The 72,089-nt window shown below is 35.6% G+C and overlaps 2 protein-coding genes across 2 annotated transcripts; one reads left to right on the forward strand and one right to left on the reverse strand.

The window, feature by feature from the left end:
- Nucleotides 1-24,791: 24,791 nt before the first annotated feature.
- Nucleotides 24,792-28,743, reverse strand: LOC131640683 (probable ADP-ribosylation factor GTPase-activating protein AGD8). The gene is made up of 7 exons (XM_058911066.1): nucleotides 28,431-28,743; nucleotides 28,165-28,283; nucleotides 26,804-27,227; nucleotides 26,386-26,646; nucleotides 25,720-25,845; nucleotides 25,247-25,345; nucleotides 24,792-25,132 (listed from the first exon to the last, which is right to left on the reverse strand). The coding sequence occupies exons 1-7, from the start codon at nucleotides 28,497-28,499 to the stop codon at nucleotides 25,025-25,027; spliced, it is 1,206 nt and encodes a 401-aa protein (XP_058767049.1). The 5' UTR covers nucleotides 28,500-28,743; the 3' UTR covers nucleotides 24,792-25,024.
- A 3,495-nt stretch (nucleotides 28,744-32,238) lies between these two features.
- Nucleotides 32,239-43,762, forward strand: LOC131640685 (uncharacterized). The gene is made up of 6 exons (XM_058911069.1): nucleotides 32,239-32,556; nucleotides 32,716-33,330; nucleotides 33,606-34,050; nucleotides 34,188-34,342; nucleotides 43,452-43,617; nucleotides 43,695-43,762. The coding sequence occupies exons 1-6, from the start codon at nucleotides 32,239-32,241 to the stop codon at nucleotides 43,760-43,762; spliced, it is 1,767 nt and encodes a 588-aa protein (XP_058767052.1).
- Nucleotides 43,763-72,089: the final 28,327 nt, after the last annotated feature.

The following is a 72,089-nucleotide window of genomic DNA, read 5'->3' on the forward strand; positions in this document are numbered from 1 at the left end:
GGGAGTAGTTGATACTTGGATTGATTCGTGTTGGCGGTCGATTCATTCACCATTTCCTAAAGATTATAAATACTCACACAACACCTTTTAAATATTAATGGGAATATGAAATTTCTAATCAAAATATTGAATATTAACGGGAACATGAAATTACTGATCACAATATTGAATATTAACTAGAACCTAAAGTTACTGATTAAAATATTGAATATTAACAGGAATATGAAATTACTGATCAAAATATTGAATATTAACAGGAACATGCATGAAGTTACTGATCACAATATTGAATATTAATGGGAACCTGAAGTTACTGATTAAAATAATAAATATTAACGGGAACATGAAGTTACTGATCATAATATTGAATATTAACGGGAACTTGAAGTTACTGATTAAAATATTGAATATTAAAAGGAACATGAAGTTATTGATCAAAATAGTGAATATTAACGGGAACATGAAGCTACTGATCACAATATTGTATATTAACATGAGCCTGAAGTTATTGATTAAAATATTGAATATTAGCGGGAACATGAAGTTACTGATCATAATATTGAATATTAACAGAAACATAAAGTTAATGATCACAATATTGAATATTAGTGAGAACCTGAAGTTATTGATTAAAATATTTAATATTAACATGAACATGAAGTTATTGATCACAATATTAAATATTAACGAGAATATGAAGTTATTGATCAAAATAATTTGAAATTAACGGGAATGAAGTTACTGAGCAAAATATGAAATATTAACGGGAACATGAAGTTACTGATCAAAATTTGATTATTAACGGGAACATAAAGTTACAAAAAGCTGTTTAGACACAATTTAATTTTTTGCTTTCAATTTTGTTCCTGATTTTTTTTAGATACAATTTAATGTTAATTTACAAAATGTTAATTACTTTTAATATACATTTTTTTATTAAAAAATATATATCTGACACAAATATCTGTCCCGTACCAAAATATGTGTGAACGCATAGGTTTATTACTAGTTTGATTAATAAAAATAGTTGATGCGTCAACTTTGAGTTTTTTTCTTATTGAAAATAAAGTTCCAGCAACCAAAGAAAAAGTTAACGCTGATCCTCAAGACCATGGCTAATCGCCTGATCTGAACGGAGCTAGTCGTGTGTTATGTTAAATTGATCTTGATGTTTCTCTCTCTTTCCAAATATTTTATACTTCATGGACCACATTCTTAAGACTTAAGAGACTACCTCCTGTCTATAAATACTTTAAGAATATGAAAAATCAAAAAGAAAAATTCATTTTATTCTAACATAGGCAAAGGCCAAGAAAACTAAACAATGGCGCAAAGAGTACTTCATTAATTTTGGTTTTTTCTTTACCCACCTCTCTATGGGGTCACCTCCAGCGAAAACCCCAGTTTACCCCTGCTCCGGAAATGAACTTCCGAAGTATTTTGTTTTTAAAATTTTCTCTGACTTCGGAAGTTCATCTCCGAAAACACCAAATGGGGGGTGTTTTCGGAGATGAACTTCCGAAAACACCAAATGGGGGGTGTTTTCGGAGATGAACTTCCGAAAACACCTTTTTTCAGATTTTGGGGGGTTTCGGAAATGAACTTCCGAATTATGCAGAAACTGTGTTTTTTTTTATGATTTTGGAAACAGCCTCGTATTTTTAATTAAAGAAAGACGACAAATAAAATAAGCGATATATAAACAGAAAATACTAATATACTAATATGATAAGAATAGTGATATATACAAACCGATCCGATTCAAATCCAAATAATAATAGTGTACGAAAGATACAATCCGAAAACAAAAAAAATAAACCCGACCATTATTGGGTATGCCTAACCCTCTCACTCGGGGCCCTCCTCTGCCGCCTGTATGCCGCCGCACGGCCCGCACTAGTGACGATCATCTCCATCACGGCGACTGCCTCTGAACCGCCCCGTTGAACGACACCTCGATCCAACGCGTCCCGCCCAAGCATCTCTATCCGTTGGCAGATCGGCAGGAGATCAATGGCACGGTTATCCTCGGCCTGCTGGTTCTCCAGGATCTCCTCGTGTGCTGGCCTAGGAGCGCCGGGAGCGTCGGGTGTCAGCAGAGGATGTGACACCCGATAGAACCATGTGACGTACCCCTCCACACTGTGCCAGTCCTGGGTGACCCACATGCGACGGTACTCCTCCGGTACCACATGATGCTCCCAATCCTCAAACATGGCAGTGAGTTGCACTCTGGTCACTGTGTCGGGAGCAGCCTCAAAGGGTGACCTGGGTATCATCTGCACAAATCCGAACTGCCGCATGCACCGCTCAGGGAGATACCGGACCATGATGGTAGTCCCGCATGCCAACCAGCCAGAATATAGAGATATGTCGTCAAAGGGGACAATCTGAGTGTAGTCGCTGAACGTCCTCCAGGTGACGTTATCGTGCATCGTGCGGTCCAAGTACCCACGGTATGGTCCCACCGCAATGTTCCCCCTCTAAAGAACGTATTTGGCGGCCCTGGGCATGGCGTCAACATACGCAGGATCGATGTGGAAGCCGTGGATGCGGGAGAAGTAGGAGATGATCCAGCTCTGAAACATAAATAAATACGAAACATAAGTAAATATGAAACACAGATACGAAACATAAATAAATACGGAACAATTAAAATGAAACGTATCGTGAGTAGTGTGCAGGATCCAGTCAACTGCCTCGTCCTCCAGTTGGAGGCCTCATTCAGCTTCTGGTATAGGTATGCCAGAGTAGCTGCCCCCTAGTTCCACTGGTGAATGGTGGTCAAGTCTATGAAGTAGCGGAGGTAGGTCACGTCGACGTACCTCACACTCTTGCCCATAAAGATCGCAGTGCCTACCACATGCATGTACCAACACCAGAGAGCGCAGCCACGGTGATAATGTGTAAATAGCTCGTCACCCGCATCCTCAGCCTCGGCCGCCGCCACCAGGTGGTGCTCGAAGTAGCGGCTCAGTGTGGTGAACCGGATATGAGGCCCAGATGTTGTGGCGCACTCAAAGTCAGCAACTTCGGGCTCCATAACCAAATAGAGCGCCATCCACTCAGTGGCTTGGACCCTCTGGATCCGGGAGTGGGTCAACAGCGGACCCTTGATCGGCAGGTGGAGAAGACACTGCACATCATGCAAGGTGATCGTCATCTCCCCAACCGGCAAGTGGAAAGAAGACGTCTCCTTGTGCCACCGCTCCACAAAAGCCCTCTGCATGCCGTGGCTGATGGTGGTGTACCCCGTGATGCAGAGCCCACTGAGCCCTGAACCTCTCACAGTGTCGTTAAACCACTCGGCAGTCGGTTTAAACAGACTGAAAATCTTTCGGGCATGGTTCACCATTTTCAACGGCTCTCTCTCCTGTTACAAAAAAACAAATAAAAAAGTATGTTAAATAGACGGTTAATAAAATATTGAATAAACGTCTAAATTATAAACGGTTAAATAATGTAGTCGGGCAAATTATAAAAAATACCTCTCCCTCCCAGATCCGCCGAGCGACATGGTCGCGGTAGGATATCAGCATGGAAGTGTCAATGGACCCTCCCAGGTAGCTGTCCTCCTGCTCATCCTCCTCCTCGGGTGGAGGGTCAACATCCGGTACCCCCTCCGTCTCGTGGTATGGCACTGCCACCTCCTCCTCCTCTCGCTGGCGGGAAGAAGATACCCGAGCCAGCCTACTCCTAGATCCAGATGTAGAGGTACCCTCGCCCATCTCCACGGGAACTCGCACACGTCATCCCCGGCCCTGCCCCTGTGTCGACGCCAGCTGCGCCGCCGCCCGCTCGTGTCTAGCCGACACAGTCTGGGTCTCTCTACCCTATTTGATGCGTGCTGGTTGGTTGCCTGACATGTTCCTGTAAACAATTGAAATCGATTAATATGCGAGACAACAGAAAAAACTAAAAAAAATTGCACTTCTGATACAATTCAGAAGTTCATTTATGAAACTGGGAATGAAGGTGTTTTCGGAAATGAACTTCCGAAACACCCCTGTGCAGAAGTTCTCTGCAACCTCCAATGGCAGACTCTAAAATCCTAAATCAAACCTATGTCTACACATTCTAAACATCCTAAATATCAGTACAAACCTAACCTAATACATTTTTTGCTATTTGTAAACACCCTAATATAAATTTTAATCATAGATCTTAAAATCAAAATGCTTACCGATTAAATAGATTGGAGTACTTTTGAATGTAGTAGAGCAAGTAGATGGAGACTTTGATGTAGCTTGGAAGTGGTTTGCAGAAAAATCTCTTTGGGGTTGAGTTTGGAAGAAGATTAGGGTAAATGAATTGGGGGAGGGGGGCTGTTTTGCTTAATCTGCAAAACGCGCAGTATTTCGGAAATGAATTTCCGAAATGCTGTTTTCGGAAATGAACTTCCGAAATAAGACAATTTTTTCAAAAAAAAGGCGCTTTCGGAGATACATCTCCGAAAACACCTTTTTCTTGCATTTTGAAAATGCATTTCCGAAGTCAGGGGTAGTTTGGGTTTTTCACCAGAGGTGGACTAGAAGGTTGGGAGGTAGCCAAAGAAATTTCCTTAATTTTTTACACCAAGTGTAACTTACACTACCAACACCATTGACGTTATCACAACGTTTCGATTTCATTAATTTCTTGGACACAAATACAAATTAATAAAATTATTAATAATAAATTAATAAAATTTATTTTAATAAATAGATTTTATAATAAATTTTATTAATTAATTATTTGTATTTATTTCTTAATAATTTTATAAATAAATTTGGGCTCCACTTTTTCACAGTAGGGTTGTCTGGTCCAAAGGGGCAACACCTCTTACCGTTGTCAATTTGAAATCGAAGCTTTTGGAGCTCTGGCCATCGATTGGAAAATGGGGTGTTACCTCACTTGGCAGGGGATACTTTGAATTCGAGTTTTCTTCTTTAGTGGACGTTCAAAGAGTTAGATATGTTAACGTGTGGTCGCTGCCACAAGGAATCCTCAAGCTCTTTCCTTAGTCAAACGACTTTGCTTCGACGATGTTGAAACAAATATCTGCGCAGCTATGGATAATGATTCATGGCCTTTCCCAAGAATATTAGAGACCAGAGATCATCTTTGCCATTGCAAGTAGTATTGGTACTCCAATCTGTATTGAATCAGCATCAAAAAAATTTGCGTTTGACAGACCTTTTGGTCACTTTGTCCATGTGTTAGTTGACTTGGATATGACAAAAGATCTAAGCTACAAGATTCTAGTTGAACGATTTGGGTTTGCCTTCTTCGTAGATATAGGAAAAAAATGCTCGATTTCTGCGCATACTGCTCATGCATAGATCATTCAATCAAAAAATGTAAGCGTAAGGAGGTTAATGTAGGAAAAGATGCTGAAAAAAGGAGCCTTAAAGACTCTAATGCCCAATTTTCCAAGAAAGGAACTGAAGCTACCAACTCTGTGGATAAAAGCAAGGAGAAGGTGCGAGATCAAAGTAGTCTTCCCTCTAATGCGGATGTCCCTAATTGCTCTCACCAAGGTGAGGCAAGTGGCAAGGAGAATGATCACAGGAATGAAAGAAACTTTATACCTACCCCTGAGGAAGAGAACAAATCAGAGAATGAGTTTTTTGAAGCCACTCAATTGGTAGAGTTTGTCCCTGAAACTCAGATTGATCCAAAGCATGGGGCCTAAGTCACTGACTTTCTTGACGAATCCTAGGCAAACATGGAAGAGTTAGACAAAGATGATGATCATGGTGTTGATCTATTTCTAGATAAAGACTTTCAACTGGTTACCAACAGGAGGAAGAGAAACAAAAAAGCCTTAACAAATGTTAACACTAGGCCTAGGTCTAGTAAAGCCAATATGACTTTATGAATTACCTCTTTTGGAACACAAGAGGGATTGCCAATAGTGATTCAAGACTAACCCTCAAAAGGTTGATTCTCAAAAACTCTCCCGAGTTCGTTTTCATTGCTGAGCCCTGGATGCAGTTTGATAAACTTCCTACCAAATGGCTTGACAGGTTTGATCTAAAACTTTTTGCTGTTAATGTTAGGGATCCCTTGATTCCTAACCTTTGGTGCTTTTGCAAATCTAGTTACAACCCTACTATTGTTTAAAATGATGATCAACACACTTCTTTCACTATTAATATTCATAATATTAGACTAGGTATATCTGTGATCTATGCTTCCACTAACTACTTGCATAGAAGAAACCTATGGCACGCCCTTAGTTGTCTTCCCTCTAACACACCTTTGCTTTATATTGGAGACTTTAATGCTATTACTAGTGCTGCTGAGTATAAAGGCAACCATGCTCCTGCCAAAACTCCCATGACTGATTTCTTCAATTGGTCTGACCTTAACCAGCTCATTCATTTGCCCACCCATGAAAATTTCTTCACCTGGTGCAATGGTAGAAAAGGTAGGCACAAAACTGAAAAAAGGCTTGACAGAGTCATTAGTAATATTCATCTTATTGACTCTTGCAACTGTATGGTGTGTAATAACCTTACCAAAGTCAAATCTGACCATTACCATATCCTTCTCACCTCGAATATAGCCAATCCTACCTTTAGGAGTCAGTTTAAATTCCTTAAAATTTGGACTTTAAATGAGGACTGTGAGAGGCTTGTTAAAGAAACTTAGAATATGAGTGCCTTTGGTTGCCCCATGTATATCCTTGATAAAAAGCTCAAAGCTCTTAAAACTAGGTTGAAGGATTCTAACAAGTCCACTTTTGGAAATGTTCAAGACAAAATTAACCTTGCTGATAAAAACTTAAAGGACATCCAATTAGATATTCAGAACCTTGGGTACTCTGATTCCCTTCAGGATAAGGAAATTCAAGCTGAACATGAACTTGAAAGAGCTTTAGACATTGAAGAGGAATTGTGGAAACAAAAATCCAGAATCAATTGGCACATTCATGGAGACAGGAACACTAACTATTTTCACACTTACGCTAAAATCAAAAGGAAAACTAAATTGATTTCTTCCCTTGACATTGCTGGTAAAGTAAAGACTAGCCCTAAGATTTTAGAAAACCATATTGAAACTCACTTTAAAACTCTTTTCAATTCTGACTTTGTTGCTAACCAAACTGACCTTATTCAGAGAGTTATTCTGAATTTGATTAATGATCAAACTAATGACATGCTGTTGGGAACTCCAAGTCATGAGGAAATTCATAATGTTGTCCTTAGCTTAAATATGGACTCTGCCCTGGTCCTGATGGATGTGGTGCCATTTTCTATGTAAAGTATCGGGATATTATAAAAGTTGATGTCATAAATTCTATCAATCAGTTTTTCCTTCAGGGATGGATCCTCCCTAACTTTAATGCTAACACCATTGTTATGATACCTAAAACCAAGGATGCTAGCAGTATTGGTCATTATAGGCCAATTGCATTGGCTAACTTCAAATACAAACTTATATCCAAAATTATGGCTTACAGGTTAGCTTCCATACTTCCCTCTTTAATCTCTCCTGAGCAGCAAGGTTTCATTGCTGGAAGACACATTACAAATGGCATTTGCTTAACTTCTGAAGCAATAAACCTTTTAGGGAACAAAAGCTTCAGTGTAAATATTGCTCTTAAAATTGACATCTCCATGGCTTTTGATTCCCTAAATTGGAACTTTATTCTCAAAACACTATATTGCTTTGGCTTTAGTGATAAATTATGTAACTGGATCCATACTTTACTAAATTCTGTAACTGGTTTCTCAATGGCAAGCAAGTTGTCTATTTCAATTGTACTAATGGAGTGAGACAAGGGGACCCTCTCTCCCCACTCCTGTTCTGCATTGTTGAAGATGTTTTAAGTAGAGGAATATCTGATCTTGTAAAGTCCAATCATTTGAACCTAATTCAAGCTAATAGACTTTGCAAGGTCCCTTCTCACACTATCTTTGCTGATGAAATTATGGTATTTTGCAGGGGGATTCTAAATCTTTAACTTCCATATCCATGCTTCTCAAGGAGTATGCAATGTGCTCAGGCCAAATTTGCAACCTGTCCAAATCAATAATCTATGCTGGTGGAGTGTCTCCTGCTAGACTTAGTAGACTTGCTGAGATCATTGGCTTCTCTATGGCATCCCCTCCTTTCACATACCTTGGAGTTCCTATCTTTATAGGAAAACCAATAGATAATCACTTCTCTTACCTTGCAAACAACATCAAATTAAAGCTAGAAACCTGGAAAATTAGGCTCCTATTTATGGCTGGTAGACTTCTCTTAGTCCAAAGTGTGGTTCAAAGCATGCTAGTTCACTTTATCACTATTTATAACTGGCCTATTAGCATTATAAAAAGCATTGAAAAATACATGAGGAATTTTCATTTGGACTGACAATGTGGAGCAAAGAAAGCTAGTCACAATGGCTTGGAAAAAATGCTACAAGAACATTAAGGATGAGGGCCTTGGTCTTATCTCTCTTAAACACTATAACAATGCAGCCAACATTAAGCTTTGCTGGCTATTTCTAAACAACAATCAATCCTGGTCATCCTTCTTGCTGGCAGAGTTAGAAAGAGAAACAAGTTTATCAATTACTCCATCAAATCTTCTCTTTGGAAAGGTCTCAAGGAAGTCCATGAAATAGTGTTGAATAATTGTGTTTGGAAAATTGGAAATGGGAAAAGGATTAATTTCTAGTTAGACAACTGGGCATGAGAATCTCTCGCCTCTAAATACAAGATCCATGAAAAGTTTCATCCAAATCTCACCTCAAAAATTGTTGATTGCTGGTATAACAATAGATGGAACGTCCATAAAAACATATTCATGGCCCTGCCAGACCGGATTGAAACCATAGCTAAATTCTCAATTCCTGATATGGAAAGGGAAGATCATTGAGCTTGAAAAACATTGAAAATAGTTACTTGTCACTCAAGCAGGCCTATGATTTTATTACCAAACCAGCTAGTATTGACTTGTGGTCTAATTTCCCTTGGGAAAAAGATACTGCTCCTACTCACTCCATGCTTGTTTGAAGGCTCATTCATAATCGAATCCCCACATATGAGAATCTTCAGCTTTGTGGTATCCAATTCCCATCAACGTGCTCTCTTTGTCAGGCTGTTACTGAAACTTCAACTCACCTATTCTTTGAATATCCTTATGCTTCAAAAATATGGACATGGATCAGTGCCCAACTCCAGCAGCCTTACACTATCAACAAATTGGCAGACTGTTTAAAGATCATGAAAGAACCTTGGAGCCCACAGGCCTTAGCAGTTGTTAAAGATAGCTTTTCTCACACCATTAACCAACTTTGGAAAGCCATAAATCTTTTCAGATTTGACAACAAAGTCACACATTGGAAAAACTGCATATCTAATATTGCTGCTAGAGCAAAACTGGTGGGAAATCACACTTCCAAAAAGGCTAATGGTTCCTTGGTTAGTTTCTCTATGCTAAAAGCTTTTGGCATTAATCTTCACCCTCGCAGTCAGCTTGACACTTTTGAAATCCTTTGGTGTCCACCGGCTCCGGGTTGGATTAAATGCAACACAAACGGTGTTGCTTCTGGTTCTCCATTGATAGTTTTTTGTGGAGGCATTTACCGTAATGATAAGGCTACGCACTTGCTCAGTTTCAGTGCGTTTTTTAATGAGGGATCTCCAGTTTTTGCAGAATTCATGGCAGCAGTTATAGATATTGAAAAGGCTAAACATTTGAAATTGGAATAAGTTATGGATTGAAACGGATTGTTTACTTTTGGTGAAGGCTTTCTCGAACGTTCAGCTTGTGCCATGGATAATTAAATCTCATGGGGTTACTTGTTGGGCGTATACTCGTAGTATGGATTTCATGATCACACATATTTATAGAGAGGCCAAGTTTTGCGCTGAGGTCCTGGCGAACATAGGTTTATCGAGTAGAAGCACAACTTGGTTTAATAGTGTTCATAACGATATTAATGCGGTTTACTTGTTAAACAAGGTGGGTACTCCTAGGCTTAGACTTTGCTCTTAAGAGGTTTTGGTCTTGTCTCTCTTGTGTTCCTTGTAATCTTTTGCTTTGTTTGATTATTAATATAATTTTTTTTTCTTAAAAAAAAAGTTTTCTTTTCCACTTTTCTTGTAAAGTGTCTCAAAAGTTTTTCTATTTTATTAATGTAGGTTATAGTCTTTTGAATTTGTAAAAACTTCACGTTACATAAATAAATCTCTTCTTAAGACAATCTATAAATGTTATTATCAATTCTTATGCCCTATGCATTGCTAGATTGGAAAGAAGTTCTTCGAAAGGTTTGAAGTTCTTCCTAAACTATTTCAACTAATTCTAATATGAAAGAGACATTTGGCACGTGAAGTAGGTGTTCCACAACAAGTTTGCGTTGGCATGCGTACAAAACAAGTCTTTTTGTAATCACTGATTTCAACTAATTTTAATATAAGCCTATGGCTAACATGGACCACAATGTTAGGTGATAGACCATGCTCTACAGCCAATAGATTGAAAACAAGCTCTCTTTTTTTTCTCAAAATTTCTCAAAAAACCTATCATCAGTCAAACCTTGTATTAAAACTCCATCAAAATCTGAACATTCTATTGATGTTTAGAGTCCAAAAACCTTGTTTATATATATATATATATATATATATATATATATATATATATATATATATATATATATATATATATATATATATATATATATATATATATATATATATATATATATATATATATATATATATCAAATGAGAATACATAACTTATATAAAAAATGTGAGAATTTAATAACAATCATTGTATTTAAATTAAATGTTATGATTGAAATATGGCCCAAAAGAGCATCTTTGTCCGCCTCAACGTCTAGTTATGGGTAGCATTCCAGAATTTCTAGTTTTACGCCTAGATTCTTGGGAGTCACATATTTTGGGCCCGAGTCCTCGATTCAGTCCAAATATGGACCGATGGTCAAGCGCTGGTGGCATTATAAAACCCTTTTCATTCGAGAGGGTCAGATAACTCAAATCTTATCCTAAAAAATACTCAAACGTATTTGTGCTCCTACTTACTTTAGCATCAGAGTGCCTTACAAGTACACCCCCTTTCTCTTCATCATTCACGTTGTGCTTAAAGTCGATGGCCTACCTTCAAGTTTTGATCAATCGGTAAGATCAGTGGCGCCGTCTGTGAGAATCAATTGATCACCCCGTCTTCTCCTCCTCGGAAATCAAAGACCAAAACAACTTCCAAGAATCACATTATGGCCAGTCATGATGACGACCACAATGTTCACGCTAGTGTTACTCTCCCTAGCACAAATCTATCCTCGACCACACCAATATTTTCCTGGAGTACGTAGTCCCTCGAAAAAGGGAAGGTTCCACAACATCTCCCTCCTCGGACCATGCTCATGATCTTGGCGCTGTTGAAGCGGTAAAGCGACAAGCAACAAAAGTTTTGGAAGTATTTATCCGAGAATTTATCGTGTCCACATAGATTAGTGCTACTGAACTGCCGTTCGACGGATTCTTAGTTCTTGAGTTCGGGTTCAATGGGTTTTAAGTAAAAACGGGAAAATATAACATTTGAACATAAAATAAATTCATTCTTGATAGAGAATAACTTATCTGGTTCGAATCTAAACTACTCCTCACAAACTTAGATTTATCACTCCGCCGCACTCAATCTACAATACTCATCAGAATCACCACATTTCCCTCACATCAATGTCCATTTCTGCAACACCGACGGGAATTCAACTATATTGCTCTTTCGACGATGTCTCCACCGATCGAACAACACAGAGACATTAAACTCAGATATTATGTGGATGTTAACCCCAATCCTATGTCTAGAATCAAAAGCTAACAGATATCCCCCTAATCAAGATTTGTGATGTCTATTTCTACAACAACACAAATCCCAAGCATTTAAGCAAAAAGATCAAGGAAACACCGATTAAGATTTGTAAAGCAAACTTTATACAACTAGTAGAAAAAGCAACAAACATCCATGGGTTTAGAGTAATTTACATACAAACTCACCAAAAGAGAAATACAAAGAGAAGAGAAGAAGAGAAACCAAACATTTCTTGGTTTGTCAACACCAATCGATGAGAAATTCGACCTCCGATCATCCGATTACAAGCTCCAATGGTGTTTCCAAGCCAAATCTACCAAAAAATGACCTAGGATGAGTTGGGGTTCAAAAATACCCAAAACATAACCTAAAAAATCTGATTTTCGTCTATTTATGAAATTTTGAGATCTGTCCAGCGCGCGTCGTGCGCAGGAGCGCGCATCGCGCCTAACTCGCTGACTTGAAAAAACAACTTTTAGTAAAAATGACGTAACTTGAGAACCGTAACTCTGATTTGCGCCCGGTTCGAAGCGTTTGAAAGCTTATTCAATTTCCTATATAACAATGAATAAATGGCATTCAAATTGATGATTTTATCATCCTTATTTTGAGCCTTAACCACCGAGTGAGTTGATTCTGTTGCTCAAAATCGCGCGTTTGAAGTCGTGTCTTCGGCACTTTATTGATCATGCTCCAAATACGCAAGAATACCTACAAAAGAGTAGAAAACTATCAAAAAGTATATGAAAATACATCTATTCACAAAGTATACGTATTTATACACAAAACGAGGTATTATTCAAACGTTATTAACCAAAAGTATCGATAAGTGCCACTAAACATATATACAAAATAACTACATTTTGGCACTTAACAGGCGCCCAGAACAGAGATACTAGCAAGACCAAGAAAGTTTTGGAGAACGCGCCAAAAACTTCTCAAAAGATTCCTTGCCCGACCAATTCTGACCCCCTCTTGGAAGTCTTGGTCGAGGCCCTCAACAAGACCAATTCCCTGATCCCTACAACAAAACGAGAGGATCGGGGCACTGGAGAAAGCTCGCCTTTCAAGATCTCCCCCCACGGAGACACCAAAGAGAGCCCCAGAGTCCCTCTCTACGACATAGAGAGCGTCGTTCGACTCGGGAGGAACAAGAATCCCTGGGTATTAAGAAACGTGGCTGCACGCCTTCCTGTAGGAGCCAATGTTCCCCTATGACAGAGAGAAGCAAGGAGAATCCACGAGCAAAGAACAAATGCACACCTCTGCTCGGAGGCCCGATCAAGAACTCATATCCTTGTAAACAAGAACTCATAGAGCGCGACCATGCAGTTGTTAAAAGAGTTGCATATCCTCTTCTCCTATGGCACCTAAAGACCGACCACTCTAAAGGATTGCCGACCACAATGTCAGCATCATGCGGGGTGTCCTCAATGCTCAAAGCTGGAGAAGTGTCTGTCATTCTTGGATCCACCAAATCATACATCAGTGCACCCAAACGACGTTGAATATTTACATGTTCTAGCACCTCAACACCGCTGGCTCATAACCGACATTCTGCAGACGAATCCGAATGAAATATCTAGCATGTTTCCTCCTTTGCAAATTGGCATTTATTTCTTCTTCAGAAAATACAGTAAGGGTCATAAGGATTTTAGCGTGACGTGTTCCCCTGTGAATATTAAATATAAGGGTGTTTAACGTCCCAGAAGATGGAGTTTCTTCCTCAAGGGAAGTCCCATACAACCCTTCTGACCCAGAGTCGTTAGATATGAATATAATTTATAGTCCAACGTGATCATTACTAAGGGAAGGATGATGAGAATCATGGGACGTCCTAGACGAAACTTCCACTTTAAAATCAATCACTAAGTCGATAATGTTATCAGTCATCCTAACTAAAGGAACATGAAATGCTAAAAGTAAAGCTTGAGGTAGAAGGGTACCTGATAATAAGAGGCTAACAAATCAAAAAGGATGAAAAGGCTCTGACAAAGCTCTGAATCACTTCTTGTGATGTTCTCTAGAAAAAATAACAAAAATGTTTCTCTGGAAAAGTAATTGAAAGCTCGAAAGCTAAAGGGTTACCAATGGTAGTTAAAGGATCAAGACCAAATATGAACAAAGATGACAAGATCAACACCTATAATTACATTCAGAAAAACACGTCAATCTCAAGTTCACTTAAGCACTTTATAAACTATGCCCAAACCCTAGTTGGTCATGTCATCGTACATGTCAGGAATGGGCGACAAAGCGTCTCAAAGATGGAACCACATTAAATGTGCATGTTTCCAATTACTTTATCAGAAAACTGTTCATAAGAAATTAAGTTATATCTCACATCGTATCACAACATGGACCCGGTCAACGATAAGGCTTTACTCGGTTCCTTCAGTTCTTGGAAAATCCTTGAGGGCAACATTTCTGGACCGACCAGAAGGCCCAATTTATCAAAGCCTAATCCATCTAAAGTCCACTCTACTTGATCCATTATATAAAAAATAGTTCACACATTATGTGAAAGTACGCAATCTCTGATCTCCAATTTCATTATACTCATCTTGAATTTTGTATTGACTTGGGTTTTGGAGTGCTAACCATGTAGGTCCACCCCACACCACCATAAAGGATATTAGAGTCACCATTCAAGATTACCGTTATACAACTCTTTTTATTTCTATTTCCTTTGTGGAACTTGAGCATCTATATATATATATATATATATATATATATATATATATATATATATATATATATATATATATATATAGAGAGAGAGAGAGAGAGAGAGAGAGAGAGAGAGAGAGAATATATATAGATAGATAGAGAGAGTTAGGTTTATGCAAGTTCGAAACAAAGGAGAGTGATTAGTGTATTTTAATACACCATCTTTTACATTGTGATACAAAAACTTTGATTTTGATTTTATTTTGTCATACTTGATAGTGATTTTATTTGATTATTTATTTATTTAATTATGATTTTGACCATGATAATCATATCATAACCGATCAAAATAGAATCTTAAGAGAATTTGTTGCACTTGATTTACTTTTTGTATATTTTTCTTTGTCTAATTTTGATGACGCTTATACTTCTGATGTTTGTACTGATACTTGCTTATGTTCTGTTTTTACTAAAATTGAAGTTGCTTTACAACATGATATTTCGTATGAGATTTCTACTAACAAAGTTGATGTTGCATATGTAAATGTACGTCATTTGATTTGAACTCTTAGTATGATAAGTGCGACTAAATTTTAAAATATGCTATTATTTATGGTAGATCATTACCCTTAGTGACATTTTGAGCCTTATAATCGATGACCTATAAAAACCCATTTCTTTTTTCTTTCTTGTGTGATTTCACTCATATTTGTTAGTTGCTCTAGAACTTGATTTAACTCTTGTTGAAACTTTTTGTTTACTTGTGCACACTAATATGATAAAGACATTTTATTTTTGTTTTATTTTTGTCACTTAGCCAAAAAGCCAACTCTGAAATTATCGAACCAGTAGATTAATCTGTTAATCATAATTGTAATTGTTTTCTTTATTTTCAAATGTTCTAAACCTAAATCCCCTTCCATTTATTTCCTTTGGTTAAATTAACTAAGAGTCCTTACGATACAACTCGAGTTTTAATTTCTTACAATGCACTTTATTTATTTGTTTTTTACCCGTGTGTGATAGCATATCATATGGCAAGAGGACCAGTTCACAATAAGAATGATATGACTGTAGTGGGTATAGATTGTACAATCACATGTTACGTAAATAATTTACTAGAATATATATGCGAGAAAGAGGTGGCAAGATTGTTTGGAAAATGAGAGATAGTGGAAGATGGATTTGTTGCAATAAAAAAGAAATAAGGTGGAAAAAAATATTTGGTTTTGTCAATTACAATGGAGTTGAAGACACATCTTGGTTAATGAATGAATTAAGAGACGTATAATTCGTGTTATATAAGAATAGAAAAAGTCTCCTTTGTATAGGAGAAAATGTGGCTAAAAAGGAAACAAACTATAGAATATTTTAATGAGATAATCGATTAACCTAATCGATTGTTAAGTGTGAATAATCGATTGTTCAAGCCATAAATAGAAGGCTTCGATATCTAGTTATTTCCAATCATTAAAAGACAATTTCAATTGATTATATACGTTACCAAGTGAAAATAATCGATTATAGCATTAGAGCTAATCCATTATTCTTCACAAAAATTGTATTGTCCAAAAAAAAATACATGTGTCTGCATGTTCCCCCTGCAAGGGCAGGGAGACTCAAAGGCCCTAGTAGGTATATTACATGTTTGAGGTGAGGTTTAGTCCATGATAGTGAGTAGCCTTGTAAGATAGTTTTTGAGGTTGTTTTAGGATCCGACTCACGTAAGGTGAGAGATATTATTGTTGGCCAGCGTTGCTAGGTCGCAAGCGGGCGATTAGAGTGATGTTGCTAGGGTTACTCAGAACGGAGTGCATTCTGAGTGGTGTTCTAATGGGCGTAAGTAAGTATTACTTGAGAGTTATCTCTCTCTCTCTCTCTCTCTCTCTCTCTCTCTCTCTCTCCTTTTAAGAATGAGGTATTTATAGGAATTCCATATTCCTAGGGCTTCCTTGGAAAATGCCATCATCCACCCAGTTAAAAGGTGGACAGTTGAATTCCTATTTCCAAGGCATACATGGATCAGTAGTTATCTTGACTTTCCCACTATCCAAGACACGCTTTCTTTACTTAAGGGCGATGAAAATGCAGGGGCGAGGCGATATCTCCCTTAAGGAGACCTCACATCGTCGCCCTTTCCTAGGGTGGTCCCAAGATGTCGCCTTAGTGTGCAAAATACAACACTACAAAAATACTTCTAATTGATCAGATAGTTCCCTAATCAATTGACTAGGCCTTTAAAACATTTTAAGTGGTTTTTATCAAAACAAGAGAGACTTCTCAAGGGTTTTAGTCTGTGTGAGTTACCTTAGTAGCTTAGGATCATTCCTTTACTTTTACAAGACTCTGGTCACTCAACAAACATAACCTGACATTTTTGACACTTCATATCTCTCACAATTTTGAAGCTTCAAGTTTCTTTTCCAAATACGCCGATCATATATGCACTTCACTGAAACTTTGAATCTTTTATTTGATGAGGCTTGAAACATCTTCAAGTTCAAACACTATCATTAGAGAGTTGGAAAGTTGTTATCACTGACTTCAACAAGCATTAGCGTTTGTCATACCCCAAAATTTGCCTCCTTCATTCCATCTACAATGATTCAAAGATTAGGGTTCTATCTGAACAACACTCCCTTAGTCAAGAGCCTCCTGAAGCTAGGGTTTGAGGTTCTCTTGAGGAAATCAATAAAGCAAGGTTCTCAATCAAGTCTCCATGGTCCATGATGATCTAAGATAATTCTATGGCAAAGATCAAGACCCAACTCCAAAAGTTACCTGCTCAAATAAACTCCAAGATTCACAGTCAACTGATTAAACCTAAAAGTCAACCACAATCAAAGCATGGTCCAAACCTCTAATCTTTGGTCAAACATCAAGTATAGGAGTATATGTCCATTATTTGATCAAGTTTGATCATGATTTATCAATAGAAACTCAGAAATGAACAAATGCAAAAAGGTTCAAATTAGGGTTTCTTTAGGAGAAAGTTAACTCAACTTTGATTGGCCATAACTTTAACATGGAGCATCAAAAAATTCCCCACTCAAAGCCTATTTGGAAGGAAATTGGATTCTCTACAACTTTGTCTCTCACAAGCCAAGGCTAGAAATGCTTCATTTAGGAGGCATGATACAAAAGATTACAGGTCCTTTTCAAACATCATTCAAAAGCAGTTTTTTGTCAAAGAGGATATGATCAAGATAAAAGCTCCTAATGAAAAATATGTCCCAAAGTGGCTTATAGTGGACCTCTTGAGGTTTCCAAAAAGTCCTAGAACTCCCTCATAGCTTAAAACTTGAGTGAGATATGCTTGATAAAAGTTAGGTAATTTTAGAGGACAAAATGTGAAATAAAGGAGGTTCAAATTGAATTTTTTGCAAATGGGCCTATACTTTTATGACTTAAACTTGGTCCACAAGTCATTTAAGTTATCCAAACCATATGCCACGAATTTTAGCCTTTTATTTGATTTTATATAATTTTTATTTCATTTAAAAATGATTTAAAGTGATCTAATGGAAAAGAAAATCAAATATTGAGTGAAAGGATTCATATTGATCAAATCCAATCAATATTTATTGCAAGTTATAATATAATTTTCGTGATAATTTGATTGGGAAAGATTAATACAAAATAAGGACAAAAATAGCAAGTTTATATTCAAGAATAAAATCAATTTTCCCAAAATTTGCAAGATTGGATTCCAAGGACCTTGGGTTTTAATCTTTGACCTAATCTTGTTCCTCTATAAGTACTTGACACAAGGCATATGAATAAGGGTTGGAATTTCTGTTCAGAGGTGTAACACCCCATTTCTACCCGGCAAATATATATAAATCAGAGTTTTTTTTTTTAAATTTCTCAATAAACAAATGAGGCGTCACATAATCAAAACAAAACAAATCACCTCGTCGCATAAAGCGGATACATAGCACCTTTGAAATAGAATAACTTATTTTATTAAAACACAGCGGAATCACTTAAACAAGTATTCAATAAAATATCTTCAGTTAACTTATCATTTTTGTTCAACCAAGATAACACAATTAAACAACAACATCATGAATGACATAAATCGTTCCCTCCGAGTGCTACGTATCAGAGCGACAACCGACTCGAGTAACGGCAACTAAATCTTCATACTTGAATACCTGCACGTTACCAATATAAAGGCAACGGCGAAACAAGAGAAAAGGGTGAGATATCAAATCATATAAGTGAGCGCATGATAAATTGTACATTAGGATTCAGACATATAAAATCATCACATCACAAGTATCAATAGCTACTATACACATCATACTTTTACAGTTCATTAATCTCACATACTTTTCATCACACAACAAGTCATAATCATGTAAATAGTATCATCTAATAAATTTTACATATTCAAGTAAGCACAAATTTCAATAGTATAATACTCAAAAGATTCAATACTATTATCCCAAATATATACACAATCCATCATTATCACATATTCACACGTTTAACCAATTATATATCAAAACATCACCAATTTCAATTATCACATCTCATGTACACGTGACAATCACATAAATGCATATATTCAAACATCACTTAACCTCAATGTGACTCAATGCATGACATGTGACTCTATGCATGTGGTACCCAATGTGGACCCAAAGTTCCACCGCTTCCGATTCATATAGAATCTAGCCACGCTTCAGATCCGAACAAGATTAAAGCCACCAAATGTAAACATATAGTTTACCGCTTCCGATTCACTTTAGAATCTAAGCCTCGCTTATGTTTCAAAGCAAACCACCTTTATTTCAAGGCATCCATGATATGAATGCATGTACAATGTTGACAACATATGCAATTAAGATCATCTCTACCATCTTAATATTTAGCATATCACAATAATTCAACTCGATGAATTATCCACCAATTGTACACAACATTCACAACACATACATATCATTCACATATAAAAGGCCAATTAATCAATTACGATTCACAAAATCCAATTAACACTAGTAACCATACTATCTCATGTTAATTCTCATTTTGCCAATTATATATGAACATACACATTTAAAATCAAGCAATTAATCATTAAAATTAATGCTATCCAACTAACCACAGAGAATCAATATTAGCACAACATCATGGCATATACATATATTATTCTCAACCTACATATTTAAGGCAAAACACAATTACGGACGAATCCCCAAAATACCGTAATTTACCGGCAAACCGAATAATTGATCCAACTTCAAGTATATTCCAATCAATTAAACTCATTGCAATTAATTTAACTATTAATTTAACCAATTAATATCAAACTATATTAATTTAATTCACTTCAATTTCTACTCCATTTCCAATTTCTAGCATTCTATTGCTCAAAACCATTTTTATTAAAAAGAATATCACGCTAGCTTTCTAACGCCTCGAACGGAGACTCAAACGGAGTTACGGTTCAAAAGATATGAATTGTTAAAGTTCCAATAAAAAAACAAACACCGACGTTATACACTGACAACTCTAAACATGTCAGAATTACTCAAAACAAATAAAAATACGACTCTTAATAATTCAAAACAACTCTGACAACTTATTGTCGACTCTAACAACTCTATTGACAACTCTAACAACTCTATTGACAACTCTAACAACTCTATTGACAATTCTATTAAATTATTATAATTTATTTATAAAAAATATTTAAACCAAACACAATTTCAGTCGATTCGTAAAATATCATTATTTCAACAAAATAACACCACCATGTTAATCTACTAATTAAACTTAGCTAACACATAAATTTTCATTAAATTTCGGGCAACTAATTATACCGCTTAATTCGGCTATTTCGATCAAACGGGACAAGTTTATATTTTGTTATAGCTGCCACTTTTATAAATCCTAAATCATTACCTCTTATTATCTATAAGCTAATGGAATATGAATGTATGCTTAGATTTATTGCAACTTATAACTAACAGAGCTAGTATAGTCCATCAGCTTCCATTATGGTTTAATAGTTCATAAAGTAATCAATTTCCTATTATATAACATCTTATAAATATGATTCATTCCTTAGTTTAATACCATTATGCATACACATATTTCTTAAATATATGAACATGGAACTGCAAACAGAAAAGAAAATGAAGTAATAGAGTACGGAGATGCAATGCCGACCTCACAGTTTGGCTATCATCCGTCCAAGCATCAAGGCTTGCCTTCGTCAATGGGTTTACATGCCGTCTCTCATGGGTTCAGTATCGATTTACATAAAACATTATTTAAATATTATTTCCAAATCTCAATTTCTAATTTTCAGAATCCGATGGTAACTCAAACCACAGCAGCCACAGTTAAGAGAAAACAATATTTCATAGATTTCTAAATTTCTAGCAACAATTAACACAAGCAAAAATAATAAATCTACACATCCAATCCTCACCTACAATATTTCATAAGCCCCATTATAGGAAGAGAACCCCACCCTTACCTTATCAATGGAAGCAACTCAATGGGTCTCTAATTGCATCTTTACTTGACACCATGGATGAAAAATCTTCAAGCTTCCTCTTCTTCTTCTCCATAGTCTTGCCTCTTTCTCCTCTATTCTTGCCTCTTCATTATGACAACTCCCTCTTTCCAAAATCTCTAAAATCCTAATATAAAACCAATTGGGCTTAGTGTTTAAATCCTCTCTTTATTTAATATCCTCCAAAATCAATTTAGGCCCAATAAGAGATATAACTAAAATAATCAATTATATCACTTATAATAATAATTCCTTCAATATAATAATTCCGACTTATAAATAATATTATTCTTAATATTATTTTCCGAATATCCGTCTTCAATTTATATAATTCCAAATACGCCCTTAAATAACACCGACAATCCAAATTCGACTAAATCAAATATTTAAATCTTTCAATAATTTAATTAACCAATTTAATTAAATTCGGGGTGTTACAAGAGGCACACGCATAAGAACAAGAAATTCACCAAGAAACTCAAGATCGGTTTGTGAGAATTTGAAGGTTTTAACAAGATTCAAAGGTTGCAATAGCTTGCTCGTGGCATTCTGAAGGTGGTTGGATACTAGCACAGCATCAACACTCCCAGAATTATCTCCAATTGACCAAAGTAAGTTGTAACACCCTGGATTTCGGTCAAGTGGTAGCAGGAATTGCTATGAATATGTACTTAACCCCTAGGTACATAGTTCGATTCCTGCGGGAGGCAAAAACAATATTTCCTGGGTAGCCGATAAGCGGACCTAGGGGGGATTATTGATTAAGCTAGTAACATGCTCGGTTGGCCGACACGGTTGATGCGTGCAGCGGATATCGGGATGTTACATAAGTCACCCTAAACTTTGATTCGATTAGCATGTTAGAGGCATTCTCATAGTGTTTTGATCATATATTCTGGTTTATCTTGGTGCCATGGTTGTTTCTGGATTATTTGTTTGAAGTTTGTGTGCCTTAAACGTGATATGCCATAAGAGGTCGAGTCGAGTTCCTAGGGTTTAATTTGGGGATTTTCTGTAGAGGTGAAATTAGGTTAAATCAATAACATGACCATGTTCGCATGATTGAAACAAGGAGAATAGGACAGGTGCGAATGATTTATATACAGGCATGTGATATTCGTTATTTGGCAGGTATACTGGCTACAAAACAATTCATAGCAATTTCGTAGCGAATCCCACAGGTTTTTTTGTAGTTCTGATGGGGACGATGATGAGTTGTCATCATCTGGTTCGCCAGTTTTAAATTTCGCACGCGTTGTTTAATCGTTTGTTTGTTTTTTTTTATATAATTTGTTCATTGCGTTTGGTTAACGCGTTGCCATTGTGGTTGAGTTGGTGTGCGTGGCTGTTGGTCACCCAAGGGTCCAGGGTTCGATCCCTGGCCCTTTATATTTTTTTCACAAATTTCCTCCTTTGATCCCATGCGCCTATGACCCTCTATTCTACCATGCACCTTCAATAGCCAGCCTTGTGATAGCATCCTCCATAGATCCTATGCCCCAAGATTAGTCCCTATACCATGTACCTTACAGTCAGCCACATTGAATCTTAACCTTCATAACAATAATAATTTTAATTAATTCATTTGTTTTAATTAATTTTCTTTTTTAAAATATTTATTAATATAATGATAATTATTTTTTATATAAATTAGTATATGATATTAATATTTAAAAATCACAATTTGTTGTTCGTTTTGATTAAATCGATTAATCGCTATGGTCAATAATAATTTTAATTAAAATGATATTTAATTAAAATGTAATTAATTTCGATTTGGTTAAATGGTTTCAACTATTTTATTAGTTGCGATGATTAACTTATTTATTTTCCATACCTCAATTCGTTATTCTTTTTAATCAAATCAATCGATTACGAGGGGTAATGATGCAAAATTAATTCATAAAAATTGTTAAAAATACTATTATTCGTTATTAGTGATAATTGAATCAATCAATTAAAATTGGTAATGATACAACTACTAATCTGTTAACTATGGTAATTGAATCAATCGATTATTGCGGTTAATAGTACAAACTAAAAAAATCAGGATTGTACGCCCAAATCCTAAAACACTTCCAAACAAACCTTTCAAATTCCTAACTCATCATAGGCTATTTCAAAAGCCTTTGAAGCAACTTTCAACCATATCAGATCAAATTCAAATCCTATGGCGTACAACCCTTCCCCGAACTACGTAGACTCTGATCCTCCATAAGGAGGTACGTAGGCACTTGGCAACAAGGCGAGTCCCCTCCCCCATAAATCTCATTTTGTCCCGATTTTATTTCTTTGAATTACAAACCTTTAATTATGATAATTTTTGCCATTTTACCCTATTAACTTTCTGTCACCTTTCTTTATATTAACCCTATAATGCAAACCATAGGAAAGGGTTGAGGGTGCCTAACACCTTCCCTCGACCTGAATATAGTATCTTACCCTGATCTCTTAACTGCGCGAGGTTTCCTATTCGCCTTGGTAGAATATGTGGCGACTCTAATCTTTAATTTTTAGGGCAGGTTGCTACAACGTTGTCTTCATCAAAACAGTAAGACAGCCAACAACATCAAGATCATTAGTTCAACAACAATTGTATTAGCTCCATACTTGCAAACACATAGATCCACACCTAAGACGATTAGTCTTATAACATGAGTTAGTCTCTGATGCCACTTGTTGTCAGATACTGATTCAAAGGATCTCTAGTAAAAGAAGAAAAATCATTATTTTATGAGGATACTTGTCTGACTTTTCCAACACGTGTCGTACAAGTATTATACAAGTGTCGGACTCCAACGTGTGTTGGACACCACAACACATCTACTTCTAGAGATGTCCATACTTCATAGTGTGTCTAAACATTATAGATGCAAGAAAATTTGTTTTCAGTGCAAATAAGCAATCTCAAGCCATTGTTTTTTTGTGTTTAGTGGCCGATTTCGGGTCTGACATGGAGCTTGGTGCAAATCAAAAGTTGTATGCAGCTTGATTTTTGTCCGAGATGTCTAATTACTAGTTTGCCAATTCTAGGTTTCAATAATTTGTGAATCATGAGTTTGGAGGTCTATCATGGCATAGTGGCGGAGAGTGTCAGCGTAGAGCTAGTTACTAAGATGTTTGCTATTATATATATTATTTATTTAATAAATTTTAAAAAAAGTTTTTTTCTTATTAATGGATAGAGGGAATATATTGTTTCGGTATGAAAATAGTGTGTTTAGGATGATTTTTCTTATAGCATTGAGCTTCCATGTGTAGCTTTGCTTGTAGATAACATTAGTGTTGTGAAACTTCTTAACTGGTGTTCTGATTCACTTTTGTCAATTTGTAGAGTTGATTTTACATTGGCATAACTTATGCCTCTGTTTCTTTTTAATTTTAATATATTACTTAATGTTTTGCCTCTAAAAAACAGTCAAAATAGCTTCTATCACACTAAAATAAAACCTTAGATTTCAAGTTCCCAAATGATGACATTTTCATAATTCTCACAACCGCTGAAATTGGAAGGAAACATCATCAAGTAATGCACACAAGATAGAACCTCCTAGCTCCATTACATTGTGCCATTAGAAATTATTGATGATCTTACTGAATTGGACAATTTAGGTTAATACCTCCCTGAATTTGTGCCATTAGAAATGATGAAAATAATTCACACTTGATGCTGTGATGATATATAAAATATATCAAAACTGTATCAAAACAAACTTAATTTCATTACATTTATTGGCTTGTTTCATCAAAAATATGCATAGAAAGCTAAAGGTTTAGTAAATAAAAGGAAACTAGCTTTATAAAGTACACAAGAAGTTTTTTCTCCTCTATATACATGACATTGGTCTATATCACAAGACTGAAATTTATAGTACATTTATTATTTTATTTTTTTTGTTTCACAAAGAATTGTATAATAAACCCTTCTATGACATAAGAAACACAATTGGCGGGTATGGGTGAAAAAAAACTCGACGAATTCTCTTAAATACAGAACAAACAATTTTAGAGTATTCGATCTTGAAGATCTGTCATCAAAGAGGAGGCCAAGGAGCTGAGTTTTTTCCCGGTCTCTCCTGCAATGTTCTTAAGGGAAGAGATATCCTGTTGTGCCTGAAAAACAATCAGAGGAATGGGGGAGAAAGGGGCATAGCATCCTATCAGACATCAATGCAGGAACTGAAACCGAGAACCATGGAGTTTCTATTTTAATAATGTAAGGAATACCTGAAAGGATAATCGATTGATGAGATCGCTGGCAGCAAGATCAATGGTGGAGTCTCCATTGTCACCAAAAAGATCAGCACTAGAGATGGAAGATGAACCCTGAAATAACAAGAGGAAAAACAAGGTTTAGTGGAGTCCCACTCAACAAATACTGGCCTACTCAGATTCTCAAAATTCAAGAGAATTATTTTTCAGATGGATAAGAAAATTCTAACACTAGAATGGATTAAACTTTATGTGTTAACTTAATCCATTACCGCTTATATAAGTAATACAAATTAGCTTCTAATTTTTGAGACCATTCTAGAATAATTTCAGGAGTTTGATTATTGATGCAAGAAGTCCTAGCATAATATGGTTTGAAAGAAGCAATCCAATATAGACCCATAAAGATAAAGGGGATTGATCATCCAAGATCCACACAAATGTCTCACTCTATGTTTCAGCAAGTTACTATAAGGAAGGACACATACTGAAAATTTTGACAAAGTAGCCCGAGTCTCAGCATCTCTCGCCTTGTTCTGGTCTCCAAAATATTGAGATGACGAAATAGATTTGGCATTTGAGAACTTCTTTCTTGCTTCATCAGTTTCCTCAATCTTATATCAGTCAAAAGAAAAAACACAAATAAGTTCATGGCAACAGATAAAATAAAAATAAGGTGCAGGTTAAATGATTGTTGAAAGAAATACTAAGTGCACATTTTACGATGATTGGCAACATATGTTGTAGTCAGATGAGGTATAACCAAGTAAGACCATAAGATGAATGAATGATATTGTTATAGCACCCAACTTACGCCCATGCAATCATGTTGTTCTCGGCCAATCTAACCAATGCACATATCTTCTAGTTATAAAAATTAAGCAGGCACCATCACAAAATAAATTTAGGGAGGCTATGTTAATGCCACATTAAAATTTAGGAATCCACAAGTTTTGAAAAAAAAAAAATATTAAAACAATAAAATAAGTCTCTGCAAGTTTTCCTTCCTATTATATAACACTTCGATGTCAGCACTTCTCACCATATTTTGAATGATGGATCTGTATCTTGTCAAAAGTTCAAACTGGGCATAGCCTCAATATCCAAATTTCAAGACAAACATATATAGCTAAAATTGTGCAAGTAGGGCTTACTTGGACTTTTGAGGTGCTTGACCCAAATTTCTTGGGAAAACCACTATCCATTCCAAAGTCTGCAAAGAAGCTTGATGACTTTGGCGCAGAAACATGATTGAATGCATTTGAACTTCCAGAATCCAAATCAGGTGATTGAACATTATCTACATACTCAAAACGAGAACTCAGAGATGACCTGGTAGACAAACTGTTGTTTGTTGTGGATGGAACTGGAGAAGGTGGTTCTTCAGGCTTCTGCTCATAGAGATTCTCACTTGACTGCATTTTACAAGGATCATTTTGTCAGCAACTCCTATATCATTAAATTAAAATAGAGAAACAGACAACTTTAACCCAACAGACAGTTCCAGTAAACAGCATACAAACAAAGATAACAATTTCCACACCTTTCTACTGAACTTAATTATTTGCTTACCATTCTATTGAGCTTACGAGCACCAAGTCCCCCACCCTTCACAGGCTTTTTCCCACCAATAGGCTTCTTCAAATTATTAGACATTACTGTATGTGAAGCTCTAGGTGAAGATGTGCTCTCGGGCTTTTCTGCCTTCTCCATAGTGCTTTCTTTCAGTACCTCATCGATCTTGATCTCAGGAAGTCCGTTAGAAGACTGAGAAACAATAGGTGATGGAGTCAAGCCTCCCTCCTCAACCATACTTTTAGCTACTTCCTTTGCGAGAATTTGCCTGTATAACTCTGCAGCTCTTGATGTATACTTTGCTTCTATTTTACCACCATCGGTCCAACCATGTTGCTTAAAGAAAGTCGTTGCACGACTGTTTCCTCCAAAGCTCATTATTTTTAGTTGCTCAGGAGTCCATGAGTCTAAGTTTGTAGATCTGCATAGAAAATGGCATATAGGTATCAAGCTTTTCTTCCTTCTTCCTTCTAGTCTACCACTTCATCTCTATTGATTGTTATGCAATTATTATAGAAAGTTGTGTAAAACAAAGATGTAGACAGAGTGAAAAGTTTCTCTTAAAAACTACATTCACTCTTTATAGAAGTTAAACTAATTGATTATTTATTTTCAATTATCTATTCAATTGCCTCATACCACACACATGGAAACTCAAGAAGCATAACAAGATGACTTTATATCAACAATCATCTTTCCAATCTTGATTCACATATAATATCAATCTAATCATGTAACACAGAAAAAACACAAAACACTAACAGAAACAAGAATGATACTTTCTCACGCTTTGTTATCACAAAATGACATGCAAACAATGGACGACAGTTTGGTCCCAAAGTAACGTTTTCTAAATAATCTTGATGAGCCAACATCAGAGAAAGTGAGGACAAAGTATGTGCAAAGATCATTAATCGATTTGAAAAGTTATCTACAAAGCAAAGTCAAATTGAAAATTACTCATAGATCAGTATCCAAATTGTATGAATATGAAATTGAATACCAAAACCACCACCTTCCCCCCACCCCGGAACACATACAATAACAATGATATTTCCAATTTCCAAATCAAATTCAAATCCCAAATCCCATATCTAAAACGTATGTTATTCGGATTTCAAATTAAATTCAAAACCTGCCACAAAAAATTCAAACTCATGTCTACATCAACAATGCAAAACTTACACAATATACAACAAAAACATCCACCAGCAATTTATTCTACATTGCATCCAGACCACAAAATCATTTCACCCATAACAAACTAAATCACAAACTCATACATTCACTTTTCGCACAGAATCACAACATAAACAACCAAATTCACCAGCATTTAACAAAACAAATCAATAATCTACCTCACGAAACTGATATGAACACCGAGACTTCTATGAACAGCAGAACAATCAATGCAGAGAAAGATCCCATACGTAACAGACGCCCATGTCGGATTCTTCGTATTGCAGTCGAAACACATCTGAAACCAAAAATCGCACGCACACAAATCAAAATCCACAGATCTAAAACCAGATCTCATAAATCACACAATGCAAATTGACAATCACAATAGCGATCAAAAATCAAAGATCAGCCAGAAATCAAAATTCAATTCTAAATGCAGAACCTTATTCTCAGACTTCAATTTGAGTTTTCTGAACACTACATTCTTATCGGTGAATCCATCAGAAGCCATTGATTATGAAAAATGCAACAAGAAATTGCAAAACAAAAATGTATATGAAAAACGGAATTGAATGATTGAATGAATGAATCCCTTTGATTATTGAATATCTCAGGGGTGCTTTGGTGGAAGAAGAGCACCACCTGAGAAATATTAGATTATTTTATTTTTGGGGATGAAAATTAATGTGTAGTTTGAAACCGCAAAATTTGGTGATTTTTGGGTTTGTGTTATTTCCTTAGTTTGCTCGTTTTCCATTTTCGATCGTCTTAATAAGGTCTTTTTTTTTTAGAGTAGGAAAATAAAGTTTGTACGGAAAGACGTAAATAGCCTTTGAGTAATTGTGCTGTTAGCAATTGGGTTTTCGGGGGTGGGTGAATGGTTGTTGTCCCTGACCAAAGATGAACAATCAAATAATATAACTTCTTGATGATAGATAGATATATATTGTTGTTGTTTTTGTAATGTAATTCTTTTAGATATTATAATTGTTTCTTTTCTTAGACTGTTTTACTCTTCACTTCAAGATTAGTTTGTACACAAATATTTGGGTATTAATAAATTGGGTTTATAACAAAGTGAGGCCTATACATTTGCTAATAGAGAGGAGAGTCTCTTTATAAATACATTGTAGTTAAAATGTGATAACACAAATTTATATCATATATTTGGCTTAAAATCCATAGATATTATTAGCATTTTCATTTAATTATATTGTTTTATTATGATATTATGCGGGTATTTACGATGTTTCAGGTATTGCGTTCGTATTGAGGTTATTCGTGAAAAGGAGAAGAAATAGAGCAAAAAGCATCCATATTTATAAAAGAGTGGTGCCAAACAAATAAAGGGGTGCAAAGAAGACCCAATTGTGCAAAGATACAAGTCCAGCCCACGAAGGAGCTGGACATGACCACTTCAGCGCGTGGCCCACATTGAAGAAGACAAAGTAAAGAGTGGAGACGTCCGTCTCCCACTCTACTTTCCACGTCCATGCCACGTCATGAAGAGGAGACGTCCGTCTCCAACCATCCCTAAAAGTTCTCCACTTGAGACGCACGTCTCAAGTCTGTTGCCAAAGTCTCCTAAAAATGTGGAGACGCGCGTCTCCGAATTGCAAGTCAAAAGGTGGCTATTTTCAAGGAACGAATCTGCAGACCCTCAGCTATAAAAAGAGGCTGATACTTCAGTCTTCAGGGTCAGGATTTTTGCTAACGAAGTGCTGCCAAATTTATTTTCCAAGCATTAATTTCTTTCCTGCATTTTATTTCACCGCTTCTTTTTCTCACAACAATTTCTACACCGGAGATTGTTGTGAACCTTTCATAGATCTAACCTTATGTTAGATTTAGTTTTTATTTTCCTTGCCTTTAATTTTATGCCCAATAATATTTGAAGAACGATCCAGCCAACCTGCGATGGAGGTTCGAGTACTTCAAGATTCAGATTTATTTCATTCAGGTTTATTATTTGCTGCCTTTATATTATTTAATTGCATGATATATTGTATGCCTTATAATATGCCTTTTATTATAAACCGAACAAATTTATGCATGTTTAACCGTATCAATATGTCTGGCTAATTAATTAAGATATCGGTATGTAAAGTAAGTTAACCGTGGGATCCGAAATAAGTTGGCTTAATTATGTTTTTATTAACTATCACTTGTTTTTGGTTTTATGTCTAATTCAATTAATAGAGTCTTAAAATCAATAGAGCGAGAGTTTGAGGTTTTAAGGCCGTCAAAGGTTAAAATCAATAGAGCGAGAGTTTGAGATCTTTAACTGGATAGTAGACATAAGGCATTAGTTTTAAGGATGACGAAAGTGTATTAAAACTAATTAGAAATTATTTACTTTCAAAAAGTGTTTTAAACCCGACACGGGATGGCGAAAGCGTATGTTAGGAAATACTAGCATGAGCCGAGTCAATAGAGCGAGAGTTCGAGAATAGGAGATTTAAGTAGGTAACGACTTCATAAAGCGAGCATTTTATTAACTATGTTATTTTCAAAAAGCTTTTCTAAATCTAATGGGATGGCGAGAGCGTACATTACGAGTTAGGATAGGAGTCTAAATCAACAGAGCGAGAGTTTGAGAGGATGACTTTTAAACAACAGAATTAATAAAGATTTTTAATCAAATAAGAACCATAGCCAATGGACCTTTGGATCGCCTAAGTTAAACGAAATACATACTGATATCCATTTATTATTAAATTACTTAGACTTCACAATCACATTTCCCTTTAGAAACAATCAAGATATTAGTAGTCTTAGCTTTACATAGTAACCTTAGATAACGGTAGATCGATTCATAGTCCCTTTGGAATCAATATCTTTTAAAACTACACGATGCACTTGCAGTTATTAGATTTATAGACACGTAAAGTCGCGATCAAAATGAGTAATGTTATTTTGACACCAAAATGTTACACTTATACCATAATAATAATTTATTTTTAATTTTTTATAATTTTATACTAAAATAATTTTGGTTAATATAGTTTAGAGTTTGATTATCGAATGTTCTGACATTAAATATTAAATCTTTCATAGTAAATTAACTTTGGTTAATATTATATATAAAGTTGGTTTATACAATTCATAATTTGGTTAATGAGTTCTCAAAAATTAAAAAAATATTAAATAATAAAATAAAATTGGTTAATAAAGTGTAAAAGTTGGTTAATACATTTATAATTTAGTGTCGGAACATGATTAATACTTAATAGTATGTATTTAATTGGTTAATTAAGTAGTGAAAGTGATTAATGAATTATAAGTAAAATAAATAGCTAAGGATGTACACATTCTTATATTTGTGTTATTTTAAAATAAATTTTAAAAATAAATTATTTTTAGAAATGATACTATTTTAATGGAAAAATATTGTTCACCATATAAATACGGTAATCAATGTATGCGGTGTAGTATTTGGTGTCATATTTTGGTGTGAAGGTAGCTGTTAAAATATTTACTTTTAATATAATGGAGGCTAACAATGGTTGCTAGATATATTGACTATTCTTTAGTCAATACTACTACAATGGTTGAAGATTTTTCTTTAGACAATTTTTTTATCCACTCCACTACCTTTTTAGGAACCACTGCGAAATTCCAAAAACGCCCATATATTTCGGAAGTGCATCTTCGAAGTCAAAGGGTGATTTCGGAGATGCATCTCCGAAATCATTTTTTTATTTAAAAAAAAATGTGTTTTCGGAGATGCATTTCCGAAAGGGTGATTTCAGAGATACATATCCAAAAGCACATGTGTTTTGCAGTTTAAACAAAACAACCTCCCCCCTTTTTCATTTTATCCTAAAACTCAAAACTTTCAAAAATCCCCCCATTTCTTGCCACTACTACACAAAGTTGATTCTCTAAATTTGCTTTACAACCTTCAAAGACTATTTCAAAAGCTACATTCAAAGCTTACAATTTGTAAGTTCTCACAACCTTAAACTGTAGGATTGAAATTCATATTATGGCTGTTTGAAATTAGCAAAATGTTATAGGGTTAAGTTATTATACGTCATTGAGGGTGTTTAGATAGGAAAAAATGAATTTTGAAGCATTTAGGGGAAGAAATGGGTTTCTGCTAAAGATGGTGTTCGCAGGTTGTTTCGGAAGTGCACTTCCGAAAACACCTCTCTGACTAGTTTCGGAAATGCACTTCCGAAATGAACTCATTTTTTTTATTTTCTAGATTGTTTCACCTTCTTACCGGTTTCAATTTTTTCAAGAAAATGTCAGGAAACCCCGCACGACTTAGACAGGGTAGGGAGACCCGGACCGCATCGGCTCAACGCGAGCGGACCTCACAGTTAGCATCGACACGGGGACGGGGTCGAGTACCCATCCAAACGGATGAGGCGCCTGCTGGTTCCTCATCTGGATCTAGGGGTCGGCTGACTCGGGCCTCTTTCTCTCCTGAGGTGGTACGTGAGGAGGAGGAGATCGAGGAGGATGTGAGACATCATGAGGATGATATACCATATGCTAACCCTTCGAGCGGGGAGGATGATACGGAGGAGGGGTACCCGAGAGGACCTACACACACTTCCGTACTGATTTACTATCACGACCACGTCGCTCGACGTGTTTGGGAGGGAGAGGTAGTTTTTTTAATTACACTTTATAATTTAACCGTTTCTTATTTAGGTTTTTATTCCACTTTCTCTTAACGGTCTAACTAAGTTTCTTTTTTGTTTTTGTTGTGACAGGAACGACCGACCATAAAATCCGTGAACCATGCACAGAAGATATTTTCTCTGTTTAAACCACAGGCTCAGTGGTTTAATGACGTGGTAGCTGGGAGCGGGCTTGGCGGGTTATGCATAACCGACTATAGTACCATCAGCCACGACATGCAGGGCGCTTGGCACAAGGAGACATCTTATTTCCACCTTCTTGTTGGGGAGTTCACGATCACCTTACACGACGTGGCCTGTCTGCTCCACCTGCTGATCAGAGGGAGGCTGCTCGACCATTCCCTGATACTAATGGTTGAGGCCATTGAGTGGATGGTGGGCTATCTGGGCATGGACCCAAACATGGAGGATTACGAGTGTAGAGAAACGGGTGGGGCGCGTATCAAGTTCTCCAGCTTGATACAGCTGTATGAGAACCACTTGGTGGCGGCACCAGAGTTGGAGCAGGAGAGTGACGAGCTTTTTACTGAGTATCACCGTGCTTGCGCTCTGCAGTGCTGGTTCATGTTATTGGTAGGCACTGCACTCTTTGTGGACAAAAGTACAACCTACATCGACATGACGTATCTCCGGTACTTTATCGATCTGACTATAGTAGACCAGTGGAATTGGGGGGCAGCTATTTTGGTATACCTATACTAGAAGCTGAATGAAGCCTCCAACTAGAGGACCAGATAGTTGACTGGATCATGCACATTCCTCACGGTACGTTTTTGTTTGATTATTTCACATTTAATTATGGTTCATATTTTTTTAATATATTATATTATTGTATCGTATTATTTCAATATTATTTCACATTTAATATTCAATATTATCGTATTATTATTATTATTTCACATTTAATATTTTTTTCAATATTATTTCACATATTATGTTATCGTATCGTATTTATGTTTCAGGGATGGATCATCTTATACTTCCACCACATCCATGGTTTCGCTATTGATCCTGCGTACAATGAGGGCATGCCCAGGGCCGCACGATTCGTCCTCCAGAGAGGGAATAACACGGTGGGCCCATATCGCGTGTACCTGGACCACACTGTGCATGATGACATCCATTGGACACCCTTCACTAATTACTGTCTTGTTGTCCCATTCGACCGCACCGCTTTATACTCTATATGGTTGGCGTGTGGGACCAACACCATGGTCAGGTATCTGCCGGAGCGGTGCATTAGGCAGTTTGGACGTGTACAGATAATACCGACGTCTCCGCTTGAGGCTGCTCCCGACACCATTACCCGAGTGGGCCTCACTGCTATATTTGAGGATTGGGCGCATCATTTGGTTCCCGAGGAGTATCGGCGTATGGTGGCCACCCAAGAGTGGCACTGTGTGAAGGGTACGTCACATGGTTTTATCGTGTGTCACATCCTTTGATAACACCCGATGCTCCCGGAGATCCTCTTAGGCCAGCACATGAGAAGATCTTGGAGAACCAGCATGCCGAGGATGACCATGCCATTGATCTCCTGCCAGTATACCAACGGATACAGATGCTTGGACAAGATGCATTGGACAGAGGTATCATTGAGCAGGGCGGTCCAGAGGCAGTTGCTATTATGGAGAGGATGGTCAGTGACGCGGCTGGTGCGGCGGCGTATAGACGGCAGAGGAGGTCCCAGATAGTTAGGGTTAGGCATACTCACTAGCAGTTGCCTATTTATATTTTATTACTGACTTTTTTGTTTTCAGGTTGTATTATTATTTTGACACTGAGCACGATCCCATACAACTATTTTTTGTATTTATAATATTATTATTTTATTCTAATTTACGTGTTTTATTTTGTCGATTCTATTATATTTTGTTGATTAACGTAAAATATTATATTAACCATTATTTTGAAAAGAAAAAAAAACTCAGAGCATATTTCTGAGATGCATCTCCAAAATAATGAAAATGTGGAAATGGATGTTTTCGGAGATGCATCTCCGAAGACATCCAAAAAAATGTGTTTTGGAGATATATCTCCCAATTCTGCGAAAATAGAAGAAAAGTTGACTTCAAATATGCATCTCCGAAGTCAGGGGTATTATGAAATTTTCAGCAGAGGTTCTCACCCTAGGAGGGTAAATAAAGAAATTTTATTTCTTTATTACATAGGTGACAAATAACGTTTCTGCATGTTTACGTTTTAAAATAGTTAAATTGTTACTTGGAAAAAGTAGTAAAATATAATAGAGAAATCTTTTTGAATTCTACTAAAAGGATTCATTGTGAATTTTTTATTTTTTTATAGAAGATTCATTTTTTATTTTCTATATTGATATTTAAATTTGATATGTTTTTATTTATTTTTTTCAACATTGAAATTTAATCAACTTTTTTTTTATATCTTCTTGTTTAGTGATACTTATGCTTAACTTTGTCTTATTCTTTTTGTTACCATCAAAATTTCATAATGGTTTAACTTTCATAACATATAGAGCCACAACCTAGTCACAAAGTCCAATTGATTGAGATTAATCCTAATATAAATTTTTTAAAGTCATAATATTTAAAGAGTTTACAGACCATAGAATTGAATAATCACAAAACACAAACATGATCACAATGATGTCAGACCGATGACGTCATCCTTTTAGTTGTAATCCATAGTAATATTTAATTATAGAACCTAATATGAATCTGCCTTAGAGGGACACATGATCAAAGTAAATCATTATAGTAGAGTTGTTAGATCATATAACGAATAATCTTTGAATATCCATCCCTCTTATGGCAGCTACTTATTTGATAATGTTTATAAGTTGAATGGATCAAAGCTTAAATCATGAACGAAATCACTTTTCTAATAGTATTTCAAGCACACACTTAAATGTCTTAGAGTCAACGCCTAGGAATACCCAAAATAATTTAGCTTACTTCGAGTTTGCACAAAAACAAATCTTGAATTTTTAGTGAAAAGGATGTACTTTTGTTATGTGTTTTTTTCTTCTGAATTTGAAATTATCTATTTATGGGTCAAGTAGTGTTGTTTCACAAGATTCCAACATTGATGAAACACACCTTTCAACAACACTTTTTACTAAGTATTGTAACTTTTTCGCCAACTTGCAACACTTCATAATTGTTGTCTATTTTCAATTGCTTACTATAACACTTTATATAGCATTGTCTATTTTCGAATTCAAAAAACAAACTTAAGCAACGATTATTAAAAACAAGAGCAACGATTGCCACCATATGTGACAACTTGTCGCCACGAGCCAGCCAAGGTCGACCGTCGAAACGCCTCTGGTGCCGGCGTATAACATTGCAAGTAGCTTGGTTGTTCTGATGCGTCGTGCCTAAATGCTCAAGTGTCGCTACTAGCGCCTCTACACCTTGCCTTTGGACTTGGTCCTAGAGTTGGAGCCGGTGACGTCAATGACGAAATTTGTGACGGGGGTGTGGGGGAGACAAATGGCATAAGACATTTGACCACCACATTTTTCCATGTGGAGCTTTATCCTCTTTATCTCTTTTATTGAGTTAATGGATGTAACTCTTTCTAAAAACTTTTAAAGTGAGTGATGCTTTCTATGTGAGACTATTTTCCATGCATTGATTGTTCATTTTCTCACTTACATATTTTCTTGTCATTTTGGAACACATTCATGGTAATTATTATTGTTATTAATTACAAAAACCCCCAATCGTTCTAATAATAATAATACCCATTCCAAAAAAGGAAACAAAGAATGTTAAAATAGTTAAGTATCTTTCGATTTTAAACTTAATCTTAATAAGGACAAAAGAAAGTCTAATAAGAATCTTAGGTAACAATGCTTTGAACCTGTTATTCCTTGTGATTAGATTGGTGTTACCTTGCACACACTCTTTAATATTTCTTCGTTTACATCTATCTCCTAGCACTATTTATGCCCATGTATTTTTTCAGTTTTGTGAATTTATCATGGGAGAAACTCCAATTCTCCACTTTACTTCAGATACACATTCTCAACATTGAACTTCATTAAGAGTTTAAAAACTTAACCCTTCAAATACAATAGTCAACATTATTATATAATGTTGCACAAAAATTCAAATCAACAACTTATTGTTACCCATTGAATCTTGAGGTTAATGTTTTATTAATGTTATATTGGGTTGTCATCGTTATTATAAATCTTACTCAAGGAGCTTCAATCACATACCTCTTGAGGTAGTCTTTTATAGCCAATAGCATAACAGAAGGATCAACTAAAATATAGCTCAATCGTATGTATGTGTGAGTGAAATGATTTCATTCTTAATCAATTTTTTAACAAAATAATGCCTAAGACCTATGTGCCTAGACTTTCATTCCATTATACACTTGGATTAATGCCCAACCCAAAGTGGCTTGACTATCGCAATGTATCAACACCTTTGAGACGTTGTCTTTGAAAGTGGAGAAAAACACAAGAAAGAGGGGATTGAATTGTGTTCTTTCATTCTTTTTGATTTCCCTTTCTTTTTAACGTCCTTTCTTTCTTTGGTAATTTCATCTATTGGATATGCTTTTTGTGTTGCAAAAGCATGCTTGGAATTGAGTTGCATAACCAATGATATGTTCATTTAAACTTCTTATGTGTTATCAGAACTTCTGACTTGCTCAGTACAGTTCTGAATATGTTAACATGATTTGAACGGAGTTAAATGAATGATACAGAAAGTAAAGAACACGTTTAATTTTATCCTGGTTCACCTTCTAAATAAGGCTACCTCTAGGGATGACAACGGGTCGGGTCGGGTGCGGGTTTCACACAACCCAAACCCGCACCCGAAATCGGCACCCGAACCCAAACCTAAATACTGTTCGGGTGACAAAATAACACTCACGCCCACACCCGTTGAGTTTCGGGTTTTTTCACCCAAACCCGAACCCCGTAACAAAATACACAAAAATATATTTTTCCTACAACTTTCCACAATATATTTTATATTATATATATATATATATATATATATATATATATATTATTTATATTTATATATATAAATATAATTATTTATATTTATATATATATAAATAATTATTTATATTTATATATATATATACATATAAATATATATATATATATATATATATATATATATATATATATATTTATATATATTATTTATATATATATATATATATATATATATATATAAAAGCGGGTTTGATTTCGGGTTTCGGGAGTAGGTTTCACACTACCCAAACACGCACCCGAAATATCGGGTGGCACCCGAACTCAAACTCGGTCAACTCGGGTTTTCCCCCGTTGACTCGGGTTCGGGTGCGGATGGGCCCCGAGGGTTTAGGTCTGCTTGCTATCCCTAGCTACCTCCAGTCCACCTTCTTCAGGTGATTTGCCTCTGTCTAGAGGTCTTAATCCATTATAACTAATCTTGATTACAACTGCACAAACCTCTGTCGTGAATAACAATCCTGCACCGCCAACTGCTGTGACTAACCCTGCACAAGCCAACTGCTCGTGACTAACAGCAATGGACTCTTCAGTGATCTCCATGAGATATAACATCCATTGACTCTTGGACTCCTGACCTTCAATTGGTCTCCAAGAGATTTTCACAATGACCGCAACCACTGTCTTCTCAAGCTTCTGACCTTAAATTGGTCGCTCAAGGCATCATCACCAATTTTAGATTGGCTTTAATATAGTGCTTCCTAATAACCAGATATTCTAAGTACAAACTGTTGTCATACCCCAAAATTTACCTCCCACACCTCTCTCATAACAAGGGCCAAGTTCAAATCTCAAGACATGGCTCACTCAAATGGATCCAGATAATTCACAGTCAACTGATTCAAACTGGAAGGTCAACTAATATCAAAGCATGATTCAAACCATGATCATTAGGCAAACATCAAGTGTAGGATGCATAATCATCATTTGATCAAGAATTGATCATGATTCCATTAATAGAAACTCAGAGATGAACAAATACAAAAAGGTTCAAATTAGGGTTTCTTAGGAGAAAGTCAACCCAACTTTGACTGGGCATAACTTTCACATGGAACATAAAAAATTCCCCACTCAAAGCCTATCTTGAAGAAAATTGGATTCTCTACAACTTTGTGTCTCACAAGCCAAGGCTAGAAATGCTTCATTTAGAATATACAAGGCAAAAGATTATAGGTCATTTTCAGGCATCCTTCGGAAACAGTCTTTTCCCAAAGAGAATATGATCAAGATAAAGCTTCAAATGAGAAATATGTTCCAAAGTGGCTTGTAGAGGACCTCTTGAGGTTTCTAAAAAGTATTAGAACCCCCTCATAGCTTAAAAATTGAAGGAGATATGCTTGATCAAAGTTAGGAGATTTTGAGGGACCAAATGTGAAATAAGAAGGCAAAAAAATTGAAATTCTTACAAATGGGCCTACATTTTATGACCCAAACTTGGTCCACAAGCTATCCAAAACATATGCCATGAATTATATCATTTTATTTGATTTTACATAATTTTATTTCATTTAAAATTAATTTTTAATGATTTAATTAAATGAAAAATCAAATATTTGGTAGAAAATATGTTTTGATTGTTTTTCAATCAATATTAATGGCAAAATATACCTCAATTTTCGTGGCAAACCAATTGGGAAGAGATTGATACAAGTTTGGCTAAAAAAAAGAAAGATTCTATTCAAGAAATAAAATCAAATGTCCAAATCTTGCAAGCTTGGATTCAAGGACTATGGGCTTCGTTTTTGACCTAATTTAAGTCTCCTATAAATATACAAGTCAAGACAGTGGATTAGGGGTGGGAGATTCGTGCACAAACACACTTGCAAGAACAAAGAAAAGTCACAAAAAATTCAGAATCGGTTTGAGAGATTAAGGAGTTTTCAAAGGAGTCTAAGTATTGCAACGTGTTCGTGGGATCACTCTGAAGCTGTTCGGACACTCACACGACCTCAACACCCCCAGAATTTCTCCAAACGAGCCCAGGTAAGTTGCTCTGAACTTTGGTTCGATTAGTGTGATATAGGCATTCCCATGGTGTTTTGATTGTGTATTCTGTTTGTTCTTAATGCCCTGGTTGTTTCTGGATTGGTTTTATGAAGTTTGCGTGTGTTAATCGCGTTCTGCCATTGATGACCGGTTGAAGGTTTTAGGGTTTAATTTAGGGCTTTTAACTAGAGTTAAAATTAGGCTAAATTGATTGCATGATTGGGTTCGTACCGTCTATACTAAACTTTTGGAACAGGTGCGCCACATTTATATGGGGGAGGGAGCTATTCGCTATTTTTGTAGTTTGCAGTTGCTACGGAAAATTCGTAGCAAATTGGTAGTAAAAAGGTGCAGGTTCTTGTGTCTTCTTGGGGAAGACGAGTGCGTGTCCCATTCTGGTTGGGCAATTTCAAATCGCGCGCGTAAAATTTCGTTTGGGGGTCACTTGTTTTATTTGTTTCACCGAGGGCGCATAATAAACAAAGTTGCTTGCTTGGTTGGTTGGTTGTGTGATGCGCCTGTGAGGAGGGGGCGTGGGTTCGAATCCCTCCTCCAACATATTATTTTTTCTAAAGTTCCCTACATGATCTTGTGCGCTCCTTATCATAGCTCTCACCGTACACCCTCTTAATCTGACCATACAATCCCATTAACTTCAGATCTAACGCCCCTGGTTGAGTCCCTATAACATGAGCCTCCTAAAATACCACACTTAATCAAATCCCTAATAAAAACTTATTAAACCTAATTTATTTTAATTATTTGTTTTTTTTAAATTAAAATACTTATTTTAATATATGTTAATTATGTTATAATTATTTTTTAATAAAAATAAATACATGATAGTTATATTAAAATTTTTAATTTGTTATTCGCGCCGATTAAATCGATTGATCGTTGTGGTTAACAATGATTTTAATTAAAATACTGTTAAATTAAAATAAAATCAAACTATATTCGATTAAATGGCTGCAATCATCTTATTGATTGTGGTGATTAATCCTGCCTCGTTCTATAATTAATCTGTTATTATTTGTGACCGTATTAACCGGTCATGAGAGGTAACAGTATAAAATAAAATTCATAAAATAATAAAATACGATAAGTTGTTATTAGTGATAATCGAATTAATCGATTTGAATTGGTAACAATGCAAATCCTTAATCTTTTAACTATGGTGATCAGACCTATTGATCATTGCGGTTAATTGTGCCAAATCAGGGTTGTACGCCCAAACCCTAAAATAATTCTAAAATCCATTCAAACTACAATACAATCAAACTACGATAGGTCATTCAAAAAGCCTATAAAAAACACATCTCTAATCAAATTCAATCCTAATGGCGTACAACCTTCCCCGAACTACGCAGACTCTGATCCTCCCTAAGGAGGTACGTAGGCACTTGGCAACAAGGCGAGTCCCCCTCTTCAAAATCTCAATCATGTCATTAAAATTCTATTTGCCACATTTCTTTACAAATCCTGCCATGTGACCCTAATCTTTGAACATTAGCCTTTAGGAAAGGGCTGAGGGTGCCTAACACCTTCCCTCAGCCTGATTATAATAACTTACCCTCAATCTCTTATCTGCGTAAGGTTTCCTATTCGCCCTTCAGAATAGGTGGCGACTCGAAAGCTGAAATTTTTAGGCAGGTTGCTACAACTGTATGACAAGTAATTGTTTTAAGTAATTATTCTTTGGACTCTTCTTGTCTGCATCTTCTAATGAGATCCTAGCTTGGTGTGAGTAGGCAGCGTAAGAGCACTGGCTTCAGTTGTTGAGACCTTCTTCTAGTTGATCTTCATCTTTAATTCTTCTTCAAGAGCATGTTGGGAACATAATATATATTCTGAATTGCCTTTTGTATTGATCTCTTATTCTTCTTTTCAAGAAGATAGAGAACAACTGATCTTATTTTGAGTTGCTTCTTGCTTTGATCTTCTATTCTTTTCTTCAAGGAGATTAAGAACATCAGTTCTTATTAAGGATTGCTTCTTGCTTTGGTATTCTATTATTTTCTTCAAGCAGATTAAGAACATCAGTTCTTATTAAGGATTGCTTCTTACTTTGATCTACTATTATTTTCTTCAAGCAGATTAAGAACATCAGTTCTTATTAAGGATTTCTTCTTGCTTTGATCTTCTATTCTTTTCTTCAAGCAGATTAAGAACATCAGTTCTTATTAAGGATTGCTTCTTGCTTTGATCTTCAACTTTATTCTTTAAATAGATTAAGAACATCATTTCTTATTAAGGATTGCTTCTTTTCATCTTTTGACCTTTTTAGTGATATTCCAATTTTGAGCCTCTCATCTCCCTAAGCCACACATTCCATGATAAGTCTTTCTTCTATTTATACCATTTTTTATTGTATCTGTTATCCAGATCTTTGGAGAGCACATTAAATGCTTGCGTGTTGCTTTTTTTTTCTTCAACAAGCTACATGTGGGCTGCTTCTTCAATCATCCTCGGGAGTTGTTCCATTAACTTGTTGCAGCCGTTTTGCTAATGATGATGTTTGTAACGACTTTTCTTTTGATTAGGCTGATATTGCATTTTCTTTTCTTTGTCCACGTGTGCCTTTGCCGTTAATAGCTTCTTGTATGTGACTTACGTTATTTGATCAAAACCTTCTGATCTGCTGTTCATGTGACTTCTGATTTGTTGTTCATGCAAATATGTTGTTGCATAGTCTTCTGACTGGTCTTGTTCTTTATTTGCTTCTTTACTTCTGATTTGCTGATATTGACTTGTTTGATATATTCTTAATCAGAACATCTGATGAATTGTTTGAGTGAGATCTTGCTATTTCGCAGAACTTCTGATCTGTCATATAAGGCTCGTAGTACCTGCATTCTTAATGAAATCATTAGTAATAAAATTGTCACTCACAAAATATATGCTTGTTATCATCAAAACCAGATTCTGAACATAGATTCTCAATCTTGTTCCAACAGTCTTTAGCCAATGGAACTTCCAACAGAAGGTCCCTTAACCATTCATCTTCTTGATCAGTGGAAGCAAGAATCATTAACTTTGATTCCATGGTTGAAAGAGTAATACATGTTTGTTTCTTTCTCTTCCAAGAAACTGCACCTCCAAGTAATTTAAATATCCATCCAATTATAGATTTATGATCTTCCTGATCTCCAACATTTGATATTCAACTCGCATCGGTATACCTCTCTAGTATGGCAGGAAACCTACCATAATGAAGGCCAAGACTTTTGGGTTTCAAAAGATAACCGAAAATCCTTGTGATGACCTTTAAATGCTCGCAATTTGGATTACTAGTAAATTTACTCATTTTACTAACTGTAAATGCTATGTCGAGTCTAGTGCATTGCATCAAATACATTAGACAATCAACTACACTTGCATATTTCAATTGAGCCATAATTCTTACATCATTCTTTTGAAGTTTGACACTAGGATCAAATGGAGTGTTCACTTCTTTAAAAGGTAAGAGTTTGAACTTATCAAGTATTTTCCAACATAATGTGTTTGACTAAGTTCATAGTCCTCACTATTTTGCCTTACTTTGAATCTTGATCCCCAAAATAGCGTCACCTAGTCCAAGAGCTTTTATCTTGAATGTGAAAGTTATAAACCTCTTTGTTTCTGAAATTCCATTCATCTTGTTGCTAGTGATCAATATGTCATCAACATAGAGATAAAGAAATATTACAATGTTTTCACACACCTTTGTGTACAAATACGTGTCACAAAAATTTGGAATAAATCCATTTGAAAGTATGATAGAGTCAAACTTTTGATTCCATTATTTTGATGCTTGTTTTAACCCATATATCAGCAGGTGATTGATAAAGCAAAGGAATATTGTGCTAGTGCGGCGTTGCATCAGGTTTTTATAGAGCAACAACATTACATAGTTAATACCAGGTGGAATCCATCAACAATTGGTTGGATTTGTGTCAATGTGGATGGAGCTGTTAAGCATAATTTATCTGCTACGTGTGGAGGTATTATTCGTGATAACAAGGGGTGGTGGGTTAGGTGGTTCTCTAAATATATTGGCCTTTGTAAAATAATGTTGCAGAGTTGTGGGAAGTGTTGGAGGGGATTAAGTATGCGATTGGAAAAGGATATCCGAGAATTAAGATTTAATCAGACAATAAAACTATCATTGCGAGGCTCAATGGTTTGTGTAATCAATTTAGAGCAACAAAAGGACTACTGAGAAGTATTAATCATCTTATCACCAGAGATGCTGTAGTGAGATTCATATCTTTTGGGAGGCTAATATATGCGTTGGCGCTAGGACCAAGATTAGTTCTTTGATGATTGTTCGGATGTGTTGGTTAACTTATTAACTAATGACTTGCCAGGGGCCTCTAGTTCCCGTGTTTCTTTTTTGTAGTTTTTCTTTGTAGGGCTTAGGCCCTTGTTGTAATAAAAAAGACAACGGAAGTATTTTAATATTAAAATGTAACATAAATTTTTTTAAACAAATTTTTTAAAATATAATTGTAGAAATAAAATATTTCATTAATGACCGCTTCAAAAATGTAAAATTTAAAAGCTCAATAAAAATTCAAACAAAATAAAAAAAATGGTAGATGTAATTGTGCTTATCATTTATATTCTTTTAGTGTTATAAGACTATGACTATGTTTAAATTGATGGAACCTGATGGAATGGAGCGAAATAGAATGTCATAATGTTATATTTCATTGTTTGGGTTGGTAAAAAAAGGACGGAATGTAGCATAACATAGAACATGATGGATGAATTTCATTCTATTCCATCCAATCCTTTAATTTTCATTCCATCAGATTTTGGGTGTATGCAATAGAATGAACTAACTTATTTTGTTTCGTTCTGTCAAATTATAAAAAATACACAAAAAATGAAATGAAATATATGTTTCGTTTCACTCCGCCTCACTTCATTCCATTATGTTCTATTATATTTCGCTCTATTCTATTCCATCAATCTAAACATAAGCAGGTGCCTTAAATTCATCTATGTAAACCATTTTCATTCTTTAATATGTTTTATAGGTCTTCTAATTTGAAGCAATTATATTCGACATTAAATTTTAAAATTTAAATATTGATTGTTATCAAGTTGTCTTTGAAGGTGTGCAAGGTATTTTCGAAGGCTATTGAATAAGACCTAAAATGTTGTCGCAATAAATAGAGCCTCTATTTATTTTGTCATCGTGATTAAAAAATTAATTTACACATGACCTTCAAAAATTTAAGATGGCTCTGTTTTTATATTACAAAAGTTTAATTTTTTTCATTAGATTAAGAGTCAGTTTGAATTGACTTATTTTATTTTATTTATTGATGTAAATTTTGTGTAACAATTTTGTTGTGAATTGTTGCACCCCAAAATTTGCCCACCTAATTTTATTTTAATTGGTTCAAGCTTCTCATTTCATCTGCATACATCCACTAGGTCCTCTAATACTCATACGTTCATCCCATCAATAAATCAGGTAAAGGATCAAGGACCCGGGTTTATGGTTTTCCCTTATTCATATCATCATAATAATTCTAAGTTTGGTGTCAAGATTAGGTCATTACCTCGGTGTATGATACAAGTATTGGCATTGGATTACTCCCTAGGGATGGATTTGCTCAAGAGGGCCTTATTATCATTCGAAGTATTAGACCATAAGATTATGTGGATTTACAAGGCGTCCTAGCATGGCTTTATTCGTTTCTATCTCTTCAAGACAATCGAAGCATTGATTAATATTTTCATGGCCACCCAATTCATCTCTCACCAACTTATCAATTCACGCCATAGGCTCTTGATTACCTTGGGTACAAGTTATTTAAGGAATTGTTTATTCAGAGATCATGGTCCAAGCGCAACGGTTCGATTACTTCTTAGAGAAAGATTCAATTTATATAAAGTTTCAAGTTTAAGTTACAATGTCCATACCAAAAATTCAAGTCCATTACAAATTTCAAGTGAAAATGCATAAGGGACAAGTTACAATTGGCGATGCGCTTTCGTTCATTCACGAGTCTAACCAGATGAAAGAATCTTATTCAAAATTTCAAGTGAAGATGAGAATCATCAAACATTGTATTAAGGCATGCCCATGGTTCGGAAACAAAAATTAAAGAAAGATGGGATTTTGAGCTTATGGGAAAGAAGAAGTTTGCCTTATCGAAGTGTTCACCAATTGAATTCAAGGGGGTACAAAGATTTTATTCTGGTGTCCTTACTGAACCATCACCATTCAAATACCAGTCCATTATAAACCCATACACACAAAAATCCTCCATTTATCTTATAAATCATACCAATACACTACTGTTTCTTGGAATATTACAACAGAAATTACATAAAGCTACCATTAAAAAAACCTAAATTATCCTATGGTGTTTCAACCAATATTCAACCTCCATGATTATGTGCCTCATTGTTCAGGTCAACCTTGCTTCAAGAGTATTGCTTCATCAAAAAAACCAGTTGCTACAGCCCTGCATATTCAATGTCCAGCCACTAATCCAGTACACTAGTGAAAACCAAACAAAATTCCAAGATCAGCCCTGCACATATACAAAAGAAACCGCATCAGAAAAGACTCGAACATTCATACCAAAATCATATAACATTCAAATCCAACTGTCAAAACCAATTCCAACTATGCAGAAATTCCAATTCAGTCATTAAAAAAAAAAAAAACAATCCAAACATAACCATGCTCAAGTCAGTTTCGTTTGCACCATAAACCAGTTTCAACCTATGACTAATTCTCACTAACTCTAACCTATTTAACTGACTTTTTTGTAACTAACTAACTGTCAGTTATAACCTCATAACAGAATATTAACAACCTCCAAAAAACAGTTACACAGAATCCAACAGAATGTAACAGAAAAGCAGAGATTGAGCTACCTGAGAAGATCTATATAACAGACTCCTCCACCTTCATTGAAGGGGGCTCCTCTCCATCATCTTCATCACTCCTCACACCTCTTCCTTTTCACCGAACCATTCATCTTTCTCTCTTCATCTTCTTCACTTCTGAACCGAGCTCCAACCTTCACCAATTCTCAACTCAACCTCCATTCATCATCAATCATCTTCCTCACATATCCCTCAACCTTCAGAAATCTGCAAGAAATTCACAAACTCTGCATCATAAAGAACAGAACAGAACACCATAGCAAGAAAGAGTTGAAGGAAGAATCGTAACAAACCTGCAACGAAACTTGAAGCTCTTCATCTCACCAACTCTTCTTCAACCTATAACAAAAATTCAGCAGAAAACAATCAACCTTCCACTCGGCGCTTCAATATCATCATCATCATCGATTCATCCGTCTCCACTCTCCATTGATAACCTGCAGAAAATTGTAACAAAAGTTCAGAATCAAGAAACCCCTTCAATCTCCACCTTCACCGTTCATCATCGATCATTCTTCGAACACAACAGCCACACCTCGCTATCATCACTGAATCGAAAAAAAGACTCAATATCACGCGAGAACCAGAGGTGAATCGGAGAAGGTGAAAGAGATTGAAAGCTAAGGTTCGAGAGATCGAGATCGGAGAAGATGTGTCTCCCTACCGCATCACACCGTCGGTCATGAGAGAGTTTGAGGCGACGAGAGGGATATTTGGAGACGAGAGTGATTATGGCGGCGATTTGCAGAACCGGTCAGAGAAAACGAAGTCCTCCGCCGTTTTGCGGCGCGAGTTCGTGAGGTAGAGAAGAAGAAGACTTGGTTGAAAGCTCAGAGGTCACAAATAATTTAACCCTAATCCCTTTTTTTTTATTTCATTGTTATTATTATTAATTAATGTCATTAATCTGATTAATTGATATAATTGGAATAGAATATAAGGTTTAATTTCAGTCAATTGACATTAATTGAATTAAAGTCTGATTATTACATTTGAATTAAAATCATTAGTGGATCCCTGGACCCGAATTGATAACTCCCCCTATGGCCCATTGAATCATTTTCGGCATGCAAGAGAAAATCTGAACTAGATCAATACATAACTCTTGGGCCGAAATTCTGATTCACCCCCTGAGGCCCATACCATTTTTGGCCAAAAAAGATACTGAACAAAAAGCGCCTCTGGGCCTCCATCTAGATGGGCCTGCTCCCAGTACCAACCACACCCCTGTTTCCAGTCTTCACCCCCTTGGTTCATATAAATAATTAGTAGAATTTAGTTCTTTAATTAGATTTTTTTCATGCTTCTTTTAGGTAACTGAATCACTAATTCTTCACTATCAATTTTAGGCTTTTAATGCATAATTTTTGACATATAAAATGATCACAAAAAATATTAGTTTAGGCTTTTATTTTATTTCTTTTACTTGACTTGTAATTCAATTTTCTTTATAAAAACCATAAAAATAATAGTATTTTAAATTCGATTTTTGTACTATTTTGAATCGTTCACTTTCATGTCTTGTACCATATTCTCAAGTGTTTATGTTAGCCATTTTACACTAATTGTTGTATCGTTATTTACTTGTATTTCTACTTGTAATTTCGAGCTCCGCTTATGCTTATATTTTCATGCCGCTTTTTGCTCCTAACCATTAGGTAGAAACCATGACAACTTTAGGAATTAGAAGTTCCCATCATATTAGGCTAGTTTTCATCTTAGGCTAGTTTTGTTTCCTTTTTCTCTTTCGACTTTAAAACATTTAACAAAGGAAGAGGCGAATCACATTTAAAGTGGGAGAGAAACGAGTGGGATTTATTCCCTAATCTGTTTCTCGAACACTTAGTGAGAGAGAAATGAGTGGGATCCATTCCCTAACCTGTTTCTCGATCACTACAAAGAGAAATGAGTGGGATTCATTCCCTAATCTGTTTCTCGATTATTAGAGAAATGAGTGGGATTCATTCCCTAATCTGTTTCTCTATCCATGTAGAGAAATGAGTGGGATTCATTCCCTAATCTGTTTCTTTGACATCATACATTCTATGTGATTCAACTCGCGAAGTAAATTCCCTTAAAAAAATACTCAACCAAAAACGTCTAAAACATCTAATAAAGGCTCAGACCTAAAACAAAGTAATGAAGTGGTGCGAAACCTTGTATTGGGTTTTGTTCATCATGGAATTACATAAAAAACACAAACCAATTTTCTCTCTTCTTTCTCTTGCCTCCGAGGCACTCTTTCTCTTGCCTCCAGGGCACTCTTTCTCCTAATCGGACACGTTATTTCCGCTCCATTCCCAGCTTAAGACTCCAGAGGTCGAGCAGCGGAGTGCGAATGTAACTGTTCAACTAAAAAACACAAAAACAAACAAAAACTAAAGAGCCGAACTACGGCGCTCTGATTCCTGAAAAGGATACGTAGGCATCAAGTCGCGGGGCTTGAACGAGCACAACTATTTATAAACCTTATTTTCCCCGTGTTTCTTTTCTTTCATTTGCATGCATTTCCTTAGTAATTAAGCTTTAGATTTATAGATTTATACACCCTTTAGAACAGAATAAACATAAGCGGATCCTGTGGAGTACCACAGACGTGAGGGGTGCTAGTACCTTCCCCTTGCGTAACCGACTTCCGTATCCTATCTCTGGTCGAAAGACCTTTTCTTATCCATTTCTTATTCCAGGTTTTCTGATATTCCTTTCCCTCTTTGGGATAAATATATTGGTGGCGACTCTGTTGTTTATTTTCGCGAGTGTGCGACATGAATCTTGTTGTGAATCATGACAAAATTCAATATCAATTTGTGAGCCAAAGAATAGTAGCAACCAAAATAAATGGTCTACAACAATAATAATTTTGTACAACAATAATAAATTGGCGCTAGACTTGGTAGGGAGAACCACAGTTCGATCCCCCACAATTGCGACCGGGAGGGGGCTGAATCACTCGATGTCAGAACTGACCCCCAAACCGGACTAAACCGGTGGTGATAAACCAACAAAAATAAAAATAAATGGTCTACAACAATAATAATTCGTACACCGATAAGGCGAGAAAAAGATGAAGGTTCGTTTACCCAGTTCAGTCAAACAATCTACTATGAGGGAGAGAGCAGCTCTCTAATTCACCATTCTCAGAAAGTTGTTACAAGAGATTACAAATGAGTTACAAGAAAGTATGTTAATAACAAAATTACCCTTGCAAGAACATATATTTAATTTGATAAAAAATAAAATTAGTATTCATATTTTTAAAATATTAATAATTCTTTTATTTTTAGATATTCTAATTTTTTTATTTTATTAAATTAATTATTAATATTTTTAATTATTAATATTTTTAAATCAATTTTTAAAATTTTAATAATTCTTTTATTTTTAGATATTCTAATTTTTTTATTTTATTAAATTAATTATTAATATTAAAATATAACTTACAAATAAATTGTTTATTCATACTAACTCTAAGTCCAATAAATTTTAATTTTTGAGTTCTAATTTGAGCATATACAATTCAATAAAATAGTTAATGTTGTATCTTAATGCATAATATGAAATAGTAAGTTATATCTTTATATCTTTTTCGTGTATATGAATGATTAGTTCATATAAATAAATGGATCAACACTAAATTTTTTTCGTGTATATTTTTTTCGTGTATATAAATAACTTAAAAAAATATGAATCAACACTAAATTCTTTTTGTCAAAAGTTCTAACCCATATACAACAAAATGGATCAGCCCCTTACAATGGCCCGTGGACTTTCCTAAAACCAGCAGACAATAGTGGGAGAAATCATACATGTCACCCCTTTTTTATATCTGCCACCCCCTATATTTTTTTAATCCAATTTTATTCTTGTTGAAAAATGTTGAGATACAAAGAATTTCCGGTACATATCAGAAATTTCAAATTTATGGTATCACATTTTTTTTAAATATCAGAAATTTCAGTTATGGTATTACCGTTTTTTTTTGTAAAAAATACTGGAAATTTCGAAAAATCTGGTAATTTTTTTCAAAATTTTTGGTAATTTTTTTTTTTGAAATTTCCAATAAAAACTCACGGAAAATTTTTAAAATCCGGTATTTTTTCGAAATTTTCAGCATAAACGTATATTTTCTGAAAATTAGTGACTTTAAGAAAGGGTATAATGATAAAAGCATAGCTTGAGGGTGACATGTTTAATTTTAGGGGTGATAGGTAGATTTCTCCAATAAGGGTAGAATAACTCAACCCACTCACGCTTGTTATCATTAGAGGGACGTGGAAGAATTACAACCTCCTCAAGTTTTTAGAAATGTTATTGTCAAAAGTTTAAAAAAAAATTTAAGCTAAAGAAAATATAATAAATAAGAAAAGGAACTACTACAAAATACTTGGGGCATATGAAACCTAATCAACAATCATATATCAGTTTTCGAAGGGTAATACTACATAGAAACAAAAGTGGTATGTAAAAAATTTACAAGTTTCCAAGTACCATTTTGTACCAATGACATTTTTTTCATTAGGCTTAGGAACTAAATCCCATATTTCATTTTTCTTAAACTGGTCTAGTTCTTCTTGTATGACATTGATCCAAAATTCATCAGTTAAAGCTTCTTTCACATTCTTGGGTTCAATCTTATAGACAAAACAAGAGTTAGAGACCGCTTCTTTTGATCTAGTAGTAACTCCTTCATTAAGATTTCCTATGACGAGTTCTTTAGGATCATCTTTTTGAATTTTGATTGAAGGACCTCTATTGACTTCATTGTCATCAGGATTAATATCAACAGCCTCGGTATTGGTGTCACCATCTACCATATTTTTTTCCTCAACCACAACATTTATAGATTCCATAAGGACTTTGGTTCTAGAATTAAAAACTCTATAGGCTCTACTGTTAGTAGAATAGCCTAGAAATATTCCTTCATTACACTTGGGATCCATTTTTCTTCTTTGTTCACGATTAGCCAAAATGTAGCATTTACTTCCAAAACATGAAAGTACTTGACAATAGGCTTCATTCCTTTCCATAACTCATAAAGTGCAGCTGAAGTGACAGTCCTCAAAGTGACTATATTATGAATAGAACATGCAGTATTCATTGCATTATTAGCCCTAGGTTGAGGAGACTATTTTAGATACCCATACAATATGTAACAGAAGGGTTTTATGTGACCATACTTCCCACAATAAAGACACTTCCAAGGCTGGAGCTTGGCTCTGGTCTAATTTTCCTGAAATCTGACAAGATATTATAACATTTGGTCAAACATTATGCTCTTATCCTTTGCTTCAATAGGAACAAATCTCAACACAAGGGCTTTCTTTTTATTTTTTAAAGACTGATAGTTAAAACTTATACCAGTAGCTCTTCTACCTCCTTCTACATCTTGAAGAATTTCATCCAACACATCAGACCCATTGTTTAACATCCTTATGGACTTGGTCATAATTTCAAGATTAGATATTAACAAGGTCACTTCATCCCGCGGATCAGAAATATTGGCTAAACATTATTTCTTTTCATCCTACAGTTGAGCTATGATTTCCTTCTATTTTCTTCTACTTGACAAAACTCTTCACTTCTGTTGCACAATTCTTTGTAAGAGGCAGCCCGTTCATCATAAGATATTTCTTCAACCACAGAATTCTTCATCAGAATTCCACCTTCCAGTTAAGGTAGTTACAAGCTTAGCATTTTCATTCTCACTTTCACTTTCAAAGGTATATTCATCTGACCAAGAAATAGACAACCCCTTATGTTTTTTCTTGAGATGTGTAGGACACTCTACTCTAGTGTGCCCAAAACCTTCACATTCATGACACATAATGCCTTTGCTTTGATTGGACTTCTCCTCAATTTTGGTTTTTCTTTGAAAATCATAGTTATTGATGATGTCAGGAGAGATATTCTTGACATTAGGTCTGGACTTCTTGTCAATTCTCTTCAATACTCTATTGAATTGCTTCCCAAATAGTATAATGGAATTTCACATTATTTCATCAATATCCAGGTCACATTGACCCTCTTCATATTCAGTGTTGGTTATAAATGATATGCTCTTGCTCTTCTTTTTAGATTTTTCACTTATAGCCAATTGAAATGTTTGAAGTGATCCAGCAAGTTTATCCACTCTCGTGTTGTTGATGTGTTGTGCTTCTTCAATGGTTGTCACCTTCATGTCAAATCTCTTAGGTAGAGATCTGAGAATTTTTCTGACCAGTTTTTCTTCTAACATCCTCTCTCCTAAGGCACTGGATGAATTTTCTATTTCAATAATATTCATGTGAAAGTCATGAATGCTCTCATCATCTTTCATCTTTAGATTCTCAAATTTGATAGTGAGAATCTAAAGTCTATACATCTTCACTTTAGATGTGCCTTCATGAGCGGTTCTGAAAATCTCCCAAGCATCTTTGGCCATAATACATGTGTTTATTAACTTGAATATGTTCTTGTCAACTCCATTGAATAGGGCATTCAAGGCTTTGGAATTTCCAAGAGTAAGTTCATCTTCTTCCTTGGACCAGTCATCTTTTGGCTTTTCTGATATGTTCCCATCTTTGTCCTTCACCATAGGGTGTTCCCATCCTTTGATAACAGTTTTCCATGTTTTTCTGTCCATAGATTTTAGAAAAGCCACCATTTGTGCCTTCCAGTAGTCATAGTTGAATCCATCAAAAATAGGCGGTTTGTTAGTATTTCCTTCTTCCTTTTCCATAGTACCAAAAATTTTCTTCCCTAGAGCTCACCCAAAATAGAACAGGGTTCCTACTCTGATGCCAATTTAAATTTGGGTACACAGATACCAGATGTTGAACCATATGTCACAACACTGATATTAGATCAACCACAACAACAATAAAAATTATGCAGATATAATAAATTGCTTAAGGTAAATAACATAAGTAATTGTTAACCCAGTTCACTGCAACATCACCTACTCTAGGGCATCCAAGTCAGGGAGGAAATCCACTATAATAGTATTAATTTAAAATTCTAAACAACCATTATTTTACAAACTTTTCACCTAATAACTACACATGTTATTTCTATCTATCTTCGTCATTTCTAGATATGAGACCCCTCTCACTTTCCTTCAATCACAAACTAGTGACAAACTAACAATGATAGACAAAACATAGAAGACACTCTTCAAAGAAACCAATCAGTTCTGCTTAAAAGTTTATGACTGATGAACAAAGATCACTTGACACACAATTCACTCTTTCTTAAAAGCTTGTGAGTGATTGACAAAATACAACCCAAAATCAGTCCAACTCTAATATCAAAGTGATAAGAGAGTGGATCACAATGAACAATGAACAATCTAAAAACCCTAAAACCTTATCTCATTTGCACGACTTCTCCAAGTGTTTTTAGGTGTAGAAAGTTCTTATAAAAAGACTCTTGCAAGCATGGGCTTGGACTCCTTACGCATATCCAATAACAGCAGTTGCAAATCTTTTGCATAACCTTCTTCCTAAAATTAGGAACAAATATCACATGTTTCTTAAAATGTCTCAACATCCTATTTTATGAAACAAGTGCACAACTAGAAAGAAACAGTTGTTCCAAAACAAATCCTTCTTGTACTGCGAAAATATGAGAGATAAAATACCATAGAATCTCTCATTAAATAAATCAAATCTTCCAAGAAGTAAACTCTGAACTTGCATTGATATCTTGTATAACATGTCACGACATCGCACGTAACATTTGTCTGCAGTGATGTCTGACTAGCATGTCAAGACATCTTGCACAACATCTTGCTGTGATACATGTTTTACCAAAATTATTGCCAACCATAACATCACAGACCTCACATTTATGTTAATGTCCTTTATCGTTATTTTTCTATTTCATATAGCCATTTTTGTGTGATTGTGTTGACCCTCATTAGGGATTATTTGTTAACACCATCATCTCCCGAAGCAGAGTGTATACCTACCACATTTCTTACCAAGGGAACAATAAGAATCCCTTATGGAGGTTCAGTGCTTGATCACCTTTAAGTGTGGCAAGGAATGCTCATAGGGATCCAACATGTTGATCGTTTTTAAGGGTGGAAAGGATCCCTCTTGGGGATCCAGCATTTTGATCGCCTCTAAAGGCGGAAAGGATTTCTCTTAGGGATCCAAATTTTTGATCGCCTCTAAGGGAAATAATGATCCCTCTTAGGGATCCAACATTTAGATTTCCTCTAAGGGTAGAAAGGATCCCTCTTAAGGATCCAACATTTTGATCGCTTCTAAGGGCGGCAAGGATCCCTCTTGGGGATCTAACATTTTGATCGCCTCTAAGGTCGGCAAGTATTCCCATTAGGGATTCAGCGTTTTGATTTCCTCTAAGGGTGGCAAGGATCCCTCTTGGGGATTCAGCATTTTGATCACCTCTGAGGGTGACAAGGATCTCTCTTAGGAATCTATCATTTTGATTAGCTATAGGGCGGCAAGGATCCCTCTTAGGGATCTAGTGTTTTGATCACCTCCAGTGGTGGCCAGGATCCCTCTTGGGAGTTCAGCATTTCGATTTCCTCCGAGGGTAGTCTTCTCCAAAACTTTTAGTTTCTCTATAAAAAGTCACAAATATAAAATCTAAATTTTTTAACATAATAAAATGAAAGGCCTTGTTAAAAAACTCACCTTGCCTCGCTAGCTTGAGGGGTATCTCCTTGCCTTTGCTAGATTCTCCTGGTGGCTTTATTCCTGAGCTCACTCTCTTGGTGTTTACGCTAAGAAAGCTGACCCCCTTATAATCATATTGTAAGAAGAAGGGGGCTTCAATAACCAAATACCTGACCTTAATTTTTTTTGGCTTGTTCTTGCTCTCCAAAGGTGGTCTTTAGCGCGATGTAGCTTTTCACTTTCACCTGCTCCATGGAGAATCTAACTAGCTAGCCCTTGAAGGGTTTTAGGTCACCGGGGTCTTGAAATCCATTCATTTTTAAATTATTTTGTTTGGATGAAGTATTAAGAAAATTCATTGTTAGAATTTTGGGGTCATTTTTGATAAAATTTAAATTTTTGGACCAAACAAAAAATTGAAAAGTAGGGAGCAATGTGCAATTTTTTAAAATTTGAAGGATCAAATTGTAAAATTTAAAAATTATTAAGGACCAATTTGTAATTTTTTGGGGTCAAATTTGTAATTTTGGAAAATATGAGGACCAATTTACAAAATTTGAAGAAATAGTAGTAGCAAATACATTCTATGAAGTATGAGAGGAATTTCAAATTCTTTGATATTTGGTGTCATATCAAAATGATTAAATTTAACTTAGATAAAATACTCCATTAATTTTCATCATTTTAACAATTCTTTATTTTTGTATCTAAACAATAAATTTTGTGCAAATCATTTTAAAATTCCCTCAAAACATTACAATATTATCTCACTAAAATGTTCTATCCAAACACATTCTTAAGATTTAGGAAACCCTAAGAAGTGGTAATTGTTTTCCCCTAATTGGAGGAGACTGTTAACTACATGCTTTTTAGAAAGTCATGGTATGACTTTTTTTTATTTGATTGGTGGAGAGATAACAATATTATACGCATCATCTGTCATAAAGACGAACCCCCATACTCCATAAGATAGTGTCTGAGCGATGCCTTATTAGGCGAGGACCCTAGTGTCACTTTTTGATATATTTTTTAGACATATAAGTACTATTTTTTCAGTTGTTAATAATACAAAATTATTCATTAAATTATTATAATTAATTTTGTCTAAATTTTTTTTCAAAATCATAACAAAATTCAATCAATAGTTAGGACATTATTATTTCCAAAAGTATATCTGAACATTTGATAATATGAAAATATTGTAAAAAAGATAGAATATAAATCAATACTAAATATGAAAATATTAAAACATTGAAACTTAATTGATCAATCAAAATGACTAATGAGATTTTTTTGTTGTTGTAATTATCGTACAAATGAGAAAGTTTTCTTTCATTAAATAATATAGATTAATGTATGTGCAAATTGAAAAAAAATATAAAAAATACAAAATGTACTCCGCTCATATTAAAATACAGTCTTGATGACTAGGTTTATATCTTTAGATGTAATTTGTATTTCATATTTTCATAATGTTTATGATTTCTCTGAATCCATCAGTTTGACTTATGTTCTTAGTCAATCATGGTTGATGGTTTACGATTTTGAAAAAAATTTCTTCAGCTTTTATTTTGAATGTCATCATTGCAGACCCTACTTATACTATTTGTTTTGAGGTTTTTAATTTTATGTTTAGAGTTAACTCCACTCACAACCCACTCATGAAATTCATAAATATCATATAAAGAAGTAGTTGTAATACTAATTTGTCATGAAATTCACAATTATTTTTCTTAAATAATATTTTATATTTTTTAATCATAAATTAAATGGAGATATCATAGATAAAATATTAATCATTGTCCTTTATAAGGGACAAGAAAATCTTAAGAAATGATCTTACTATGGAGTGAGAAGCAAGTTGCAACCTGTCGGTATTATAAGCATGAACAACGTGCTTCTTTTGTTTGCTTGCCGTCCACCAAATAATAATCTATTTGTCAGGACCTCCTTTGGCCCATGCAACGGGTGATCCATCAAAATCTTGACACCATGAATAAATCTTTTATATATACTGTTCCACGATGCATGGAATCAGGAATAAAAAAGAAAATTTCTTTGCCAACCTTCCAACTCTCTAGCCCACCTCTTGTGAAAAACTCAAATTACCCCTGACTTCGGAAGTTCATCTCCGAAATGCAAGAAAAAGGCGTTTTCGGAGATGCATCTCCGAAAGCGCCTTTTTTTTTAAAAAATTGTCTTGTTTCGGAAGTTCATTTCCGAAAACAGCATTTCGGAAATGAACTTCCGAAATAATGCGCGTTTTGCAGATTAAGCAAAACAGCCCCCTCCCCCAAATCATTTACCCTAATCTTCTTCTAAACTCAAACTCATTGCAAAAATTCTGCAAAAGCAAGTGTGAAGTATCAGAGGTTGCCAAACTCTTCTTCCAAACTCAACCAAACTCATCATCAAACATTAATTGGTAAGTTTATCATTGTTTTTTCAAGTTTTAGATCTATTTGAATAAACTCTATTAGGGTGTTTAGAAATTGAAAAAATCACATTAAGATAGGTTAGTACTGATATTAGGATGTTTAGTAGGCATAAAAATAGTTTTGGTTTAGGTTTTTGGGGTCTGCCATTGGAGGTTTCAGAGAAGCTCTGCGCAGGGGTGTTTCGGAAGTTCATTTCCGAAAACACCTTCATCCCAGTTTTCGGAAATGAACTTCCGAACTGTATCAGAAGTGCATTTTTTTTAGTTTTTTCATTTGTCTCGCATATTAATCGATTTCGATTGTTTACAGGAACATGTCAGGCAACCAACCAGCACGCATCAGACAGGGTAGGGAGACCCAGACTGCGTCAGCTAGACGCGAGCGGGCGGCGCAGCTGGCGTCGACCCAGGGACGGGGGCACGGTCGGGGACGCCGTGTGCGAGTTCCCGTGGGCGAGGGAGAGGGTACATCTGCTTCAGGATCTAGGAGTCGGCTGGCTCGGGCATCTTCTTCCCGCCAGTGAGAGGAGGAGGAGGAGGAGGAGGAGGTGGCGGCAGTGCCCTACCACGAGCCGGAGGGGGTACCAGATGTTGACCCTCCAGCCGGGGAGGATGATGAGCAGGAGGACGGCTATCCGGGAGGGCCCTTTGACACATCTGTGCTAATTAGCTACCACGACCACGTCGCTCGGCGTATCTGGGAGGGAGAGGTATTTTTTATAATTTAACCGTTTAATTGTCACCATTTTTTATAATTTAACCGTTTATTTGTCGCTTATTTAATATATGTTGCTTATTTGTTTTTTTTGTAACAGGAGCGAGAACCGTTGAAAATGGTGAACCACGCCCGGAAGATTTTCAGTCTGTTTAAACCAACAGCTGAGTGGTTTAACGACCATGTGCGAGGTTCAGGGCTTAGCGGGCTCTGCATGACGGGGTACACCACCATCAGCACCGGCATGCAGGGGGCATTTGTGGAGTGCTGGCACAAGGAGACGTCCTCTTTCCACTTGCCAGTTGGGGAGATGACGATCACCTTGCATGACGTGCAGTGTCTTCTCCACCTACCGATTAGGGGGCCACTGTTGACCCACTCCAAGATCCAGAGGGTCGAGGCCATTGAGTGGATGACGCTCTATTTGGGCATGGAGCACGAGGTTGCTCACTTTGAGTGTGTCACGACATCTGGGCCTCATGTCCGGTTCACCACACTGAGCTGCTATTTTGAGCACCACCTGGACGCGGCTGCCGAGGCTGAGGGTGAGGGTGACGAGCTATTCACACAGTATCACCGCGACTGCGCTCTCCGGTGCTGGTACATGCATGTGGTAGGCGTTGCATGCTTTGTGGACAAGAGTGCCAGGTACGTCGACGTGACCTACCTCCGCTACTTCATGGACCTGGATACCGTTCACCAGTGGAACTGGGGGGCAGCTACTCTGGCATACCTCTACCAGAAGCTGAATGAGGCCTCCAACTGGAGGACGAGGCAGTTGGTCGGATCCTGCACACTACTTACGGTACGTTTTATTTTAACACATTATCGTATTTATTTATTTATTTATGTTTCATATTTATTTTTTATACATTATCGTGTTTGTGTTTCAGAGCTAGATCATCTCCTACTTCTCCCGCATCCACGGCTTCCGCTACGATCCTGCATACGTGGACGCCATGCCCAGGGCCGCCAGATACGCTCTCCAGAGGGGGAACGATGCGGTGGGACCATACCGTTTGTACTTGGACCGCACGATGCACGACGACGTCACCTGGAGGCCGTTCGTCGACTACGCTCAGATTGTCCCCTTTAACGACATTGCTTTATATTCAGGCTGGTTGGCATGCGGGACCGACATCATGGTCCGGTATCTCCCTGAGCGGTGCATGCGTCAGTTCAGATTCGTGCAGCGGATACCCAGGTCACCCTTTGGGGCTGCTCCCGACACAGTGACCCGAGTGCAGCTCACTGCCATATGGGCGGACTGGCAGCATCATGTGGTACCGCAGGAGTACCGTCTCACTCGGGTCACACAGGACTGGCACAGTGAGGAGGGGTACGTCACATGGTTCTACCGGGTGTCCCATCCTCTGCTGAGACCCGACGTTCCCGACGCTCCTAGGCCAGCACACGAGGAGATCCTGGAGAACCAGGAGGCCGAGGATGACCACGCCATTGATCTCATGCCGATCTGCCAGCGGATAGAGATGCTTGGGCGGGACGCGTTGGATCGAGGTATCGTTGATCAGGGCGGTCCAGAGGCAGTCGCCGTGATGGAGATGATCGTCACTGATGCGGCAGAGGAGGGCCCAGGGTGAGAGGGTTAGGCACACCCAGTAGTGGTCGAGTTTATTTATTTTTTGATTTTGGATTGTATCTTTCGGACAGTATTATTATTATTATTATTTTCGATTTGTATATATTATTTGGATTGGATTTATCATATTAGTATTTTCAGTTTATCTGTTGCTTATTTTATTTGGCGTTTGCGTTTAATTAAAATGCGAGACTGTTAAGAAAAAACATTAAAAAAAAACACAGTTTCTGCATAATTCGGAAGTTCATTTCCGAAGACACCCCCATGAGGTGTTTTCGAAAGTTCATCTCCGAAGACACCCCCCATGAGGTGTTTTCGGAGATGCACTTCCGAATTGTGGAAATTTTTTTAAAAAAAAGCGCTTCGGAAGTTCATTTCCGAAGTAGGGGTATTTTGGGATTTTCGCTGGGGGTGACCCCCATAGGGAGGTGGCTAAAGAAATTTTCATAAAAAATGAGATAGAAATGACATCTTCCATTGTATTGGTGAGTGTTTATGATATTGCAGCAAAGAAGGATGAACTAATAAGATTGACACTTCAATGTTTAAATGTTTAAATAAGAGAAGTACTAAAAAAACAGTTTGAAGAGAGAGGTTAAAATAAAAAAAAAACCTGAAACTAGTGCGTGTGAAATTTATAAAGGATGACATTTTTGTTTAATAGGTAATTCATTAAAAAGGAGTATAAGGGATACTTCACCCAAATACAATCACCCTCTATAGCAAAGGAGGGGATTTGTGTTCCAAACCGAAAAATTACAATCGGGCGTAATAGTAACGTAAGAGGACATCCAAAACCAGGACCTAGAGACAATAACCGTCATGACTTCATTGAAACTAAATTCTGAATTAGAGAAGATGGTTTCGTTCCTTACCAGCCATAAGCTCCACGTGGTTGCGAGCCACACGATTGCTACTGAGATTCTAGACTTCATATTGCTTAACTTGTTCCAATGGTGAAAAAGGTTTTGCAGCTCCTCCTTTGACAGATTTAGGACGTTTCCCAGTCATAGAGAAATTCTCCTCCACACTCCATTCGTGATTGCACAGCTGACGAACAGATGCGGCCTAGATTCCAACTCTGATTCGCACAGGACGCAAGTTCTGTCCAGAGGTATGCCTCTCCGGTACAGGGAGACCTTTGTTGGTAATCTATTTGTGAGAAATCTCCAACCAAACAAAGCTATATTAGACGGCACCTTGACGCTCCATAGACTTTTTATAGCTTTCTGCAGAACTGGATCCGTTGCCACACTTCTCTCCTCCATGATGCTGTTGTAGTTGGAACTTGTTGAAAAATTACCCTCTTCACACAAACTCCACTCAAACTGGTCAAGCTCATACCTCTTTAATTCTTTGTTGTACAGGGCAACTTGGAATTCCTCCCAAACAGCCATTGGCAGCGTGTCCGGTTCTTCGACTAGGCTAGCACCATTCCAAATCCAATGATTTCCTTCCCACATACCGGCAGCAGCTATGTTACAATTTTTGTCGACCGCCCTTCCGTGAATTTCTGGAAAAGCTTCGCAAAGAGATTGTTCGCAAACCCATCTCGACTGCCAAAAAACTGTGTGTTCACCATTACCAACTAACACATTAACAGTACCTGCAAAATTACGGAGTCCTGCCAGAAAATTGGACTCGCAGTTTAAGAGATCTCTCCACCATATCGAGTCTCTTCTAGTTAAGACTGAAGCATTACCCACCTGAACCTTGGCCTTAATGTTCCCGTACCGACTGTTGAGAATTTTCACCCACGGTTTGTCCGATTCCTTTAGAATCCTCCATTTCCACTTATTTAACAGAGCTATGTTCATGACTTCAATATCCTTAACACCCAGACCTCCTTGTTCTTTAGTCTTGCACACTGTTTTCCATCTGGCCCAGTGAATCGATCTTGAATTCTCCTTTCTATTCCATAAAAATTTCCTTGTAATTGACTCAGTTTTTTCAATACTTTCTTGGGCGCTCTGTAGAAGGATAACATGTAGATAGGTATTGCGTTCAGAACTGAATTGATCATCACCACCCTTCCCGCATGAGATAGTCTTCTACCCCTCCAAGCCTCCAGATTCTTTTTAACGTGCGAAATGACATCTCCCCACATCGACGAGTTCCTTGGATTTCCTCCCACCTTAACTCCAAGAAATTTAAAAGGTATCTCCTCTGTCTCACAGGCCAGAAAATTGGACGCCGCCTCCATCAACCAATCTCTCACACATATGCCGTATAACTTGCTTTTGTGGAAATTCACTTTGAGACCGGAAACTAATTCAAATCCGCGAAGGATAGATTTCAAACTCCACAAATTTTCACTATTTCCATCTAACTCCACCGCTTTATAAGTGAGTCTTGTTAAAACTTCCGTAGCCAAGACGAAGATGAAAGGGGATAGTGGATCCCCTTGGCGCAATCCTCGCTCGACTTTGAAATCCTTAGTTCGACTATAAAGGATGACATTGAAACCGCTTCTATTTAATCCAACACATTTGTATGGATCATTGTTCGACTATATCTAACTATGAGAGACAGGTTAGAGATTGGAATCACATGCTTTACGTATGATTTAGGTCTTATCAGTTCCTTAGTTGTTGTTTGTGCCTTCCACGATTGAACATTTGTCTGTGGACCTTGCAAACAACCCAAAACACTACCTTTTCTTTTTAGAAATAATATGTTAGCTAGATTCGATAATACTTTTTCTATTCCATATTATAAAAGAATATTTATTTTTTAAATTCATTTAAGCAATATCTCTTATTTATATTTAGTTAAGAAATCATTTGTTATGTAGTGTCATTAAAAAAAGTCTCAAAATCATTTATTTTTTTGTCTAGTAGTATAGGGGCTAAAATGCAGCGTTTAGAGGGAGAATGAAAATAAGACATGCAACTGGGGCGTGTGAAGTTTATAAAGGGTGGCACTAAAACTACTCCTACTTAATCCAACACATTGTACGAAACATTTTTCAATTATATCTGACGATGAGAGATAGACCAAAGACTAGGATCACATGCTTTGTGCTTGGTTTAGTTCTCACCTGTTCCCTACTTGTTGTTCGTGCCTTCTACGATTGGACAATTGTCTGCGGGCCTTGCGAACAACCCAGAACACTACCTTTTCTTTTTAGAAATGATATATTAGTTAGGTTCGATAATACTTTTCTCAATGTTTTAAAATTCAGTCTGAACCGGACGATTGGACCAGTCGAACAGGGAACCAAATGAGTCACCAGTCTAGTCTAATTGCTGGATCGGGTATGCTAATAAACTAGTGAAAGCTGGCTAAAACAGGTGAACTGGCATTTTTGACAAATCGACAGGTAAATGCTTGTTATTTTTCTCAAACATAACAACGCTATTTTGATTTTTTTTAAAATAAATTATTTGTAATTGTCATATCTTAAATCATATTTGACATGTTTTCAATCAAATCATATCATATACATTAATGTCACTACTAAAACAAATAGACTTTAATTATAAAATTAGTGAGAAAGTAAATTTCTCATTAGTTACAATGAATTTAATCAGGAAAAACAGTATACACAATTAGCTTGACATCATAGCATTTTTGCAAATACCACCATTCATCATACCTCCAAACTTAGAAGAAACTTTTGCTGACAAAGAGCACCCGGCATTGTCATCTTATCCATTTCATACTCCCCATTGGGATACTTCACTTTGGATAAGATCAATAATAAATTGTTAATGAGTAAATATTAACAAAGAAATTTGTGAAGCAATTATTTCGTCACAAAAAATTCCACACAACTTACCTCATAATTAAAGTTGATATGCCCTCTAAAACTTGAGGTTTGTTACTTGTCTCATTTATTATTGTTTATTATTTATCGCCTAAAAAAAATTATTTAATTATTATTGAATTATTTCATGAGAATATTTTCGATTTCATTAAACATTAATTTGGTCATTATCATATTTTAAACTACAAATTAAATAATATACATAATTTAATATTGCATGTCTTATATTTTGGGATGTACATAATATCACCATTAAATTATAAGAATAATAATAACTTGAGAACATTAAAAATTCCATTTTTATAATGAGTCAACTGCAATAAAAATAAATAAAATAAATATTAATTGAGTTCGGTCGGGTTCAATTTTCAACGGGTCTAAAATAATCATTTAGATCCGACCGAAACAATTTTATATAAAAAGACAACGAGTCGGTCGATTTTAATCTGACGATTCAAACTTGTTCAACCCCACTACAAACTAAGTTCATAGGATTCAAGTTAGATTTAGAAAAAATTGTTTATTTTTAAACTAATTGTTAAATCAATGTATTTAGATTTTATATAGCTCAAATATATTGATTCTTTAATAAATTTAAAAATTAATTTTTTTTATTAAAGGCCAAAATAAAAAACTTACTAAAGAGTAAGATAAATATTTAATCCACTACGGAGCTCGCATGATGAACTTGGCCGATGACAAACTCGTCTACGATGATTTTATTAACTTCGATAGCACTATGGAGTTTAGAAAGGAAGCTTGTAGTAAGTTTTGGAGGAATTTAAGGATAAAAGAGAACATGTTATTACAAAAGTCTAGATTGAGTTGGATTAAGGAAGGAGACTCCAATAGCGGTTTCTTCCATAAGGTGATGAAACAAAGAAGAAGGAACAATCATTTAAGTCTGATCCTTTCTACAGAAGGAATGGCGGAGTCGGTAGAGGAGGTTAGGGAGGCGGTGTTCAATCACTTCGAGGAGAAATTTGTTGAAACGGAGGTTAGTAGACCTTTTTTGGAGGGCATTCCGTTCAAATCTTTAAGTAAGGAAGGGGCGGATGATTTGGAGAGAGCTTTTCAACACGATGAGATTAAAGAGGCGGTGTGGGAGTGTGGAGGAGATAAAAGTCCGGGGCCGGATGGGTATTCCTTTCTTTTCATTAAAAGATGTTGGCACTTTATTAAAGAAGATTTCTTCAATTTCTTCAATTATTTTTTTGGAGGGAGTTCTTTATCAAAGGTAATCACTTCATCTTTCTTGACTTTAATTCCAAAGAAGCATAATCCTTTGGGATTGGATGACTATAGGCCCATTTGCTTGGTGGGATGCATTTATAAAGTGGCGACCAAACTTTTGGCGGGAAGACTAAAAAAGGTGCTAAACTCTAGCATATCTCCTTGTCAAACCGCTTTTGTCCCCGGTTGACAATTGCTTGATGGGGTGATAGTTGCGAACGAGGTGGTTGATTATGCTAGGAAGACGGGTAATAATTGTTCTCTTTTCAAAGTTGACTTCGAAAAGGCGTACGATAAGGTGAGTTGGCCTTTCTTAAAATTTATGTTCAAAGCGATGGGGTTCGGTATGAGATGGATGAAGTGGATGGATTTATTGGTGTTTAAGAGCGATATGTCAGTTCTTGTGAATGGTAGTCCCTCGAAAGAGTTTGGTGTTTATATAGGGTTGAGACAAGGAGACCCCCTTTCTCCTTTTCTTTTCGTTTTGGTGGCGGAAGCTCTCACGGGCTTGGTGAGAAAATCTATGGAGATAGGGGAGTTCCAAAGTTTTGTTATCGAAGGTTCGTGTAGCGTGGATATCCTTCAATTTGCGGACGACACTTTATTGGTGGGGGATGGTAGTTGGAAGCATATTCGGGCGGTTAAGGCGGTTCTTAGAGCGTTTGAACTTGTGTCGGGCCTTGGAATAAATTATAATAAGAGTAAATTGATAGGTATCAATTCTAACTATCAATTCTTGGAAGCGGCATCTTTCTTTTTGTCTTGTAAAGTTGAGGAAAACAAGTTCATCTTCTTAGGCATTTCCATTGGTCACAATCCTAGGTTGGATTCTACTTGGAATCCTCTTTTGAACAAGACGAAGGCTAGATTGGAGGGTTGGACTAATCGTTTCTTGAATTTTGGAGGTAGGATTACTCTCTTGAAGTCGGTTCTTAGCTCTCTCTCCATTTTCACTATGTCTTTCTATAAAATGCCGTTGAAAGTGGTGAAAAAATTCAATAGTTTGCAAAGTAAGTTTCTTTGGGGAGGTGTGGAGGAGAAAAGAAAGATTCATTGGGTTCGGTGAAAAGATTTATCGCTTCCCATGGAGAAAGGGGGTTTAGGAGTTAAGGATATCGCTTTGTTCAATATATCTCTTCTAAACAAGTGGAGGTGGCGAATATTACAAGGTCGAAATTCTCTTTGGCTAGATGTTTTGAAAGCTCGTTATGGTGATGTATCGTCCATTATGTTGGTTGATGGTAAGGTTAGTAACACCTCTCCCTCTCCTTTTGTTGTTTCTTCTTCTTCATCTTCTTCTTCTTTTTGGTGGAAAGATTTGGTTAAGATTTGGTTAAGATTCGGTCCTATTTTCTTGCGGATCCTATGGTGGAAAATGTTAAATTTACTATTCACAACGGATATCATACGCCGTTTTGGGAATCTAATTGGTTGGAAGGGATCCCTTTGAAAGAGGAGTTCCCGGGTTTGTATGTTAATACTTTTTTGAAGGGTGTTTCGGTGGCGGGTATGGGGGGTGGAATGAGGGAGTTTGGGGTTGGGGCGATTTTGGTTTAAAGTTGGAGGGTAATTCTTTAGTGGCGGATTTGATTAAGATGAAGAACCGGGTGGATTCTTTTATAGGGTGGAATCATGGCAAGGACACGAACATCGAAGGAGTTTTCGGTAGCATCTTGTTATAATTTTTAATTGAATCTTCATATTCCGTTCGGTCCGCCTAATAGACATGACGGAGTTTTTGGTTTGTTATGGAAAATGGAGGTTCCGTTCAAAATCAAGGCTTTTGGCTGGAGACTTTTTCTAGATAGGCTTCCTACGATTGATGGATTGATGTATAGAGGTATGACTTTTTCTCATGAAAATTCTAAATGTGTTTTGTGCGGTCTTGTCTCGGAGGATAGGGATGAGGGATCATTTCTTTTTTGGTTGTTTGGTGGGTAAAAAGATTTGGAATGAGATAGCTTATTGGGTTGGTAAAGAGGGGATTTTGGAAAATGAGTGTTTGCCGCATTTTATGGAGTGGCACTTGTATTTCCGTTTTCGTAAGGTTAAAGATAGTAAATTGGACGTGGTGTGGCTAGCCACCATTTGGTCTTTTTGGTTACTTAGGAATGGTGTGTGTTTTCGGAAGGAAGCTTGGAGCATTAACAACACCGTTTGCAACATCAAGTTCTTGGTTTGGAAATGGTCTTTTTGTGGGAAGATTACTCCTCCCAATTATGCTTTTTACGAATTTAGCAAGGAGCCTCTTTTCTTTCTATCGTAAGGGTAATTGGTGTGTAATTTTTTTTTTGTCGGGCTTTCCCGCTCTCCTTTGTAATCGGGTTGGAGAACCCTTAGTTCTCCGTTTAATATTATTTCTTGATTAAAAAAAAATTATACAAAAGATAAGATAGTTAAATAAATAAGAGAAAGTGCAAGAGTTCATCATAATATTTTTTAATAAAAAATTATTCTATGTCTAATCTGTCTAATGGAGTACTCCCTCCGTCCCAAAATATAAGAGAAAAAAATGCATTTTTCTTGTCCCAAAATATAAGAGAAAAAATCATCTTTCATTTCTTTCAAGATAAAATTAAATGCAAATTGCATTTAACTTACATTCTCTCTCATCATTTCCATAACTTACAACCAATTAGAATTTTTTTATAATTTTCTAAAGCACTTTATTTCAAAAAAATTATAAGTCAAATAAATATTTTTTTACTTTTCTTAATAAGCGTGATTTTATTTTTTTCTCTTATAATTTGGGACGGAGGGAATACTATTTAAAAAAATATATATTATTCTCCTCTATCTCTTTCGCTGTTTTTAAAACACCCTTAAAGATACTAGATTAGATTAAAGGATACCAAATCATAAGTTAGCCTACCTTTTGATAGGAAAGAAAAAAATTATTTAGTGCATTATTAGTATTGTGTTTTGAATTATGGATGTGTACATTATTATTAATATTGAAATTGACCGGGAATATTTTGCTGTTAGGCATCTTTGGCAAACGGTTGAGAAAGGCCTTCATTCTAATCAAGAGAGTCAACATAGTAGCTTGCAAATTACAACATGTGCTAATTATCGTTATATGATGATGACGTCTATATATGGACCTATTCACATATTATATATTCCTATTTTCTTTGTTTTAATAGATGATGTCTATGGACCTACTCACATCTATGGACCTACTCACATATTCCATATTTTCTTTTAGAATTTATCTGGACGTCCATATAGGATAAAAAAATATTTTTAAAATTCTTAAATATCCTTCAAACATATATATTCGGACACATTTAAAAATATATTTAAAATTTCTTTTTGATTTTATTTTAAAAAAATATTTATATATAATAAAGTTATAATATAATTAAAGTGAATTATTATTAATAAAGAATAATTTAAATATCAATTATTAAAAATATGAAATAAAGAAATTAAATAAAATTTTAATTTTATAATAATTTATATGTCACAAATTTTTAAAATTATAAAAATATTTATTTTTAAATGACTACAATATTATGCATTATAATTAATAAAATTATTATGCATTATAATTAATAAAATTATCATGTTAAAAATATCCTCCTATTAACATTATAATTTTTATAGTGAAGATTCATTTTACTTCTTCACAAAAATTAGAGAGGCCAAATTAATCCCTAGGAAAAAAAGTCTCTATTTAATTCCTTACAATATTTAATCGAGTCGTATTAGTTCTTATTAATATTTTTTAAATCATGACTTGACAGTCTATGTGCATTATTTTTATTTACGTGAACTTATTATTTTTATTTTCAAAGAAAGATGCAAAAATGACTATATTAATATTTTTTTAAATCGATTTTTTTTCTACTTTTAAACCGTGACTAGACTGTCTATGTGTATTATTTTTATTTACATGGACTTATTATTTTTATTTTCAAAGAAAGATGCAAAAAAAAATCAAAATTTTGCACCAAGTAAGAGTTAAACCAAGGACCCCTAGATCAATGAACAATATGCTTTACCACTATATCAATTTATTTTCTTTGATTTATCTTACAAATAACACTTATATCAATACATTTTCTCATTATTTTTTAATTATTAGCAATACTTTATACATTCTGATCTCTAAAAATGGGGGTCTTGGTTCAACTCTTGGTTGGTGCAAAATTTTATTTTATTTTAATTTTTCTTTGATAACTATATAAAATTAAAATAAACAAAAAAATTAATTGAAAACAAAAATAATAAGTCCACGTAAGTAAAAATAATACACAGATGGTCCAGTCACGGTTCAAAAGTAAGAAAAAAATCGATTTGAAAAAAATATAAACAAAAGGACTAATACGGCTCGGTTAAATTTTGTAAGAGATTAAATCTGAACTCTTTTTTTTCTTAGAGATTAATTTGACCTCTCTAATTTTTGTGAAGGACTAAAATGGGTCTTCACTCTAATTTTTAATTTATATTAGCTTTTTTTCTTTAATTAATTTTATATAAAAATAATGTGGTGATTTTAATATTTAATAGATTGATATTATTATTATATCTTGATTATAATGTTATATATTTAATTATATATTTTGATTAATACAATTAATTATACTGTTAATACAATTGATTCACCTTGATTTTAATTCTTTTTAACAAATATTGATTTATTTCGGATATAAATATCCGAAAAATCCCAACACCAAAAATGAGTTATTTCGGAAATGCATCTCCGAAGACACCAAAAATTATGAATTTGGTGCGTTCGGAGATGTATATCCAAATTCTAAGGGCAAAAAATGAATTTCGCCAAATATCCCTGAGAAGAGACCTGAGTCTTGTCATACCCCAATTTTTGACCTAAGATACCACCTCATATCATTGCATATGCATCATTTGCATCTCTAACAAATTGCATAGCCTGTGTTTGTTACTTGTGACTCAGCAGGGATTTAATCAAGAAATCACTCATCAGTACAAGCAACAATCAATTAGGGTTTTGTTCTCCCTTCATCTCAAATGAATCATCTTCATCAACAATCAACATTTGGTCCTCAGAGATTCATTTCAACAAGCTCAAAGACTTTGAATCAACCAGATTAAGGTTTTGACTGAAGATAGCATACTCCTGACTTTTGCTCAAGATTTGACCTAATGACTTGGGACATGACCTCAAGACCCCAAGTACATCATTTTGACCTAATCCATTGGCTCAAGACATCTCCTACACAAGGATTGATCAACAGTGAAATTTCAAATCATCAGATTAGGGTTTTGAACTATCAGGGACCAAAATCAGGGATCACATTTGGGAAACCCTAAAAACCCCCAAGAAGTCAATCAAATGTTTCAATCATCCTCAAATAATCCCTATGACAACATCCAATGGAAATTACATTTCAATTCAAGATCCACAGTCATCAATTTCATCAGGTCGACAATTAGGGTTTTTGACCTAATTCGCTGAACAACTGACTTTTTAATCAGGACATGGTGCCACAACTCAAACCATGGCTCAAGATCTTCCAATAACTCAATATTATCCATTCATACCATTCATTTGGTAAGGATAGCCTGGTTCATTTGAAATCTCCGGAAACGCGATTCGTCTGAAAAAGTCAACTGTACAAGATCACCATTGACTTTTGGGGAATTTTGGTCAACCATGACTTTTGAAGTTTTGAATCATCAATATATGATATATGAAGTCATTTGATCAAGAAAAATCAAGAAAATCAATCAAGAATCAAAAAGTCAAAGTTTGACTTTTATACTTAGAAAAATTTTCTAAGTGTTTTTCAATGGTTTTTCCAAAACTTTGGAAGGGAATAACTCAAAATTTCACCTACAAACTGAAAAAAACTTCCAACATGAAAGTTGTAGATTTTGATCCAATAAACAACTTTGACACATATAATTTTTTTCCATAAGATCAACCATTTAAGAGATATGGAGCTTCAAAGTTGGCATCTTTTGAAAAATGCACTTAAAATCTCACTTTCTTCAAAGTTCATGGATCTTTTTCACCCACTTCCTTAAAGATCTTGAAGAAACTTTCAACTAGGGTTTTGAAGTGTGTAATATGAGCTTTCCAAAATGTCCAAGAGCATGAAAAAATATGGAGTGTAGCCATGGTTTTGAATTTTGACATTAGTGAACTTTTTCACTTGAATTTTCACCATTTTTCACTAAGTTTCAAGACTACATGACCTATAATCCAAGCAATGATGCATAGAAGCAATAATTGAGATATATTTTCTGATTAGAAGATCAGAATGGAAGAGGATAAGAAGCTAGAGAAATAACCATGGTTAAGTCACTTTAACCATTTTGCATTAAATGTAAAGATTCCATTTTATCTCCAAATGCCAAATCACCATTCCTTGATCAACTTGCAAGAGCTCTGCATTCAGAACTCATGGCCTATAAATAGAGGTGCAAATCACTCTTCAAATCACACCAAAACCTCACAATTATAGGTTTTCTCTCTTCTTTCTTAGAATGCAAGTTTCTTAAGTTTCTAAGAGGTAGAAAACTCAACCTCCAAACCTTTGAAGTTATGGCCAAAGTGATGGTTCTAGCAACTCATAAACATCAAATGTGATGTGTTTGAACCACTCACACACCCCAAAAACACCTAAATCTCAGAATCACTCTTCAACCACCATGTTTGCATAAAATGAGCCTTAACATATCAATTCTCATACCAGGCCATATCTGTCCAAGTTAATCATCCAAACACACTCCATATACTTTATATGAACTGTTCCAACCATCATCCATGATCTGAAACATCAAAATCAACTAGCTTGATCCTCACTTGAGCTAAACTGGAGTTCGGGTACCACAAGGTGATCAAGAGGTTTTCAATTCACTCCAAGCATCCAGACATGTTCTATAAGGTCCATTGAAGCTGTCCAGATTGAGCAACAACATCTGTAACACCTCCAGGCTCAAATTCGATTTCCAGCTTTGCCGTTTTTGAGGTAAGTGCTCATGAACTTCAAACTCTATCATACATGCATCATAAACGAAAAACTGAGTTACCATCTTGTTTCTGCACCATCACTGAATAATAACCCTCAATCAATTGCATCATATCATGATCATACACGATTTCACAATGATTTGTCATATTAGGGTTCTTCGTGTTCATCAGAAAATTAATCATCTTAGAGCAAAAATAAATGAAATTAAAGGACAC

The sequence above is a fragment of the Vicia villosa genome, unplaced genomic scaffold (genome assembly GCF_029867415.1).
Source record: "Vicia villosa cultivar HV-30 ecotype Madison, WI unplaced genomic scaffold, Vvil1.0 ctg.003270F_1_1, whole genome shotgun sequence".
Classification (NCBI taxonomy): Eukaryota; Viridiplantae; Streptophyta; class Magnoliopsida; order Fabales; family Fabaceae; genus Vicia; species Vicia villosa.

Coding starts and splice junctions, on each gene's coding strand:
- LOC131640685 (XM_058911069.1), top strand. CDS start 32,239: ATGTCAGGAAACCCCGCACGACTTAGACAGGGTAGGGAGACCCGGACC. Junction 34,051..34,187: donor AGAGTGGCACTGTGTGAAGG/GTACGTCACATG, acceptor ATCTCCTGCCAG/TATACCAACGGATACAGATG. Junction 43,618..43,694: donor TTTATCTGCTACGTGTGGAG/GTATTATTCGTG, acceptor ATAATGTTGCAG/AGTTGTGGGAAGTGTTGGAG.
- LOC131640683 (XM_058911066.1), bottom strand. CDS start 28,499: ATGGCTTCTGATGGATTCACCGATAAGAATGTAGTGTTCAGAAAACTC. Junction 28,284..28,430: donor AATTGAAGTCTGAGAATAAG/GTTCTGCATTTA, acceptor TTTTGGTTTCAG/ATGTGTTTCGACTGCAATAC. Junction 25,846..26,385: donor CAAGCACCTCAAAAGTCCAA/GTAAGCCCTACT, acceptor GACTGATATAAG/ATTGAGGAAACTGATGAAGC.